The sequence below is a fragment of the Mchenga conophoros genome, linkage group LG8, assembly GCF_057382185.1.
Source record: "Mchenga conophoros isolate Kocher_MC1m ecotype Shallow Benthic linkage group LG8, M_conophoros_male_GT1.1, whole genome shotgun sequence".
In the NCBI taxonomy this organism is placed as follows: domain Eukaryota; kingdom Metazoa; phylum Chordata; class Actinopteri; order Cichliformes; family Cichlidae; genus Mchenga; species Mchenga conophoros.
In genome coordinates this window covers 22006177-22065575 of record NC_140533.1, presented here as the reverse complement: position 1 = coordinate 22065575, position 59399 = coordinate 22006177, and the positions used below count along the sequence as shown (strand labels likewise).

The 59399-nt window shown below is 41.6% G+C and overlaps 1 protein-coding gene across 5 annotated transcripts; it reads left to right on the top strand.

The window, feature by feature from the left end:
- The first annotated feature begins 259 nt into the window (after window positions 1-259).
- On the top strand, window positions 260-58228 carry usp54b (ubiquitin specific peptidase 54b). Of its 5 annotated transcripts, none has more exons than XM_085284959.1 (20): window positions 260-425; window positions 11046-11643; window positions 21590-21682; window positions 29583-29717; window positions 30969-31082; window positions 31218-31300; window positions 33036-33141; window positions 36568-36714; window positions 38843-38992; window positions 39552-39744; window positions 39970-40152; window positions 40483-40702; window positions 42626-43006; window positions 43089-43216; window positions 43311-43469; window positions 47970-48117; window positions 50319-51154; window positions 53249-53376; window positions 53469-53594; window positions 55931-58228. In XM_085284959.1, exons 2-20 carry the CDS (start codon window positions 11488-11490, stop codon window positions 56015-56017), a joined length of 3573 nt encoding a protein of 1190 aa, XP_085141085.1. In that variant the 5' UTR covers window positions 260-425; window positions 11046-11487; the 3' UTR covers window positions 56018-58228. The 5 variants fall into 5 exon arrangements, with proteins under 5 accessions (XP_085141085.1, XP_085141088.1, XP_085141090.1 ...); XM_085284962.1 differs by having other exon boundaries at window positions 260-514; XM_085284960.1 differs by lacking the exon at window positions 260-425 and adding an exon at window positions 800-948.
- The last annotated feature ends 1171 nt before the right edge of the window (window positions 58229-59399 follow it).

Here is a 59399-nt window from a genome sequence, read left to right as displayed (position 1 = left end):
CAGCAGTCCCTGTTAGTGACTCTAAACTGGTGCTGGCACGTCTCCAGCTACAAAAACTAAACAGATGTCCTCTGCGTGTTGCTGCCAGCGGGTCAGATACGAGAGAAAAACAGGGAGATCAAAAACAGGTAAGGGCAGAAGGTGAGCCGTGGGATGACATCATCACCATCCTCACGCTCCACGCGCCTCGTGCCCAGAAGGCGGCGGCATCGGGCTGAGCAAACAGCGTGATAAAAGCGCTACGTCACATATTGGAGCGGAGAGAGCCGGAGGAGATGGCATGGTATCGCGAGAGCGGTGTACCGCGACCGCAGCGCTGGATGGCGCTGATGGGGGCTGGATGCGCCCACGGCTCGCCCTCTCTCCCGTTAAGTCACACGGTAGGACACGCGATCGGACGGAGACTGGCGGCGACAGCAGCCGGGGTGAGTAAAAACCTGCACACTGCGCACCGCACGGGCTGCATCACCGCTACAAAGACCGGGTCGAAACGCATGTGACCGCACCGGACAGAGTAGGTGTGCGTGCGTCTCTCTTTTGATATTTTGAGAGGAGGCAGTCAGCGTGTCAGCCAGATGTGATCACCCCCCACCCCCCCCCACCACCAGATGCGCTCTCGTGACAGTCTCAGAGGATGGCTATCTTTTTCTTCCCCATCACCATAATCTCCATGATTATCATCACTACTTTCATCATCATCATTATCATCATCATCATCAGGAGCAGCAGCAGGGGCGGGATCGGAGCTCGCTCTGTTGCTCTGTCTCGTGTCAGTTTTATTATTTTATCAGGTGGTCTCGGGTCAGTAATTCTCTCTGCGCAGCTGCTCTCCCTCGTGCTGCACGGCGCTCACAGCTTTAATTAGCCTTCCCCATCAAACCAGCCCCGGGTTCGTTTCTCCAGAGTTACAGGTGTTATTGCTCAGGTCGTCCCACTAAGTCCACTCAGGTAAGCTACATGCCACTACTGAGCGCGTGGCTCCTGTGCGCCAGAGCATGTTTTGGCGTTGGCAGTGTTTTTCGTGTACTTGTTGATAGATGGATGACCGAGAGACCGCGGCTTTTTACCGGGACGGATTCACGCTCCGCTGTCATCGCTCGGGGTGGGGGTCTGTAGTGATTTAATGTTGCGGCTTCGATCTGCGTGATTGATGACTTTGGCCCGCATCAGCGCCGGCCCTCAGCACCGTCACATTATAGAGACGGTGACACAGCCTTCTGCCGCGTGCCTCGCGCACGCACACACGTGAATACCTTAGAAAAAAAGGGGGAAATAGGGTACAGGCGGCTGGCAGTTCTCCTTGTTTTCATATAGGCTTGTCATCACGCAGGAGCACGCAGACTTGTTTTTTGTGTGTCTGTTTTGCATTCTGGTGACTCCTGAAGTCCCAACTTTTATGCTTTGACCCGAAACCTGCTAACCTTGCAGAGATGAGCATTGGTTGAACAGGATGAAGCCTCCACATGAGGAGTTCAGATCCCACTCTCTCTCTCTTTTGTGTCTCTCTCTCTTGCACTCAGAAGCCCACCGTCACCCTCCAAACTGAGCTGAAATGTCGCCTTGACATTTAAGTTGGTCTTTCTCATCAGTTTTTGTTTTCTGGAGATGAAAAGCTCTGCAAGGCTCCAAATTTAGTTGAAGTTAAGGTTAATATAAACATAAGGGTGTATGTATTAATGTCATCCCTGCTTATTTGCTGTCTACTCATGGCCACTCTCACTATTTCAGTTTAAAAACACCATCTCAAAGCCGTATCCTTATATGCACTGATTTTTCTGTGTTTTTATGACCTGATTGCTTTGATGTTGTATGCTGTGACACACTCCAAGCGGCAGGGATGCAGCGAAAGATAACTCTGACTGTTTTGTCTTTATTGCCCCCAAACACAAAGCCAGAGAGACATGCTGGCTTCCCCTCTGAGAGAATTTACTTTGCTTTGGCATTATTTAAGTACTCAAACTAATCAGGGTGATTTATGTGACTGAGCAGCTTGACATGTGATATGAACATCCTCAGAGCTAAGGCTAAAGGTTTTCTTTCATGCTTGCATTTAACTTTGAGTTTTGGGTCTGTTTTTAGGTTGCCTTTATTAACACTAGGCTCTCTGGGCTTTACAGAGCATAGGCCTGTGTGCTGTTGGCGTTTCAGTTAAAGTGTTTCTGCCTCTGTGGTTAGAGTTGGATCAACATGCATGCGATTATAAGAGGATTGAGGTATAAGGAAGAGGAGATTAAAGAGAAGATGAAGGAGGAGAGTAAAGACACGACACGCTTATATTGCATGTCTCCCATGACCTTTACCATCCGCTGGAGTGTTCTTTCTCTCATTTTCCCCATAGTTGTTTGTTCAGCGTAATGTCCCACTTATTCCTCTCCTCTCTTTCTTTTCCCTTCTTTTGCCACTTTTTCTCCAAGTCTGCAGTGCCCTTTTCTATTTTTCTTTTTCTCTTCTTCAATCTCTGCCTTGTCTTTTATGATCTCATCTTTCCTTTCCTTTCCTTCTTTTGGTTTCCTTTTCTATCATTGTTTTTCATTTAGTTCCTTTGTTTTCTTTTCTTTTTTGACTTCCTATTCATTTTTTTCTTTTCCATTTGCTTCATTTCATTCCTCTCCTTCCTTTTCATTAATGTCCTTTGCTTTCTTTTCTTTAACTTCTTAATTTTTCTCCTTTCCTTTCCTTTTTTGATTTTCTTACCTTTCCTCCCCTTTCTTTTCTTTTTCTAATTTTCTTCTTTATCTCCTTTCCTTTCTTTGATTTCCTTATCTTTTCTCTCCTTTCTTTTCATTTACTTACATTGCTTCCTTTTCTTTTTTCTTCTTCCTTTCCTTTCCATTCCTGTCCTCCATCAACCCTGAATGCCGTTTCTCGTTCTCTTTTCTCTCTCTCACCAAAACCGCAAAAATCGCACATGATTCCCAGAATGCATTGTAAATATTGATGGTTATGTAATAGCCTAAATATTAAGCAAATATTCACCACTCTTCTTATTTTCTACTAACAGGATCGGGTGAGCTCATGTGCACAGCTATAATGGGTCGTGTGTGTGTTTTTGTGCGGGTGCATGCAATTACATGTATTATTTCACATGTAAACTTTAATGTTGCAGAGTGTGATCAGGAAAATAACCTTGAAGCTTTAAAAAAAAAAGACCCACGTCTCGGTAATATGCTTACACATGCAGCGACACGTGCTCATACAGTATGTTCATACACACATACACACACACATACACATGAAACACACAAATATAAGTTTAGAGCGGGAAAGAGGGGTGAGAAGGAGAAGCACGGAGGGGAGGATGAACTCTGGGCTCTCCCTATTGTCAGCCGGGGCTATTTGAAGTTACACATAACCCAATTACAGGGAAACCACTGTGTGTGTGTGTGTGTGTGTGTGTGTGTGCGCGCGTGTATGTGAGAACATGCATGTGGGGTTTTTTTGGAAACTGAAAGGAAAGAGACAGAGATGAATGGTGGGAGAGAAGTGGAGAGAGTGAATGAAAATGGAAAATAGAGGTCAGTGGAAGAAAGTGAGAAGCAGAGAACAGGAATGAAGTGAATGGAAAGGAGTGAAGAAAGTGCAGCCAAAGGACAAACAAAGGCAGCGTGTAGTTTCTGAAAGATCGAGTCTTTCTTTTACAGCAATATTTAAATATACTTCTCGCCTGTAGGTTTGCTTCAGAGGGAAGAAGACAGCGTCAGAGGCAGGCTATTGTCCTTGGGGACAGTATCAGCTCTTTGTTCAGCTTGCTTGACACCAGTGTCACTGTCACCAAGCCATACTAACCCACAGCAGAGAGGGAGAGAGAGAGAGACAGCAAATAGTGTCAAGTAATACCCTCCCAGTCAGTTTTTAAGATGGGAAATACAACTTAAAAGGAAAAAACATGATAAAATGAGACAGTTTCTGGTTGCCTAGGTAATCATCTAACAATATTTACCATCCTGCCATATCAGTCGGTGGTTTGCTTATGCAAACCGGCAACTGTACGATACATTTGCAGTTATGGGGTGAACATTGTTGACCGTTGGCAGTGCAGACCGTGGGCGAGGTATGAACAGCCTGTTTGTGGGCTACTCTTGGTTGTGTTGTTGCTGGTCTGTCAGCCAGCTGCAGAAGAGCAAAGTTCTAACAGTAAACTAGCTAAAGTGGAACTGAGTGATAAAAACAGTGAAAAGTGTCCTGGCACTCCCTGAACCTCTTTGGCCCACTTGCCAACCAACCAGCATTCGATCTACGCATAGCCGAGCTACATGCTGTTGGGTTTTTGGAGGACTTCACAGGAGCATGCTTGCGTAGGTTGAAAAGCCCTCTTCATAGGCTCTCATCAAAATGACACAATCGTGGTACTGGAAAACAAGCATATCTTAGGATCCAACTGTTGCTTGATGACGCCAGATACCGCTGACTTTCTGTGATCTCTGGTTGTCATGAATCGCTTCCTCTGCGTTCAACATAAATAAATACCAATATTCACCATCAGTTCCACTTGGGACTTGTCATTCATGTGAATGTAACCATATACTGTATTTAAAAGACAAAGACACTGTGACATCATCTGTTGGTTAGTGAAGTTTCGTTGTGAAGGCCCAAACCGAACACTTTTGTCATTGCCATCTTGGTATTTTAAAACTGAGATAGGATGTTTCTGTGAAACTGAGAGTCACTGCAGGCTCATTTAGTAGAGACTTGTCAGACACAAAGGTAGTCTTGCCAACAAGCTTCCCCTGCTTCATTATATTTTTGTAATCAGAGGAGTCAGCCATGGTAGACAGTTTTAGACCTAAAAATATTCGATTTTTAGGTCTAAAACTGTTTAAGAGGTGCGTGGGTTCTCTCTGTTAGATTATTTGTTGAGTCTACATTGGCTGTAGAGAGGAATACAAGCTGTCTTTCTGTATTAGCCCTGGGACAGACTGGTGACCTGTCCAGGGTGTACCTTCTCGCTCTATGACATTTGTGAAAGGCCCCAGCCCCCATGGCTCCAAATTGGATAAGTGGAAGAAAATGGATGGATGTTGTTGTTCTGCATCCTTTAAACGTATCACTCAGTCTTACTCTGCAGATGGAGCTCTTTCAGTTCTGACAAAACTGCAAATGTTCAGATTTCCAAGCAATTTAAACACATTTTAAGGACTCGAAATCTTGCTGACTTAAAGCTTGGCCACTCCATCTGTGTAAAATGCGATCACAAGCTTCAGAAGAGCTACTGATGTATAATTTGCTCAGATTGTAGTGCGCCTATTGCTTCCAAGTTTTTGGCAACAGTTTGGGAAAGACACCGCCTGGTTTGAACACGACAATAGCCCTGTTCACAAAGTGAGCTCTATTAATAGTTTTCCTACTTGGGTGTAGAAGAGCCAAACTGGCTCTGTGCACAATCCCAACACCTCTGAGAGAGCTGTGGGCCAGACGTCATCACCCAACAGATACAGACGTCACTGAAGTGGCTGAAAATCTGAAGAGTAGCGGTAATAGCAGTGTAGTAATACCCAGGGTTTTTGAATGTGATGCAGAAAAATATCACGACTTTTAATGTTAAATATTAATATATTTAATATTTTGGCCATATTATAACATTTTCTATTATCTGATTTCTCTGGAGGTTGTCGGTATAAACAAAAGGGAGCACACTGCATTTCTGCTTCATAAACTGCTTGTTTTTAATGTAATTTTACTTGGTTTGATTGTTTTTTCTTGCATGAATTCTTTAAAGATTAAACATACTAAAAAAAAATCCCTCTAAGGACGATTCTCACCTCATTACATGTGAGGTTAAAAAGGCTTGGGGTCCACAGTTTGACTAAAATTACCATCCTGACCTTCTCAATAATAAAATAATTTTTATTCCTAATTGGAAAACTAATGAAGCCCAAGTTAGCTGAATAGGGAGGAGGGACATAGAAGTGTTGATATGTCCATTCAGTTTTTCCTGGTCGATACATCATAGCTCACATACTTTGAATGAAACCCAATGGCTATAATACAGACCACAGTGAAGCTGTGGACTTTTTTTCCCAAAGCAAAGAAAGATGGAAAGAAGTCTTAGAACAGGACTGAGATTAGAAGAGAAAATTCAATAAAAGCTTGCTGTATTTGCCATACAGTGTCAAATGTTGACGTGACAGAGCGACAGAATAGCAGATGAACGTAGAGGAATGTTTTTCATCGAATGTTAACATTTATATGGATCAAAGACGAGGCTCCACAGTGCACCGGGGACCAAACAGGCATCCATCCATCCGTCAGATTCTGTCCTTGGATAAACTTCTGCAAACCTCCTGCGTATCACTTGATGAGCTGAAGTAAAGCTGAAAAACAGGAAGAAGAGTAAAAGATAGATAAAGGACAGAAGAAGACGAGACAGTTCAAGAGAAAGGGACATCAAAAATATTATTACTGAAAGCAATGTATTATTAACAGCACTAGTGGCAGTAGTGGTAATAGTTTATTAGTTCTAGTGCTAGTATAATGGAGGCTGGCATTGATGGAGCCACTACACAGGTCTACATGGGACAGTGGACAGCTGTGTGCGTTCAGGTGTCATTCATCAACAGCGTTGATACTAGTTGAACAGAACAGAAGATTTCAATAGAGTTAAACTACTATTAAATCAATTTTTTCATTCATCAAAAGTGCTTTTTATTCATCTTGATTGTTTTGGTGTGAGTTACCCAGTTTTTGAGATAGAAATGAATGCCTTCTCGTGTATATGATGGGAGCAGATGGCCTTTTCCTTGCAGTTCTCAAAAATAGGAGTGAACTGTTCCTTTAATTGAATGGATGATGAATATCATTCAAGTAGCTACACAGAGAAAAGATCTAGTACAATAATTGCGCTCCTACATCATTGTGTGCTTTGAAGGCATTTGTTTAAGCTCAGCTCTCTTAAGTTTATTTTAATCACATTTGCCGTTGCAACACCTTGATACTTTTCTTTTTAGCCACTCTGAATCTTTGGCATGCAGAGAAATTCATGGTCGACTTGATGATAGTGAGGCATCCAGGATCAGTGGCTACAAAGCAAGTGCGACTCATCACCCCTCTGCCTCTGTGCATGACAGGTGCTTTGACATTTTCGCACTGATATGCTGTGTTTGGTTTTCACCAAACAGTGCTGTGCATTATGGCCAAAGATATTAACTCTGGTTTTGTCTTTCCAGAAGACAGTGTTCTTGAAGTTTTGCGGCTTGTTCAGATACATCTTTACAAACCAAAGTTGTTCTGCCACATTCTTTTTAGAGAAAAGATATTTTCTCCTGGAAACCTGTTATTTTGCAGATTCTCTGAGAATTGCACAGTCAGACTTCGGGGTCCACTCCTGCCAACTGTCTTGAATGGCTTCCAGTTGTGGATAAACTTTAAGGAGAATGGTGGACTTTAAATTGTTTTCTAATGGCCTTACGACGCTTCCCACATTGATAGGTAGCGCTTAGGACTTAGTTCTTTAAGCTCATTACTGATGTCTTTGCCCCATACCTTTGTGTTAACACACACCTTTATGCTCCAGACCTGCAAACTGCCAAAACCTCAGCTTTTATAAAGGTCGTCACACTTGCTAAAGATCAGCACCGCTATTATCAACACCAGCATCTACTTTCTATGGAAGCAGTAAGGGTGTACTTACTTTTTCTCTCTGCAATCCTGTGGAAATGACTGTGGTGAGAAACTGGCTTTTGCAGATTGTTGTTAGACATCAGAATGAAGTACAAGTTGATCATTGTGGTGAGTAATCACCCTGTAAGACACAGGCAGCTGGCTTAGGTCATGCCAACTGCTAATGCTGTAATGATGTTCCTGCCTACAACAGGTCAGTGAACAACAATATCAGCTAAATGTCAGGCACATGCACTAGAAAATGTTGAAGCAACTTATACATCCGAATCCTCCTTTAGGGAGAGATTTACTAAACAAGGCAAAATAGCATGTGAGTGTGATTCCCAAATAGCACTCATAGGTGGGGTTACTTTTATGGGTAATTGATAAAAGCTACTGTTTTCTAAACCCAGCTGCAGACAATTCATCTCAATATGAAGCACAAAAAATAAGATATGCCATTTTGTGGCATTAAATATTGGTGCAATTAGCAGAATTGCGTGTCGCAAATCTTAATAAATCATTTTGCACTCTTCAGTTAAATGTTGTCCTCTCTAAGTTTTGTGCCTTGAGAAAAGAACTCCCAGAAATACATATGCAACAGGGTCAGTTACAAAAATCTTCCCACCTCTTACATGCAGCCTTGCCACTTTTCACAGCAGAACCCAACTTGCGGTGCTGCAGCAGGAAATCTGGCCCTTAGTTTTCTCTCAGACTGCAGCAGAACCCGTTGCTGATCCTCAGCTTCTGAAATGCTCTGTAAATGTAAAATGGATGCTAATGCACTACTTAAGAAAAAGCTTCGCTGAAAAGTTATTAAATTTAGAAATCTGCAACCTTACCACAACACCACTGAGAAATGTAGTGAAATTATTAGTAGAGCACTACAGCCCTCGCTGCTTATTTGTATCAGAAGATGGCAGAGATGGATATCTGAAAATGACTACTGACTGCTGAGAAAAGGTGACTGCTCACTCTGTGACAACTGCCTCATGCTCCAAGCCAGGTTGCGCTGACTTCCACCAAGTTGATAAGGCGGACATGAGGTCACAGGTTAGTGTCTTGGTGCACGACACAAAGAGTGTCCTCACCTCAACATCACACGTGGAAAATCTCCTCCATCTGTCTGTGCTGTATCCACAGGTCCTGGTTTCCTTATGCCTGCCAGTGCGTGGTCAGGGAATTTGAATGACTTGTGCCTTGACTCACTCTGGCTTCCAGGAAGTCTCTAGCATCAATACACATCATCATCATCACTTGCCAGCCCCATGTGTGAGTGTGTGTGTGTGTGTGTGAGTGTGTGTGCGCTATCTCAACCAGTGCAGCACAGTGTGTCTCTCTGTAAAATCACATGGTTCGGCTTTTCCCCCGCGTGCCTGCTGCTTGGCCTATTTCCATGGTAACTAGCCGAAGATGTGGGGACACACAAACGCATGAGCACACACACACACACACACACATGCACACACGCATAAACAGCACTTGTGCGAAGGCTTGCCAGAGCGATCTCGGCTGTGTGGGGCTGTAGGGTGCAGTCAGAGAGAGGATGTGTGATCACACACTCTACACAGGCTCAGCGGGACACACACACACACACACACACACACACACACACACACACACACACACACACACACACACACACACACACACATGCACACTGTATGCTGAGAAAGAAGCTCAGAATGCTGTGCTGTAGAGAAAAAAATGGCACACCAAATCCCTTTTTAAATCCTCAGGCAATTTGGATTTGTTTGTTAACGGATAAACGTATATAAGAGATAGATAGATAGATAGATAGATAGATAGATAGATAGATAGATAGATAGATAGATAGATAGATAGATAGATAGAGTTTGCAGTAGAACTCTGTGACTGTGACAAGTGGATGAACTGACAATGTTGCTGCCTAACAGTTGCATAATGTTTCCTTCTGTATTCGCTCTGATGCATTTCACTTGCCATCCTTGTCACGATGTCCCCTCCCCAAGCTCTATCCCACCCCCCATCACCCCACCCCACTGTTACCCATCCCATGTGGCCATCGCCATAGCAACTGCCCACGCTGCTCACCTGCTCGCCGCAGCATCCCTGCGCCCTCTGGCCTCTCGCCAAGGGGGTGCTGTGGCAGTAACGCAACCCAGCAATCAGGCGAGGGAGCATTGCCAAAAGTGGGGAAGCTATAGGGGAAGGAAGGAAGGAAGGGAGGGAGGGTGGAGGGGGCACTGCGGATATGCTAGCTACTGCCCTGTGGTGTTATGCAACTTCATGTACACACACACCCACGCACACATATTGTAGAGTAACAAACACACAGATTGCCTTTTTTTTATCATCTCACACACGCATGTTTAGAAGCCGTGCATATTGATGCTTGAACCAGCATAAGCTCCAGATAATGTCCCTAAGTACTGATTATGAGATGACATAACAGATTTCTTCCTGTGTCCTACCACTGATGCACTGCTACCCTCCCTCATATTATTGTGTTCGTATGATGTTTACATGATGGCAAAGCAACAGCCTTTACCGCCTTTTTAAAATTTGCTGGTTTAAATGTATTTCATTATTTTATTTTGCCTTTTTTATGTGTTGATGCCATAAAAGAGGCCAAGACAGATTTCAGAAGTATACAGTGATCCGCCATTACATTGATACCACTGACATGTGAAGGGAATGACATTAATCATCTTGTTACCACGCAGAGTTCTGCTAGGAAACCTAGTCCTGGCAATCATGTGTATGATACTTTGACACAAACCACCCACTTAATCATAATTATAGACCAAGTTCACCCTCCAACATCATATGGCCTTGCAAAAATTGGTTGTAAATGTCTTGCAGAGTTCCCAACCTGCAACCCATGTGACCCAAAGGATCTACTTAACATGTGCAAGACAATAGGTGTGTTCAACCTGATATCGCGGCAAAACGTGGGACTATTCCCATGCCATGAGACTGGGTTGGTATGTTGTGACTATTGGGCCACATCTAGTCTCAAAGTCTGAGCCAAAGTGCCAAAGTATCCTGATTAGGACCAAATGTTGCTGCTATCTAGGTTAAAGTTGCAGTTTTGCTTTGAGTGATCGAATGTGGTGATTACTTGTTCATGTTGTTTCCATGCTAGCGTGTTGTAATAAGTATAAAGGCAATAGAGGGAATAGTTATCAGTGATATTCTTGTATCTGCCAAACAAACTCTCAGGAGGGGTAGACCAGTCTCACTTTCATTTATCTGGTTAACACCCTGGAACAGAGTTTATTGTTTAAGTCTTTACAAGTCCTCGTCATTTTTTTTCAGCTGCATTGGTACTAAAGGAACATCACTCTGTCTATGGAGTCAACAGGATTTAGTACCACAGTTGTACCTGTTGGTAAACCTGCTAAAGGTTCTTGTTGCTCGTTGTTGTGTGTGCAGAGTCCTAACAGGTTGGTCTTTGTGTCTTGCAGGCAAAGTAAAAGAGGAGAAGAAAGCATCGACGGAGTCCCCACATGGGAGCAGCAGCGCTGTCTAATCCATGTGACAGAATCTGCCAAAGGACGCTTTGGAAACGTTCTCATGTCTTTAAACACAAACTGCTAAATCCGAGGAGCTAAAAACAGAAAAACAAAAAGCCAACCGCTGGCTCATGCAAGTGGACAGATTTTAAAGTAAAAACACGGCTGGAGAGGGGCAGGGTTGTATGGGTGCCAAATCCCCGTCTAAGACACACCGCGTCTCTTCAATCTACGGCCGCCACCTCCCTCCTCTTCCTCCGTCCATTTTGTCCTCCTCTGCTTTTCTCTCATTCTCCCTCGTTCTCTCTCATGGGAGTGACATAGAGGCCGTTGTTTGGTCTGCTGCCCCGCCCCTTCTCCGCCTTGTCGTGGAAACGGGGGCGTCCAGGTAGTGATGTCGTGGAAGAGGAACTACTTTGCGTCGGGCGGTGGAGCGGTAGGTGGGGTGCAGGGGCTGGTGACCCCGAGAACCATGACCTCTATCGCACCCAGCAAAGGCTTGAGCAACGAGCCGGGACAGAACAGCTGCTTCCTCAACAGCGCCCTGCAGGTCAGTCAGATAAACACATGCACAAGCATTTTCTGGGCAGAAAGTTTTAGGCGTTAAAATGTTTTTCATGGAGATTCTTACGACTAAAGCAGTATTCAATGGCACCTGATCTTAATCCACCTGCATGAGTAATTGTCACACTAGTTCAAGTGCTCTAAATTCGTAGGTTTTCTTAGAAGTTAAAAAAAATCTGACTTTATTTGATTATCTGTCACTTTAACTTGTCTGCTGTTCCATTTACCTTCCTCTAAAATATGTAGACTCTGTAAGAAAAGCTGTATTTTTATCTATAGTGATAAAGAATAATAAATTACACAGCTCCAAATACTTTCTGGCTGCTTAACAACTCACTCTTCTATGTAAGAAAAGCACAAAATACAGGTGATTATTTCTCCAAATCTGTGTTTCTCTGAAAGCCTTTACAGTGAAAATGTTTCAGTTTAAGTTTGTGTACTATTGGCAAAAAATAGCAACTACTTTCTTATATAAAAACTCATTTTTCAACATCTGTGTCTATATTTTCACATTTAGGACATAATGCACAATGCTAACACACACTTTCATGAAGCCTGCAGTAAATTACTCTTAAAGCGCGACGGGGATGAGATTAGTGCCATATTAACGAGGGTTTGCGTGCTTCGGTTGGTTTTGGCATGGCTGACCGTCTGGCTTCAGTGTGGACATCCAGTCTGAGTATGTGGATGCTTATGCTGTGCTGCTGCATCTCCTCACACACACACACACACACACACACACACACACACACACACACACACACACACACACACACACACACATAAAGATTGCTTCCCTCCTCCCAAGACTTCCAGCTGGCACAAACATACCTGCCCTCACACACACACACACACACACACACACACACACACACACACACACACACACACACAGTAAATACCTCTTGAGTACTGGCTTGAAAGAGAGCGACGGAGAGAGAGAGAGAGTAAGAAAAGAGAGAAGTTAGCTGAAGAGGGAGGGGGGTGGCGGGGCAGAAGCTTAGGGAGAGTCGGAGAGAGCAGAGGGATAGATGTGAAGAGGAAAAGTTGCTGAAGGAGGAGTAGAGAAGAAAGGGATGAGGAGTATGCAGTATGAAAAAACCAAGGAGAAGACCGAAGGGGATGCCGCTCAGAGGTATAAAGGAATTAAAGAGTCCAATAAGGTAAGAAGAAAGAACAGAATGTTTGTGAAGAGCAAAGAAGGGAGTGGGGGGAGAGGGAGAGAGATGAAAAGACAAAGTGAAGGACATATAGTTTGGTTTTTTTTGCGAAATAAAGAAAATGCCTCAACAGAGGCATGCAGTGCAGCTTCAGCACCAAAGGAAGTGGGCCACTTCAAGGACACACACACATGTGCACACACATGCACACACAGAATGGGGAGAGGATGTTTTTAGCAGGACACAGATGAGTGAGGATAAACTGAGGCAGTGTTAAAGAACTGAGCTGCAGTTGGCAGTACTTTACTGTGTGTGTCTGTGTGTGTGTGGGGGGGGGTGCTCATGTGGGCGTTTTTGCTTGTATTAACTGTCTGTTGGCAGGTGAGATTAACAATTAGACATCAGATTTCAGCTTTACAACTTGCTTCATCAGCAGTTATCCTGCAACCAAACATTATTGTTGCAGAAATTATTTTAGTTTTTTTTAATGTAAAAATGTACAAATGCCACGTCTCTAATAGGGAAACATTTTATTTTTACAGAGCCCTACATTTTCTGCCTGAAATCCAAAAATATTCTTTTTTTTACACTGAAACAAACCATTATCACATATTATTTATTCATTTATGTTCATTTATTTCATGAATATTTATAAATCACGTTTTTAAGATCTTGTTAACATTAAAAAAAACACTGTCAACCAGTCCATTCAGCAGCTAGCTGTAAAAAAAAGCTTTGCTCTTTGTTCTGTATAGTGTCTTACTGCTATTGTGCATCGATACTAAGTGAGATACTCTCTCTCCTGCTCCTCAAGGCCCCTTGGGCAAAGAAGTTAACCTCCTGCTGCTGCTGCTGCAGTGGAGCTGCTGTGTGACAACAGCTGCATCAGTGTTTTTTTTTTCTGTATCAATTTATGTAGTATAATGAGCGAGGTGCTCCGAGGTAAAGCGCATGTTCAGCAACTTTTCATTGTGTAAACACAGGTAAAAAAATATCATAGCTAAAGGATGTATGGATAATGCTGGCTTTGATAAAAAAGAAACATGGGTTCACTCATCAGGCATCAGCGTGCACATGTGCGTGTGCTTGTGTGTGTGTGATGCAGTGGTAGGGAAGAGCAAAATTAAGATTGTAGATGTGCAGCGTTTTCTACATGACTCTTATCAAAAACAAAACATGTCTGTATGGATTGCAAAGTTAAATTTTTTATCATACGCTTGCATTGGTTTTCCTGCAGTTATACAGCTGAAGTGAAAGTAAAGTAAGATTTTTCACACTGCACATTGCTGCAGGACCTGTACTGATGTCAGAGTTCAGCACTACCTGCTTGAATCAGAATCTGACCCTGAACAAGTAGAGACTGCTGTAGCACGCCACACTACTTAATAGTAAAGAAAAATATTTAGTGTGTGCAAACAGACGCAGTATGCTAAATATGCCATGGTGCAGGTCAGCATGCTTTACTGGTCACTCTGATCCTGTCGAGGTGGACGCTCAAGCTTCAGTGAAGAGGTGTTTCCGCTGCCTTTAGTCTGTCTGTCAGCAAGATTATTCTGAAAATTCCCAGCCTAATTCCTTGAAACTAGGTGGAAGTGATCCTTCTAATTTTTCACGTATTCACCATCAGGGAACGCTAAGAATAAAGCCAGCCGAGTTGAGGTTGTGGCTTAGCAGAAATAATTCACACAGTTCTTGCTGACTCCTAAGATTTTTGCAGTTTCTGATTGCACTCAACTAACATTTTGACATTCTCTAGCTTCTGTTCAGTGGGCATACAGTCAAAGCTAACGCTAATGTTCAGCATTTGGACATTTTATTGCAGAGAAACTTCCATAAAAAATCAAAGTAATGCACTGATTCTTTAGTTCCTTGGTTGCTGTGAGTGCACGAAGACTCTTATGTTCACTCTGACTGCCCACAGCAGAACATTTGTAGCTGAGACGTTTTATAGTTACAGACTCTGGCAAGCAAATAAAGAGGCCGGAGTGCAAGGTAGCTGCTTATTCTTTGTTTGAGGCTGTGCCAAACTAGCCGCTACGTGAGCGTTATGGAAATGTGTTACATAGTGACACTGATAAGTCATAGAAGAAAAGCCTGGACTGCAAACAAGGGATTGGAGGTAGTTTAGCAGCAGTGTTTTCTTTGGGAGACAATGTCTCCTCTTTGTGTTGACTTGTAACTTTGAAGGAATTTGCTTTTTTTAAATATTCAAATAACAGGAGAAATTTAGCATGGTTGTTATTATTATGCCAGTAGCCCTATAAGGCAATATACAAAAAACACTCAAAAAGAAAACATTACTCAATTTCAAGGTCTAGCGGTGGGGACAAGTTTGAGGTTTGCACTTGTTTGAATATGATCCTAGGAACCAGACAACAAAACAGGCTTTTGAAGCATTTCCGATATTTGTGATTTGATGCAAAAGGCAAACTCATCACTGATGCAGGGGGAATTAAAACGAAGGGCGTTTATTGAAAGTCATCATTTAATGAAAGAATTCAGAGCAGGTTTGAGTGTTGGAGCAGAGCTCAGTTGATGATTAAACTTGAGAAATAAAATCAGCATTGGGAAGGTAGAGCAAAAAATTGTAGTGTGGCTACAATTGTATGTAGCTTAAGAACTATTCAAAAGTTGTGAGCCATCCCTCAATTTGATATATTTCGAGCCTTTCCAGATGGTATTGCATGGTGGATGAAAATCTGACTGTACTTTTTCGTGTTCATAGTTCCATCAATTCTGACAAGATCCCCAACACCACTGGCTGAAATGCAGCCAAAACCATGACAGAGCCTCCACTATGCTTTACAGATTATTGTAGCAGCTCACTTTTGTACCTGTCCCCTGACCTCCTTTCGGGACCTCTTTTAGTAGTTTTACTGGACTTTTTTTCCTATCGCTCAAAGACATGAATTTCAGATACTGTTCACCTAAGGTAGACAGGTTTTTCATGCCTGCCACTTCCTTTGTCTTCCAATTGTCCAACTTCCTTAATTTTCTTTGAGGACACACAGCATGCCATGATATGCCAAGTTTTCAGCTGTTGGCTCTTTGGAAATCATTTTGTTTGCAAAGATACATTTTTACTTTATTTTGCTGTATTTTATAGACTCATCTAAAGAAATGGGAACAAATTATGTGTTTGTTCCTAAAAACACATTTCAAAATTGGTTTCCTGCTATGTTTTCTGTTATGTGTCGACTTTAAATGGTCTCATCCTTTAAGTATGTTTTTTTTAATGCTTGAATTATTTAAAGGTCAGTGTTAAGTGGTTAAACAAACCAAAAAATGAAAATGGTCAGGTACAAGGACTGAACTGAAAACGAGTGGAGTAGCAGCCGACGTCTAGAAGATAAACTTTGAAAAACCTCTGGAGAGCCCGGAGAACTACTCAAGACCTCTTTAAAATAGTAGGAAATTCTTGCTCCTTGGATTTAAAATATAAAGGAAAGAGGGGTGGCTTATGACTTTTCTATTATTGTATCACACCTTAGAAAAACATCATATAATTTTAATTTCATGGCAGTATCACCTAATTCAAATCCACAAAACTTTAATTGTGCGTGATATATAATGATAGCATCATGCTGCAAATCAACCGCCTTAGAGACTAAAGTCACTTAGATACTATAGCATGGACTAGAAATACTACAAGGGAGCCTGTTTTGCTCATTTTTAACTTCAAGAATAAAAATGTGAAGCTCGAAGTGAGCATAATCTTCTAAATCAGCAGTCCCCAACCCCCGGGCCTCGGACCGGTAGCGGTCCGTGAGTCGTTTGGTACCGGGCCGCGAGAGTTGAGGCTCAGGTGTGAAATGTGTGGTTTTCAGGGTTTTTAATCGGTTTTCAGCGTTATTTTGTTATCGTTTTTATCGTTAACTCGGTTTTCCTGGGTCTTTTCACGTGTGTTATGAATAAATCTTCTTTTTTTTCGGTACCGGTACTAGTTTTATTTTGTTGTATTTATCCGCGACACCTTAAAGGCCGGTCCGTGAAAATATTGTCGGGCATAAACCGGTCCGTGGCGCAAAAAAGGTTGGGGACTGCTGTTCTAAATGACAGATACACGAGTCAAAAGTACAGGATATTATGAACTTGCTTTTGCGATGACAACAGTATCATGTGTTAAACAAAAAGCACAGGAAATGAGATGGCATTACCAGATGTGGTAATAGGAGACTGGAACAGGAGGAGCTGGGGACATGGAGGGCAGAATTCAGCCAACAGAGTCCTAAGAGCACTTTGAGGCAGGTGGTGCTCCGGTTATCCGATTATGAAGGCCTCCTTATTGTCTTTATTGAAGACTACCGGGGGATGTTTGAATGTGATTGGTATTTAAGAGAGTCAGCTGATGCTGATCAGCTGACGTGCAGGAAATGCCTCAGTGTGACAGTGTTTCCAATTATTAATGACAGCAGCTGTGTGTATGTACATTTTGGAAGCCTTTAAAGTTACAGGAATTTATAATAAGACTGTTTATCAAGGCTTCTAAGTCACAACCCAACGCCATTTATATGTGATGGTAACCTATTTATTTAGCTCTTTATAAGCAAATCAATTGACATTTGTAGGCTTCATTAAAAAGTGGTCACAGAGCTCCACCCACCTGCTGTTTGAACCTTTTGTTTGTAAGGGTCAGCCAATTAGACGCAAGTTAAAGCAAGTGTTCAGACTGATGATTAATAGCACCAAGGCTCAGTGAATTAGAGCTATTTTGAACAGTGAATCATGCAAAACTACTCAAGGTGAGTCCAAGAATGAAAATAAGGCGTTGGGTATTACCATAGTCAGTTCATTTTATGTTGTTCAGGCCATAATGACTCAAAGAAAGTACCAAAAAATGTAATCTATTTGGAGTTTCAACTCACTTTGACTTCTTAAAAAAGGTGAATCTGCATGTTTTTTAAGTAATACGGGAGTTTTGCCAGAGACAGACCACAACCCCCAAAAACTGCAAATCCCATAAAGATGCACACAACAAGATGAGGCAATGAGCCATGAGCTCACACACTGATTTTAACATGAGCATTTAAGCTGTATTATTCCTGTGAATCATGAATAAGTAGAATGATAAAGATTACATGAGTGTGTGGTACTGTATTTGCCAAAATAACACAGATATAGTGGAATGACACATTAAAGGAGAAAAATCCTGATCCCGTGACCTCTCCTGTCAGGGGTCCTGATGGCCCTGCGTACCCCTGCGGGCCATTCTGCTGGCATGTTTTGGGCCAAATCAATACGACATTGCTGATAGTGATCGCCTTTGTCTCTGATATATGGCAAGGCTCCCCAATCCATAGGGCACAAGGGTTCACTGAATGAGTTGATGAGTATAAAATTGATTGATGCTATGGCCCTTGTTCTAAAGCCAATCACCACCTCTGTGATGTTAGACAGCGGTCTTCACCACCATCATCAAAGCAGCAAAATCTTATAGATGAATAAAGTTTCCTTCCTGCAGTAGACATTCCTTTGATTTGCCACCTGTCTGTATCTACATTTAGCCGCAGCCAATATTGTTGCAGTCTTTCATGTAATCTGTGTAATCTTGCGTTTCTTGACTTTAGCCGAGGCAGCACAAGTAGCCTTACTAAAACTGCACCAGGTCTGAGCAGAAGTGCTGTCTCAGGGAACCATAAATCTCACAAATATGCAGTGAACACATGAGCGTACTTTGTGCAAACTTTTTCCAAGGCATCATAAATCTGGCACTCATGCATCAGGTATCATCCTGTCACTTATCACACCAAGTAAAGCATTAGCTGATGAGGTCATCGTTTTTGTCATGCATAGAACTGGTGTTTTTTTTCCCCCCCTAAGATGTTCCTGCAGTCTCACCATTGTTTGCGAGAGAAAGACAAAGAAATGAAAAAGGGGGAAAAAACGAAGAGGAAGGAAAAACAAATGATACAAATGATAGCAGGGGCGAGAAAGACAGGGGGAGGAACAAAGCGAGGGATGTGCTTAGAGGAGGAGAAAAATGAGATGGATAGATACATGCTGATGAAGAGAGATGGGCATGGAGAGATTGTGCCCTCCTTGTGGCTGCTGCAGTGCTGTGCAGGGAGCCGATTCATCACGACCAAATAAACTACAGAAAGAGGAGGAGAAACAGTGAGGAGGGGAAGATAGAAGGGATACACTGGCGTCAGCATGCAGTCTGTTATCAGCTGTCTTTTCTTTCTTCCACTTATCACTCTCTTTATAAGACACACATTCCAGTGTAATGCTCAGGTTTCTTTTGCAATCATACTGTAAGTGCGTGCAGTCTTGTGCATTTGTTCTGCAGATCTCTGTAGAGGCCTAAGGGACACTGCTATGTTAATATTATCTTTTAACATCATGCTGAATTAATGCACTCAAAGCTCTTTCTTCCAGTTATGCATTGAAGAGAGGGAGAACGGCAACAGCTGGTTTACCTTCCCTTTCTGCAAGTTTTTTTTGTTTTCTCTTTAGTTTCTTTGAGTTTTTTTGCTGGTAGTTTTCCATCGCCATGTCTGCTGACTGTCTTTTATTGCTGAAAATATACAAAGCAGAAAGCACACTCAGTGGAAGCTGATGGAAAAAAACAATTAGCTGAAAATGGCTGAAAGCCATCACGCGCTGCAGACTTGGGTGTTGATTCTCTGCAATCATTTCACATTACTGAAAGTCATTTGATTCAGTTATTTTCAAAGCTACAGTGTGAGTAACCTCTATAAACAGATTTTGCAAATCTGTACGCAGAACTGTTCGGAAAGGACAAGGGAAGAGGTTTACTACCAGAGGTTTCTTGAGGATGGCAGGCTTTGGTTGGATGCAGGTAAACAGATCAGGTTGATGGCAAAAGAGGAAGTCCACTTGCTGAGTGCAATCTGATGTCTGCTTAGCTTTTCAATATGTCATCAGTCTCATTTTGTCTTAAATCAAAGTTAAAATATCACACTAAGCCATGAATTACTGCACTTAACTATAGTTCACGTGGGGTTGAAGCATCCTTTCTCACATATATAAATGATGTATGTACTGCAGGTTTCCACGTTAATACCTGAAAAACATGTTGAAAGAAGTAAAAGAGGATTCCCTGCTGCATCTTTAACTGTCTGTTTGAGCCCATGCATCAAAAGCATTAGTGAGCAGCCTCATCTCTTCAAACACAGAACAAAGCGCTCGTTTTGCCACACTGCTGGGTGCAGATTAAACTCACGGATCTCATTTGTTTTAGATTTTAGTCAAACTTTTTAACTCCAGAAAAACAGAGCACCTGGCCTGCTCTTTTCTTTTCAGCGGTGCTGTCAGTCCCTATTTTTGGCTGCTGTGTACCTGCAAAACCAACATACCAGAAAACATGCTGTGTTACTATGCCAACCTGCAGCCACGAGCTGTCACGCCACCAAACTTAGCCTTACTGCATATTCAAAAATGGTAATTCCACTGATTATGGCGACTGACGCAATTGCAGTTTCTAAGCAGCGAAACCATCAGAAATAAAGAGAACAAATCTTGTGAAAACAGGTCGCTCCAAATCGAGATTTAATTCATATTAATCACGCAATAATTTGGCTGTCCTGGTTTTTAATTTAGTATTTGTTCAAGTTTGGCCTTGTTTTGGTTTAACTGATATTCTTTCTTGTGTTTTTATAGAGTTCATGTTTTCCCAGTGTGTTCTTTCTTTTCTTGTTCCCACTTCCTGTTTTACTCTGGTAATGACTGTGTGTGTTTTTAGCTGCTTTACTTCCTGTTTGCCCTCCTTTGTGATTGCATACCCCACCCTCATTACTTTCACCTGTGTCAGTTGTTTTCAACTTTCTTTATCTTTAATCGACTGCATGTGTGTATAAACTTGTGTTTTCCTCACTGTCTGTTCATCTTTTTCCTCTTTTGTTCCATTTTTAATCCCCTGTTTTTATTTTCTAGTCTTTTGCACTTCCTGTATCTCCTTTTTTCATAACAGCCATTAAGGGCTTGCTTTTTGTTATTCAACCTGCCTCTGTGTCCTGCGTTTGCGTCCTTTCTCCCAGAAGTCCTGACAGAAGGTTTTAAATCAGTACAGACAAAGTGCGCACACAAGCAGGCATTTTGCTTTTAGGTGCAGGTAGTATATGATGGCACAAAAGAGAAAAAGTCTCTATTGGATCTTTTTCAAGGACATAGATCAAAGTGTTGCTTTTCCAAGCATGCTTTAAGAACTAAATAATGAAAGTTCAGCTTTTAAGAATTTTTCCAACATACTGAAGCTTTTAAATCAGTAACCAAAAGAAGGGTGTATTCAAACTTTTACTTATTGCTCAATTAACATCTGATTTATGGGTTTTACTTGCGTAACATGGATCTTTGGGCTGTGTGGGTAGTGGAGCAGAATGATTTAATTTTAGATGACATGAATCAAATGCAGTTTCCTGCTATTTCTGATCACTCAATAATCAAAAGTGCATTTTATTTTTTAGTAAATGAAGAGCAAATTAACTAAATGTTTTGCTTTGGCTCTTTGGGAGACTCCAAAATTGCCTTTTTTCAAGAACAACCCTTTGATTAAAAGTCATGTGAAGCACATGAGTTGCAAACAAATAAGAAAACAGATATGTTAAAAATCTAGCTCTCGGTGATGCAGAGCAGGATCAAACCCGCAGAAATAAATAAAAACAAGAAATTTAAACATGCTGAAGCTCAAAGAAGGAACAAGAGGGAACTGAAATCTAAGGAATAAACAATAAAATTAAGACAAAAAGGGACAAAGGACTTGGTTCCAGTTTGAACACTGGATAAATAATAAATTCATTAACTGTCTTTCAGGTTCTTTGGCATCTTGACATCTTCCGCAGAAGCTTTCGACAGCTGACCACTCATAAGTGCATGGAGGACTCGTGCATCTTCTGTGCTTTGAAGGTAAAACATCCCCTCCTTTTGTCCTCTAATGGCTTGTAGTGGTTTTACTGTAAACCTAAAGCAGTGCCCATTACTCTGCTGTATTTCATTGTGGCAGTTTTCCTGGTTGACAGTTTCTGTTGGTCCATTATGGTCCACAATTCACTTATACTTCAGTTTAATGGTTTAACATGCAAACAGTTTATTATTCCATTACATTTATCTGCCAACCAGTGTAGGGCGACAAAACTATGTTATTGTGTTTTCTTTTCATTGGGTCCTTTTGTTATCACGAAAAGACTAATTACAGTAAATGACAGATAAACAGAGGGAGATATGATGCAAATGAAATAAGACAAACTAATAAACAGCAAACAGAAGATTATTAGAAACAATTAGAGCTGCACACACAGGAATGTTTATTTTTACATGTCCTTATATTCATTTATTCATGCTATATAACAACCAAAACCATTTTGGGTTTTTTTAAGCTAATTAAAGACTAAATTCTTTTATGGATTTACGCAGTGGTCGGGGAAACCTATCTCTTTCAACTCAGCAGGGGGGATTCTTGCAACTGGTTATGTAACACTCTAATACTTTTGATTATTTGCTTTAAAAGAGGGAAAAAAGCACACCAGATGAACAAAAGTTTTAAACACAACCATTTTCAAAGGAGGTTTGGTCTTGGACATTAGCCTCATTGTTACTAAAGGTTGTACCTCAAGGCATGCCATTACAACCAGCATGGTGCTGTCGCCCAGACTTGATGTTCACATTTCTACCAAGAAGCTGAATCCACTGCTGAAGAGAATTCAGCAACGGTTTGCAGATGCAGTTGCAGATTCTTTTAGCCATGATTTTCTTGCCATGAAAATAAGTCCAATTTCTTTGCTACCCTGTTCTCAAAAAGGCTCCAGGACTTGTGCAAAAGAGGTATCTGAAGCAGCAGGAGTAAGAAGCAGCTCAGGTGTTCGTGTATAAAATGAGTATCACAGATTTGTATTTTCATGTCAGATCACTTTAACCCCTTAATGCCTAGTGTATAATATTTGATACATACAGTTTTTGAGACAAAATAAATTGCACAGTACATTTTAAGCAATTTAAAAAAAGGCAGATGTAGGAAATACGATACAAATTAAAAGTCATATATGGAATTATACATATAATTTGTTTTTTAAACAAATTAGTCGGATACTTTAATAAACTGTCCATTATAATAAAACATTTGATTTTTTTGGCAATTTCATGGTTTAATGGTTCACGCTTTAAAGGGTTCAACACTTACTCTAGTCTATCTCAAGCCAAAGACATGCAATGTATAAGCAGTGCTGCTACATTATATATATTTTTTTCTTGCCTGTATTTGTATGATTTCTTTCCACTTAGTGACCTTTATTCTTTTTTTCTTCTTCAAAAACTATTAAAAACAGCTTGTGAAGATGAGGTTTTAACTTGACAACAAACCTACTAATCTACACAATTTACCTGTTTTGTTATTGGCTGCATTTAAAATAGGCTTTTGCTCATATGCAGTATTTTGTCTTTCTGCACATAGTGTAAAAATACAACATGTGGTTCTGTGAAGAGCAGATTTTATTAAGTGTTTAGAAGCAGCACATTTATAGACTTGTGTACTGGTTAAATTAATTTATCATATTTATATGTATGAATATTTATTATATTTCATCATTTCAGCAGTGGCAAAGTAACCAAACAGAAACAGGAGATCGGTGAAATCGTGAGACCCTCGTAGTAAACGAGTCTTATGCAGCACTGTTTCCGCCATTTGTTGCATCAGTGATGACAAATATGTGTCTGAGTGAAGAGAAGTGCTGTGTGTAATGTGGTGTGGTGTGATTCAGTGTGTGTGTGTGTGTGTAGCGGTGTCGATGTGTGTGTTCCACACTCTGCTCTGTCTCCAGTGCTTCTCTGTAATTAATTGGCTGACTGAAAGCGCTGAGCTAGCAGAGCCCACGCTGGGATACTACACACACACGAAGGTCCTACTTGTATGCCGAACAGGCTATGCTGCTACACACGTACGTCTTAAGATGCTCACAAATCTTTCTAACACACACACCTACACACACACCTACACACACCCTCAAGCTTTTTGGGGTGCGGTGCAACAGCTGTAGAAATCAAAGGTATTGTCACCATGCTAAGCGTTTACATTTTCCTGTCAGTTTCCATTAACCGTCCCACCAAAGAACAGATGTAACATTGTTCTTACACTGTGGCTGTAGTCCCTACAGCAGTGGAGATAAAAGTCTCTGAGCAACTAGCCAAAACACACGCCAGATGAACGTTAATGGTTGCTTAAATTTTCACGCATCACATTTAAAGAGCCAAAGACATAAATGCAGATTGTGGATCCTTTTATTTTGGAGGGGGATCTCTGCAGCAGATGAAGGCGCCTGCCTTCGTAGTAAACATAAGTTCAGAGGCTGCCTGTGGCTATCCCCTTAGAAATCACTGCAACATTTTATCTCTCTCAACAACAACACAAACACATGCGCACACTTGGATGCAGATATACCCGAACGCAACACACACACACACACAAACACACACACATGCTGCAATGAGCAAGAAGACAGAGGAAGAAAAAAGAAGGTGAAGAGGAGAAAAACGAGCAAAAGGGAAGCAGAAAGATGAATGAATGTGGGAGTTTGCGTCGATTGCTCCTGCCCTCACACTCGGACTGAGTTCACACACACACACAAACATACATACACGCGCACACACCTTCCTTTCTTACTCACTCTGCCTCATCCCTCCCCCTTCTCCTCCCCCTCCCTCCTTCTCTCCTCCCTCCCTCTCTTTGTAGGGTATATTCCCCCTCCATTCTCCTTGGTGCATTGCTGCAGTCAGCACACACACTCACACCCTATTGCTCTCACTTTTCCGTTTTCCTCTTCTCTCTTTCTCTATTTCCCTTTCTTATTCTCGCTCGCTCTCTCCCTCACTGCGTTACCTTTCCCACTGCCAACCCTCGGCTCGCACACACACAGACCGAAGCCTATTGTTGCCTATTATTTTATAACATGCCCGGCCCACCTGATCACAGCCATCTTGCTAGATCGTGCGTCCACAATTTCAAAAATAACACCTGAAATGAAGAAATCATTAACTTAATAGCACCAGACTAAATCACACTTCACAGCTTCATTAAATGCTTATTTGGCTTAATTAGATCCTAATTTAGGCTAAACCTAAGATTAGTGCTGCAATCAGGCTTGAAAATCCAGTTTAAACTCACATTAATTTTGTTGTGAACTTAATGTTTGAAGTCGGTTGCTCCGTGATTAGGCGTAGGAAGATTAGGTTTGGTGGAAGTGAACTCTCAGCTGTCTGTCAAACAGACTTATTTGCTTTGGCAAATACATTTTGAAGGAACCCGGAGGGTTATTGCAGGGTTCAATGAATCTGACTTTTAATTTGATACGACATTAATAATAATAATTGAAAGCCAGTTTGAGAAATCAAGTCTGTATTATTTATATTTATTTCATTTAGGATTTTTACCACTTCCCCACATTTCATAAAAATAACCTCTAAAGATATAATTAATTTAGGTAAATGGCTTGATGCAAATTAATATATTAATTACTAAAAAAAAAAGTTGCCTGATAAGTTAACTTGTGTTTTCAGAAGCAACTTTTCCCTTTTCTACTGTTTGCTGTTCTTGCTGACTGAAGCTTCAGAAAATTATTGAGCAGCCTCCAGCAAACGCAATTTAATCAAATGAGTGTACGTTTTCCGTCACAGTCTGTACTGAAATGCAACATTTTTCTGTCTTCGATAGATTTACACTTGATGGATAAAATTTCCCTCTGTTCTTTCTGCTGAATCGCCCTTTTGTAATTCAGTCAGGACCACTATAGTCAAAAGACAATTTGTGGTTATAGTTTGGTTTTTGTAGAACAGCACTCAGCACAGAATAGAGCAGACATCAAAGGGTGGCATGAAAGGCAGATTTGAGGTTGAGGTGGGTTGCAAAGTAGCTTGAAGAGAGCAGCAACTGTGGGAAGGCTAGTGCAGCTTAAGAATAGCCCTACAGTATTGTGCAAAAGGCTCAAGCCACCCCTAATTTTTTTCTTTATATAGGAAATAGGTCCAACATGTGCAAACATGGCAATACAGCATATAAGGCAAAAACAATTTTTACAGTTCTAATGAGCTTAAAGGTGAATATTGGGTTTGAGTGCCTTTATTCTGCAACTCAGCGTTAGCTCTCTCAGGCAAACTTTCTTTGAGTAGTCTTCAGGAAGTGTTTTCCAGGCTCCTTTGAAGGACATTCAAAGCTCTTCTTTGGACGTTCTTTGGATGTTGGCTGCCTTTTGTTCTGTTCTCTATAACGCTTCCATAATGTTGAGGTCTGTGCTCTGACTGATAGTGTTTCATTGCGTGTTTTTCTACCCAGGTATGCTTTCAAACACATTTTCACTCGGTGTGTTTGAGATGACTGTCATGCTGGAAAATGTTGCCAATCAATCAGAGGCTGGGTCCAAATCTGATGGTATTTTTCTGGATTCCATGCATTTTTACAAGATCCCCAAAACCACTGGTTAAAATGGAGACAGAGTCTCCACAGAAGCATCTAGACACTCACTATTGTACTTCTTTCCTTATCTACTCTGTACATATTGAAGCAAAAATTTCAAAATTGGATTCATCACTCTGTAAGACTTGTTGCCACAGATTTTCAGTCCATTCCTTGAGTAATTTAGCATAACTCGCTCTTTTATACCCGTTTCCCTAGTTGATGAATGGCTTGAGGATCAGCTGAAGGGCATCTCTCCAGGTTTTTCTGGAGTTTTTTCTTAAGGACTGCAGCAGACAGTTTTTTATGTCTGCCACTTCTTTATTTGTCCCCTAATTGTCCAGTTTCCTCAGTTTAAAAAAAAAAAAAGACACAGTCAAGACTTTTGCCCAGTGCTATATGTGATATTTGCCAAGTTGAAGTGCAGAATGGCATTGCAACACAATGTGCAATACTCCATGCAATACAGTGTTACCATATAATTAATATTACCACAAGTACTCTATTGCTTCCCCTCAAGGATCAATCAGAAAATCTTACCACTTTTTAAAATATAGTTTTAATGCCTGTTTTAATATTAAAAAATTATCTTTTATTATGTTTTGCCTGTAAAATGTCAGAAAAGTCACAATTTTATGAAGGTGTCTTTACAAGTTCAACAGAATCTTCATCTACAGTATGAGTATCAAACACTTAAAGAACTGTTAGGCTGAAATGGATGCAAGAGTTTTGAAACACAACAGCTTCTGTTTTCTGTTTTGCATGTAGGTAAAAGTAAAGTTCAATCTGAAACTAACCTGAGGAGGTTCGCTGGCGTCCATGTGGATTTTAAGAAGCTAAGGAATTAACTGATTAACTTTTTTAGCTTGCCTAGCTCTAATCCAGAGCTTCCCAAAGCTCTAATCTATTTAAAGTTATACCCACTCAGAATACTTTAAGTGTCAAATGTGTTTTAGCCCTGCAACAGACTGGCGACCTGTTCAAGCTGGAGCCTGCCTGTCAGCTTGGTTAGGCTCCAGCACACCCTGGACCCTGAACTAGATAAGCATTTGTTGAATGCGAATAAAAAACCTTTACCATAGTGCAATTTATCACATGTAGCAATTCCAGTATTTATCTGCACTGATTCAGTAACATGAGGATAGATGGAAAAACATTCACAAAATAGGAATACTTGCTGGTGTTTAAGATAAATTAACTGTGTTCATGATCTTATATTTCTGTATACCAAACAAAAATGGAACCAACGTGGACATAATCATGACACGTGGATGCTGATGAACTGTGACTATGTTAGAATATTTTTATTTAAATTTTTTGTTTCTAAGTCCTCCAGACACAGAGCACCCGCTGCGTTTCAGCGCAGCCATCTAATCAGTGACTGAAATACCACTGGGACGGAAACCAGCAGAGCACCAACCACTGCTCCGACACGTCAGAGCGACTTATGTTTATTTCTGTTTTGGGCTGTTTTAGCGTTGGTCAAAAATAGTTGCTCGGTTTTGCTTTTTTTTTTTTCTTTCCCCCTACTGAGAATTTTTACCATCAAAAAATTAGGTCATTTTTATCCGTTGGCAGTCTGGAGGAAGTCCATCCATGCTTTTATCTCTCCCTCTTTGGACACTGCAGCTCTCCTTCGTCCAGCTTCAGTCAAAAGTTGCTCTCGGTGCCTCTGCTTGAACTCAATACTGGGTGAAGTGCTTGTGTTAAGACCTACATCACTACGCTTAAGTTTCAGACTGCGTTTTCTTGTGCCACTACTTTTTCTGCAGCTACTGCCACTATTTACAACTGTCTCAGGCCCCTCCCTGCCTAGTTGTGCTGGAGGTTTCTTCCTGTTAAAAGGGACTTTTTCCTTCCCGCTTTCGCCAAAGTGCTTGCTCACAGAGGGTCATATGACTGTTAGGTTTTTCTCTGTTTTTTTGTGTTAATGTAGGGTCTTTACCTTACAACACAAAGCAACTTGAAGCAGCCGTTGTGATTTGGTGCCATATAAATTAAATTGAATGGAAATTGAATTGACAGTTGTTCATCTAATCCCTTAATTTAATCTAATTCAACCTTGACCCATGACCCAAGTAAGTGCAGCGCTATTATTTCTACACAAATATCTACAAAATTACTCAAATATATATATATTTTCTATCACATATTATATTACCAAATTATTAAAACAAATATTCTGTATGTGGAATTATTTCTGGATATATAGAGCTTTCAATTTTATTGGAGCGAACCTGTCAACCACTAAAATTTGGCTGAAATTTCACAATCCCATGTAGGATTTAAGGTATTTAAGTCAAACAGGCAATTTTACAAAAATGAGCTGACCAAATAAGGTAACAAGGTTTGTGCCATTAATCTAATTTTATTTTCAGATACGAGTTAGGCTTCCGAAAATTCCGAAATAACAAGACGATCAGTGTTACTGCTTTGTGCCGTTATTCTCTCGCCTTACTCTGTGTTATAAACACGGCTAATGACTTCCTAAAAGCCAAAATACAGCCCCCGCCAGGCTCCACATCTTCAGTTGCCGATTCTTTGGTTTTCAGATGAATTTTGTTGAATTTAATGCACAAATTTGATGCCAAAAAAATAAATTATTAATTGTATTAAATAATCCTGTTAAAATTAATCTGATCAAAAAATACAGAATTATGATATTGTGGCAGGAATTATTTACCTGGAATATTTATAAAGAAATTAGAAACACTTTATCAGTTTTTCCCAGCAGTTAATTTTCCAAACGTATTTAAAAAGTTAGCTGCACAGTTAGAAGAAGAATAGTATAATGCCTAAATCAGGGGATCAGGACTCCAGTGGCTCACCATCTAAAGTCTGAGACGTTGCGTGATGATAAAGAGAGACACAATTTTAACACTTAACACTTGCTACACCTGCACGAGCATAAACATTGCCATCTTCTTCCTCTTCAAAATGACAGATCCTCCCTTCCACTCTGATCGCTGCCCTCAAAACACACTTCGGCGGCCTAGCTTTTCCTCCGAGCCTCCTGCAACAGTTTGATTTGGTTTTACGGCTCCAAAGCACTCTCAGAGCTGTTTTTGTCAGAGAAAAGTGAACTACAAATGCCATTTATTATTGATACTGTCTGATATCGAGGCCAGCTGTGCCGTTTGTTTTAGTCCACTCGGACTTTGTTGTGCAGCACTTTTGTCCCTGACAAGATCACAACTAGCTTTGTTTGTGTGTTTCTTTGTTTTATGGGTCATTTGACAGAACATGGTTCCTCTTTACAGGGCAGCTGTGTTTAGAGGTTTTTGATCTGCTCTGTAAAAAAGTAAAGTAATGGATCTTTGAGGAAAAGAAAAGAAATTAACAGATTCGTGGATGTCTTTCTGTTTGCAGAGTATCTTTGCTCAGTTCCAGTTCAGCAGTGAGCGCGTCTTGCCTTCAGATGCACTGCGGAGCGCTCTGGCCAAGACTTTCCAGGACGAACAGCGCTTTCAGCTGGGCATCATGGACGATGCTGCTGAGTGCTTTGTGAGTCTGCGACAACATTTATCCGTACACACACACCTGCACACATAAATAAGAGGTGAGGGGATGCCTAAAGGCTGATCTGAGCGAGTGTTTGAGGAACTCCCACATCTTTACTGCAGTCGGAAGCCTTCAGGGGAGAGGAGATATCGAGCACAGCAGCCTCAAAGAAATATGCCTTTTGACAAGCGTGGAGTGTTCACTTTTTGTTTAGACTCTCTGTGTTTGTGACTCCACCGCCGGTGCCTGTTGGGTTGTTACACTGTTATGCTGTGAGGGATTCCTTGTCATCTCATCTGATGTATCTTCAAGCTTACGAAAAACATTGAACTTAATGGGAAAACACACCATCTCCCCTGAGTGCCTTTTCAGGAGCTCTGCAACCAAACTTAAACAGCTATCTTATTCTGTCGGCCAACAATCTGACCAAAAGATAAAATCATTACTCCTTTCTGATAGCTGAAGAAAACATAATCATTTAAAACATCCCCTGGCAGCGTTCAGTCGCTAGGGAAAAACATGCATTACCCACAGTAACTACAGTTGGTCTACTGTGGCAGTGTAACTTGAAGATGTGCAACACCGTCTGGAAACTGAGAATGTTCATCTTCAGTTTGAATGTGCTGCAGCCAACACGATTCAAGAGGCACAAATTTAATTTAATGTTCTCCCTTTCTGTTTTTTTCTGGTTTCACAGTTGGTAAGTAGTTCGCAGGTGTTTGCAGTCTTCAAACTGTGTGCTAGCAAACAAAACAATTACAAGGAGGTCTTGGTTCAGAATAGTACACCTAGGGACGGCCAGCAACCTCCAGCAATCACTCCCGATCGGGTTCATGAAACGGTACAGTACATGATTGATCTTTCCAAAATATTTGAGTTCTACGTGCAGCGGATGCTAAAATATTCTGGTGACACTCCACAGGTTCTGTTACTTCACTTCCTCGGCGCGTTCCTCTTTTCAAACCCTCTTGTTGCGTTCTTTTCGCCACTTTTGTGCCTCTCTCTTTCTTCGTGTGCGTTTTATGTGTGTGCCTGAGAGGCGGTGTCTGATCGATTGGTAGTAAATGTGTTCAGTCAGGGAATCCGTCGGCTTCTTATGAAATATAGATGCAGCTCCCACGGTCAGATTAACAAGAGCACCAACAGAGAGGAGCGATCAAACACGCGCTCGTGCACGCACCCACACTATAACTGACCATATTCCCGTACATACCACACACACATTAACTGATGTCTTTCCCACGTGTTTCTCAGGAGAACCTCCTGATGCGAATCCACTTCCATATCAGCGCAGAGAGTAGAGAGGACATCTGCACAGCAAAACACTGTATTCCACACCAGAAGTTTGCCATGACTCTGTTCGAACAGGTAAGGGGATGTTTGTCCCTTCTGCGCCCTCAAAGAGCTGCTACATCTTTCACTTTTTGAATGCATTAATTAAACCGTCCAAACAACATGAGCGCGACGTCTTGGTATGAACCTCAGAATGCTTTTCGTTTCCAGTGTGTGTGTAACAGCTGTGGAGCCACATCAGACCCCCTGCCCTTCATTCAGATGGTTCATTATATCTCCACTACATCCCTGTGGTAAGACAAGACGCACACCTACACACCTAAACACACACAGACACACCTACACACACTGCAGTAAATCTGGCAGCAAGCTGTGGCGGGGTGGCAGTAAAGGAAGGTACAGCGTGTTCCCTACTTCCCTGAACGGGTCCCTTACTGAACCGTGAGTGGCAATCACACATTACGTCCACACACGTGTATCTTCGTGCAAGGGCAGGTGAGGATGTGCAAAACGATTCCCCCATGTACAGGTAGATGATGTTGTGTTGACAAATACACATGCAGGATGTGTGCGTACTCAAAAAAACCCAGCACATGTGCCGAGTCAATGAAATAAGGTGCAGGGAAAGTAATCAATCAGGTGTTTGATTTAGCGGACCCAGGGGCCGACATAAATCTATAAGTGGAAGTGAGGGCCCCGGAAAGGCCAAACAAGACAGAAATAAGAGGACAGATCCTCCTATATCCCGTTTGGAAATGAAACACAGCCGAGGAAATAGAGGAATGAATGGCGGGGAGGGGGCAAAAGTACAAATAAACATGTCAAAGTAGTTGTGGGGCACAGAGGTACCACAGGTCTCTGTTTGTGCCTGTGAGCGCTGCCAAGCTATTTTTACCCTTAATGAAGCCTGTTGTTTACAGTCTAGATAACCAAATATGCAAAAGTCAGCATGAGTAAGATAGTCAGAGGGCACCAAAAAGAGAAAACAAATGTGTGGTTCAAGCACACGGTGCAAGAGTGTACCCAGCCGGTGTGTTGTTGTCGTTGTATTTTCTGCTTTCTTAGACTCCTCATCTGACTGTGTATCTGAAGAGGAGAGGTTGAGCAAGGGGTTGAAATCGAGTGAGAGAGTGTACAGAGAAGAGGTTGAGTTCATTTCAGGCTAATGGAAGAGGTGAGAGGAGGCGAGGAGAACGGCTAGGAGGAGGACAGGTTTTTAAAATTGTTATTCTTAAAGGAAAGAAATATGTCGCTAGAAAAAGCAAAAAGCAAACAAATAAAAACAAAAGCACAATGCCGAATAAATGCACGCATTATCCCATACTGGGTACCAAGCCTGAGACAGATTTGTAAAGTTTGTTTTGTATTCACAGAGAATTATAACATATATTTGAGCTTGTCCTTCAGAGGACAATTGTACTTAAAAGGGATAAACAGAGCTTAGTATTAGTAAGTGTCATTGTTTTATGCTTTAGTGAAGGAGATTGTCAGAGAAAAATGCATTTATGGTGGACAAGTAAAGCTTTCTGAGTGGATAATTGTAGAAGAACTTCTTCAACAGTAATGCTGATATATGGTTAATGCTCAATTACTACAGTGGGGTCAAAGATCAGCATCAGTCAGACAGGGTTTAGAAATGTTCTCAGACTTAAAAGGTTTTTTCACAGCTGACATGCATGTCTATATAATCTACATCTTTTTCTTATTTATTATTTTTTCATTTAAAGAATATAACGTTTGTGAAGTGAGAGAAATACTGGAGTAAATTTCATTTGGCTTCGTAGTATAGTGTGTTGCACATTTGCCTAATGAGTGCTTGTCTTGCTAAGTTACCCACTGTAGAGGGATTTTTCATTACCAGCATCAATATCTAAATGCAGAGGAACAAACAAACAAACTTATCAAGTTTTCCTTCTTTTGGGTCTAACTCTGGGATGCATTCACTCACCGGGTGTCTGATTTTATTTTATTTTATTTTGTGTGTGTGTGTGTGTGTGTGTGTGTGTGTGTGTGTATCCAATGCTGCAGTAACCAGGCAGTGAGGATGCTGGAGTGCAGAGAGAAACCCACGCCGGACATGTTTGGAGAACTGCTCCGCAACGCCAGCAACATGGGAGACCTACGCAACTGCCCCGTGAGAGCGTGCACACACAGGACACTTTTGCATGACGCACGTGCACTCCTTTCAACGTGCACAGAAAACGTGCATTTCATTTTGTGCCCTTCCACGCTCAACTTCTTCCCTTTTATCAAGAGAAGAATGTAATCAGGAAACTAAAGCAGGGTGAAAATCACATTCTGAAAATATAATTTGCACTTGTTTCATCATTTCTTTGTTATTTTTCCTCCTTCTCGCTACGGCGGGTCTCTGTTACATAATCAGCGGCTCATTTGCATTTTCTTCCCGTTTTTCATCTCTCTTTCTATTACGGGAAGCATTTTCCAAGTTGTCCTCGTCGACCTCCCATACAGTAAATGATGGCAATCATCAGTTTCTTCTTGTGGGAGAAAACTGTGTTTGGTTGTTCAGAGGAAGATCGGTTTGAAATTATACATGAAGATGGAGTGTTTTTGGAGTAAGAGCCGTGCACGAAATGCGAACTGTAAAAGCAATAACGGGAAGAGAAAAAATGGCGTACGTGAACAGAGGAATTTTCAATGATTCCTTTGTTCTGCAGGCTTGTGTGTTGCGATGCCACATGGGGAAGTGCTGCTGCTGAATAGATCCAGTTTGACCACACACACCCACCTCTGTCTGCCAAAGTATCTGTACAAAGAGCCTCCTCTCTGGGCACGGGCGAGCAGCTGCCCCTCTCGTCACACAGCACAATCACCACTTCCACTGCTGCAGCCACACTAACACACACCCAGTGTTTCTTTAACCACGGTAAACGTTGGCATTGTGTGCGCAGTCCCACGGGAGACACACAACCTGTCTGTGTTTATCTTTCATCACTTGCAGCGCTGATCTTTTGTTAATACCACCTTGGGCGTTGCTCAAACAAAGTGATGGTATTTGGATGGAAGCGAGGCTGCTGGATGATACTGTAAGTGTGAGATTGAAGATAGGACAGTGCAGGGACTGGATAATGTGATTGATGGCGAAGTTTTGCACAGGCGATTTGAAATTTGGCGAGTTGTGAACTAATATCAGTGCAATAAAGTGAATATGTAGATGAGATGATCAGTGTTTTAGCTCTTCAGATGTTCATCAAAATGTAAACATTATACTGGATCACTGTGACATGTGACAACAAAATAAAAATGTTCATGTTTTCTATGTAGTCTTTTAATGTGACACGTTATTTACTCATAGGATTTACTCAGTGCTCCCGTTCATGTTTTTTGAGTAGGGAATGGTGTGTATATATCTATATGAAACATTTAGATCTTATAAGACTTACAGAGTGTATACTGTGATTTATTTCAGAGCACATATAACATAAATGCACTATTTAAGCTGCAGAAATTCTTATCTTCCCCTCCGATGTACTAGTGCTGTTGCTTGGCATCCCTGCCTGCTATTTTCAACCCTTCCACCACCTCAGCATCCACCCACGGGAGGGCTGTTTACTTATTATGCCCCAATTTTATCCATCCATTTTCTTCCACTTATCCAGTTCAGGGTCACAGGGGGGCTGGAGCCTATCCCAGTTGTTACAGGGCGTGAGACACGGTCCATCCAGGACAGGTCGCCAATTTGTCACATTCACACCGGCAGCCAAATTGCAGTCACCACTTAGCGTAATCCCGTGCATGTCTTTGAACTGTGGGAGAATGCTGGAGTATCTATGTGGTGTGGTGTTGCGCGCTAAACACCCCACCTCCATGCCACCCGCTCCCCAATTTTTATGTAACATATTTACATGACACCCATCCTGGATGCCAGCCTGGGCGCCAAATTCAAACTATATTTTTGTGCTGTAATAAATCTGTGATGCTTCACTAAAAGATATTACATTTAAACTTTTACTAGTAACCAAGTTTCTTCAGAACCAGCCAGAATTAGACTGCAGTTTTTTTTATATTGCAGCTGATTTAAACAACTCTACACACCGTGGGCAGTGCATTGCTATGTTATCCCATCAAAGTAATCCATTACTATAGTTACTGTGATTGTTCATTTGGTAGAAAAAATAAGACATGTCACTATCCAATGTAATGAAAGAAAAAAATTAGAATTATTATTTAACATACTTGGCTGCTGCTGGCTGTGCAGGATTCAAATGTATGTATATAAGTGATCATAGATTTATGGCTTCAGATATCCATTATCTATAATGATACATTTATTATATGCAGTCAGTGACCATGGTGGTGACAAATGACTTGTGAAATGGGCCTGTGTGTTGGATTTTTGTAGTTTTGGCTGTGATCCGTATTGATATAATAAAGCGGTTTACATAATCTAGCTAAACTGTTGGCTTGTTTACAGCCTCTCTCATCAGCTGTGGTGGTTTAGGCGTTTATCAATCCTCCATGAACGATCTCTTCAGTGACTCCATTATTAAAGATGAGAAAGCATTTTCATTCCGCTGCTCTTTGATTTGTCAGGAAGCAACAACAACAAGCTTTGTGTCATTTTAATCTGAAGAATGCCACAATCAGCATACTGCGATCCTACAGTATCATTTGACCAGCAGCCCTGTTATATAACTCTCCGTGTCTTGGAAAGGTCTGCATGGCCACAGTGATTTAAAAAAAGAAAAAGAATGGTGGGGGAAAAAAATCTTTGCATATAAAATTCAACGATGAGGCTGCACCGATCAATGCTGTATTATGAAGCAGAGCGAATCTGTTTGCACAACCGTTTGATGAATGATGTTGTCAGCGGCTGTTCCCCTCAGCGCTGAGAGCTAACTGAAGCCGTGTGTCCCGTCCATGTGTCCTAAGCATACAGATAGCCTCGTGTCTCAGTGCTGTGCTGGTTGGCTGCTGCTCCCTGGCTTGTGTTTGTGTCCCTTTCTGAGAATTGAGAAGCAGACCCTGGCAAAATACCTTCCTGCCATTTCTGGTGCCAGTGCAAGACAGCCCGCCGCCCACAAAGGGAGAGTTCTGTGTGCGATTGTGCTTATGTGTGCGAGTGCTGTGTTTGGCAAAGTGTCTGGTTGCCAGGGTGTTCTCAGGCTGTTTCCGAGCCTGCTCTGCCAGCACTGCGTGCATGCTTGCGTGTGTACATGTGTGTACGTTTGTGTGTGTGTCTGTGTGCACCAGCTCTGTGGTGGGTCATGACTCAAAGGAAGGATTCAGAACACACGGTTCTGAACTCAACAGAAGGCCCAAGGGACAAATACAACTCAGCACAGCACTTCTTCCTCTGTCGTTCTCTCTTACAGTCCTTTCATGATCTCTCTGTTTTTTTTAGCCTTTTGTCTCTGTCCCTCACGCTCCTACTGTTCAGGTTTTCCGTGTGTGTGCGTCTTCATTACTGCCAAATAGGGATGGCTTTAGTGATGTGCACACTCTGTAGCCTCATCACACATGATGAATAAAGCTGTTTAATCACGCACTCTTTTTTTGTTTTGTTTGTTAACCTCCTCTCGTCCTTTCGCTCTCACAGAGTAACTGTGGGGAGGTATTGCGTATCCGCCGGGTGCTGATGAACTCACCGGAGATTGTGTCCATCGGGCTGGTGTGGGATTCAGACCACTCTGACCTAGCAGAGGATGTCATACACAGCCTGGGAACCTGCTTGCGTCTGGGAGATGTAAGCGACCGCACATTATACACTCCTTTGAACAAAATTAGCGTATATCGTGTGTTTCTATCCAAGCAGCTGAGCCCAAACTGACATAAATACACAGATGTAATTTCCCTAATATTCTGTGGCGAAAATAGCTTTGTTTGCAGTGTGTATATGTGAATCAGAAGGGCTGTTAACTCCCAGCAAGCACCAGACGCCCCTGGGCCTTTTCAAGTCTAATTTCAAAACCAGTCAGGGTCGGTAAAAATACTCATAAATACTTGAATTTTATTGAAGTGAAGGTGAAAATTTGTTGTTTTTTTTGCAGAACAATGGAAACGTCTAAGATTAAATTTGTTGCAATTTAAAAAGTTTAGTTGACATCTGCATGACACTTGTTTTTAAAAGCTTAGAGCCAAATAATTGTAATCTCTTGCTAACAGTGCATGCATACTGGCATACCGAGTGTTTTTGCATGCTAATGTTTTGCAGGAGTGCTGGAGTTTTTTGGTTTTCTGTCCTTTCAAGTAAGGGTTCATGGTAGATTAGTGGCAATGCTCCAGAGCGCAAGCCTGACAATCATACACTGAAATTGGTTTCTCTCTTTTGTTTAAGAGAAAATGCATCACAGTCTACTAGTCCTAGTTTTTACAATAAAACAAAATATTTATGCATATCTCATACCTTTTGGAGAGTTGTTATAAAAGTGAATAAGGTCCAGGGTGTGAAAAATCAGAATACAGTAGAGTCCTAGATTTCCGGACCAAAAGTAGTAATTTGTAATTTGATCTACAGCAAACTGCTTTCTGGTAGATGTAAGCACATGCATAAATTATTTTTCAGCACATTATCACATGCAAACTGTCCGACACAAGCGCATGCATGGATGTATATGTATTTTCAGTGTGTGTGTGTAAACAAATACACAATAACTTGCAATAATGTGCAAGTTCAGCATGTTAAAAAAACAAATTCTGTGCAGATACGACGTAATCTTCCAGACTTTCAATTTTCTTATAAAGAACTCAGAACGCTACTTCTCCATTTACAGCTACAGCTTTTACACCTCTCTCACACACACGCGCACACACACACACGTGTTCGACCTCTGATAGTCGGCGTCATGACTGAGTAATGTTGATGCATTTTAATGCCCCTGTTACATCTCCAGCCGCATTCCGAAGTGATATCCATGAATAATGGATTAGTGAATATGAATATGTGTTACAGTGACTCAAGTTTTTCCCTCTATCTTCTGTCTCCGCCTGCTGCTCTGTCTCTTGTTTTCATCCTGCAGCTGTGAGGGGGAAAAAAACAAGCTGTTGAATAAGAAAATCTGAGGTGTTATCTATTGAATTTTCCAAATTGTGTTTAGCTATTAAAAGTGTGTGCATTTCCCTCCACAGTTACTTTCACTTGCTGTTTTTCTGTATCTTACCCATCCCCCTTTTTTACACTTTTATGTCCCGTTTCTCCTCAGATTAGATAACTGTAGTGCTGCTGCTGCAGTAAACCAAACTTTATATTCAGTTAACTGTAAATCAGCTGTTAAATTTAAAAGGAATTAATACAGATCTTCGTTGTTTATCTGCAGATTTATGGGCTGCTGGCTGGACAAAAGAGTTGTGGTTGTGCAAACTTGTTAAGATGTATTTTCTGATTCTTTAAAGATTTCAAAATAATAAATAATGAAAGCATTTGCTGGTTGCAGGACTAGATTTATTCTAGCTTATTATGTTGAATCATGGAGATATATGGTTCATCAAAGCACAGTGGCTAGAATTATACATATGGCTATCAATACACTGCCTTTGTCTGTGCATGTTACTAGCAGTATCATCTGGAGCAAGTGACCTTACTAAGAGATGAGTGTGAGAGTCGTGCATCATTTCCGCTTGAAAAACTGCAGCGTGTATGCAGCACTGTAGGTTTGTGTGCGCTTCGCAAGCAGAGGAAAGTGAGGAGAGTGAAGAATTACTGCATACAGCATATACTAGGTGAGCAAAAATGTGCTTGTATTCACATTAACTAACTCTTCTGTCTCTCTCTCTCCCTCTCTCTCTCTCTCCTATACCGCACACCTCTCCCCTGCATGCCCCCCTCCCTTCTTGTCTCCTCCCCCTCCCTCTTATCTCTCTCTCTCTCTCGGTAGTTGTTCTACCGTGTGACAGAGGAGAGGGCTCGCCAGGCGGAGCTCTACTTGGTGGGCATGGTGTGCTACTATGGCAAGCACTACTCCACCTTCTTCTTCCAGACCAAGATACGCAAGTGGATGTACTTCGACGACGCCCACGTCAAAGAGGTGAGACGTAGTTTGAGTCCCGAGTCTGCACGCTGCAACACAAGGAGCATCTGCTGCATCTTCACTTGTGCCTGTGAGAGCAGAAATGACAGGAGCTGTGCTGTATGTTAGTTTAAGTGCTGCACAGTCAGGTCTTTTGCAGTAGAGGCAGCTTTAGATTGATTATGTGTTTAAGGTTTAATCCCTGTCTTTGTTTAGATCTATGCACTTAAATCTCAGTGCAAGAACTGTGTTCATATTATGTATGTAATTTAAGTGTGAGTCCTTTTCTTAAAGGCTAAAAAAATCCTCATGAATACTCAGCAGAAATAAGAGAACGAACTTGTGTGCATGTACCTGTCCTAGACTATCAATCATAGTTCACAATGAGGGTCATATTAGATTATTGACTGAGATAATATGATATCAATGAAGACACAGCAGCACCAAGTGTATTTGACCTTCTACTTTTAGAGGAATATGAGTAGCGTTATATCCTAAAACAGATAGTTATACTTCCTTTTTATGTGTGTGTGCTTATATAAATATATATTTTTGTGTGTGTGCTCTGCATCTCTAGATCGGCCCTAAGTGGAAGGACGTAGTGTCTCGCTGTATCAAAGGCCACTATCAGCCCCTGCTGCTGCTCTACGCTGACCCCCGTGGGACGCCGGTGATACTGCAGGAGAGCCCAAACCCCTGTACCAGCTCCAACCCGCAGCTGGAGCTCCAGCACTGCAGCAGCAAGGCTGGTTACGACAGTGAAGACTCTGGTACAGCAAAGATGATACACTCTGCTAAATATCAGATCGGGTTGATCTGTCTTTATTATTTGAGAACATGCGGGGTTATAGCTTTAAAGCTCTGACCTTCAACCCTATAATCTGCCTCTGCATACTGCAGAGCCTGTGCTATAGTATTATCATGCCTTTAAGTGGAAACATATGCGCATACAGGATTACCTAAAAGGTCACCTCTCTTTCTCTTTTCTCCCACAGGTCGGGAGCCATCCATATCCAGCGATACTCGCACGGACTCTTCGACAGACAGCTCGAGTCACCGAGGTTCTCGCAGCCGATCCCTCCACCAGTCTACAGGCAGCCACCTCTCCAGTGAATCCCAGACCACAGTGGTCTGTAATTACGACACTGGCACACCGCCGCTTGGTGCTGACGCTGGAGGTAATGCTGCTGGTCCAAATGTTCTTCCCCTTAAAAAAAATGCAGTTGCACCTTCAGTCAAGAAACCCTAATGGTTTAAAAAATAACAGCAAATACTCAAGTGTTTTCAGGGAGATGCAGAAAGTATCATTGTTGATATAGTTAAGAGCAAACAGTTATGCGTTTTCAAGTTTCGGTGAAGGGAAATGGGTTCTGCAGAGTCTTCAGGTTATGCGCCTCGTTAGTGGTTACTCTCACATTTATTAGCACTGCTGCCTGCATAATTGCCCCCTGTGGGATAAATAAAAATGTTATTGGATTTATTTTCTCTTCCTTTTCTCCCGTGTTCAGAGTCAGCAGTGGAGGGTCCTCCGCGCCCTCCCTCTCCTCCGCTGCAGGAGTACAAGGAGACGGCTGTCTTCCTCCTCTCCTCCCGCAGGCCTCTGACCTCCTCTTCCTCTTCCTCCCGTCCTCTGTCCTCCTCCTCTTCTTCCGGAGTTGGGGGCTGCGAGGGGGGGATTGGGGGTCCCCACTGGGAGGATGAGAGCACTAGCAGTGAGAGCAAGTCCAGGTACTGCAGCACTCGTACACATCGGCTGTAGAATTAGGTGAAAGCAAGATGAAAATATTTCACGGTAATGCCTTCTTCAAATCACACGTAAATACTCACATCTCTTCAGGGGAAAAAGTAGAAGTGCTTATTAGATATGGAGCTTATTTTCATGTTGTTAGGCTACTCATTCAATATAACTATAATGTGTGTATATATATATATATATATATATATATATATATATATATATATATATATATATATATATATATATATATATATATATTTCAACACTGTACCCCAGATTGAATTGAAAAGTTAACACGCTGCCCTTCAGCCTGTTAGAAAAAAATCCAGATGAGGAAAAATCTCAGATTCCTCGCTTTGAGTTCATAGTTAAACAGCTCTGCACACTGTGAGACACACAGCAGTCTGTTCCTTCTGATCTTTAAGTGAAAGTTTGAGATAATAACACAACACAGCTTAAAGAAAATAAAATGCACAATATCACAAGAATCGTGGCTGTTAAGTGAACTGTAGCTAGCATCCTATTGTGGGGCACATGCTCAAAGGCTGTGAATGCCCACTTTTTTAAGAGTTTTGGAAGTGAATTTTCAATTTATTTCTGAAATGGCATTTGTGAAATGTCAGTGGAGATTTCCTTATATAACGAGTTTTCAGTTCTGAAACAAGCCAAACAGTTGTGAGGTGAGTCGTGACCATAAAAAGATTTGATTTGGATAAAACGACTAAAAAAAGGCTAAAAGTGCAAGACTATTTACATAATTACGTTTAAAGGTAAAGGAACTTCTCATCCAGCAACCCTTTGTAAATCTAGTTTCCACAACAAAGGACTTTCAACCTTCTTGAATTTAATAGGTTTCATTATCATACTGGTGTATAACAAAAGGTTGGAATATATTTTGTATTTTGTGATGTGTATGTAACAAAGTATAGCCTCATTAGCAACATGTTACAGTCCTTCACTCTTGACTGAAATCAGATTTTCTTGGTAACAGCGACCTCCACCAATCAGAAATGTTGCTGTTTCTATTCAATTTTTCCAGTAGTGACAATATGAATAAAATGTGCGTTTGTTAAGATAAGGTTGATATCATACAGACTTGTGCTTGGTTAGATTGCTTTGGCTTCTCAATCAAAGTCTGTAACCTCACTCTTGAGATCGATCACCAGACTGTTTAGCTGAGTTACGGCTAGCTGACTAACTGGCCCTGCCTTGCATCACTCTGGGCTAGTTCTTTGAAGAAACATTTTCAGTTATACACCTTTGCAAGATTTATTGTTGCATGAAAACAAAACATTATAGACAAGTTAGTATCACGGATCACATTAGCAGGTAATTTGTCAAGCTAGCCAAGTCGCATTTTCACTGAGATTTGAATTTGCCTGCAGTAATGTAAGCTAGCAAGAAAGCTACAGTAAGTAAGTTAGTTGTAGCTTAGCTAGACCGCTTGAATCTGGCAGTGCTTATTTTGTAAAATTTGCTGATAAAGTAATGCAAGGTGGTCATTTTGTTATGTTAGTGATTAGTGTACTCCATATTATGAAAAGATGTCACTTTGGATCTTCTCTAAAACATGTCCTAAATTATGGGCACATAAATAAAGGTATTACTGTTCTGCAGACACACGGCAACTAACGTCATGAGAAACTGTGACAATCATAGAGGCCTAAAGACCAATCAGTGGCCTGACAACCACTGTTCGCTCTCATCTCTTGTGCAATGTGAAATTGGGATTTAACACAAGAAAAATTATACGTGTTGTACTTTTAAGTAAAAGAATGAATCATAAACAAAAGTAGACATTCTGCAGAAAATTTTACTTTCTTTTGCAGTTTTTAAATAATTTTTACCAGAAGACTAATTTTTTTCAGTCAGTAGACATGTTCAGCATTGAATCCTTGTTCTTTGCTCTCTAGTTCTTCTGGAGGCCGCTACAGGCCAACTTGGAGGCCCAGGAGAGAAGCGCTGAACATCGACAGCATCTTCACCCGACAGAGAGGCTCCTCTGTGGGCTATAACACTGTGCCTGGCCCGCCTCTCCCTCCAGGGCCTCAGGACTCACTCCCTTTAGAGGGACCTGCTCCACTGCTCGGATTGCAAGAAGTAGAAGCCAGAGAAGTTGGGGAGTTGGAGGCGGGGTTTGGGCTGGTTGGGCAGCCCAGGTCTCTGGGCAGTGGGCGGACGATGGGTCCCCCTGCCCCTCCACCTCTGAGAGGGGTGGAGCACCAGCCACGTCTGATTCAGAGGATGGAGAGTGGCTACGAGAGCAGCGAGAGGAACAGCAGCAGCCCCGACAGGTAGGAAACTTACAGATACAGATTAGTTTGTTTGCATTATCAACATTTATGCCTTTCGTTTACCCTTTTCCTTTGTTTACAGGGAGGTGGGGCAACAAAAACGGGTGCTGATGTCAGGTCCTTCATGGCGTTCAGTGCCTAAGTCCAAGAGCAGCAGTGCCATCCTGCAGGAGCTGCCCCCACCTACTTGGAGTGGTGGCACTAATGCAGGTGTGTGTTTTTGCTTAATTTCTTCAACATGCATTTAAATTGATGAATATTTTCATTCCCCATATTTCTCGTGTGTGTGTGTGTGTGTTTTCAGGCCCAGGGCGTAGTGAGCTAGACGAGCTTCAGGAGGAGGTAGTGAGGAGAGCCCGCCTGCAGGAGCAGCAGAAGCGAAGGGAGGCGGAGCGGGAGGCAGCCATGGGATTTAATCCCAAACCCAGCAAGTTCATGGACCTGGACCAGCTCCAACACCAGGGTATGGATGAAATATGGAAACATAGAAAATCAGCAGCTGGAAGTTGGTAGTGAATATGTATGGGAGTTATATGCTTATGAAATACTTCCAGCGGAATGCAATTTGGGCTTCATTTGCCTATGTTTAATTGATCTTTCCTGATATTTCACTGCCCGCATCAACACTGATTTACTTATACAACAGCTGATGAGTAAGAAACCATTTATGTAAATTTAATGTGTTTAAACCTTTACCCCTCAAATTTGCATTTAAAGCTGCGCCAAGCAGAAACCCGCATAGCAAAGGCCCATCTAGACACTTCCATGTCTCAATTTGTGCTTCCAAAAAAGAAAAGGTGGATATATCTTTGGTATTAAAATGTTATGCTTTATGCTGATAACATGTATATTTATGCTAAAATCTTGCCTGGTGCAGTTTTGAGGTCACCTGTGTCTAGATTAACAGTCACAGTGACTTGTACGTCCATGTGTCTGTCTGACCTCGTCTTTGTCCTCGTTCCCATCTGTTGGTCTGTCTCTCCATCTGTCTCTCTCTGATGTTTTTTTTTTTTTCATCCGTCAGTTAGTTCAGTGTGTTTTATTTCAGAGGACGTGTGTGTTTGTGTGTGTTTGTGTGTGTGGATCTAGCAGTTCCAGCTGTGTTCAGTGTAGCTGAACAGAGCAGAGCAGAGTTTTTACAAAAATGGAAACTCCTGTGGGGCGTTCACTGACCGGCACAGAGCAGGAAACTCTTTCTGGGTGATTCCTATTTAGAATCACAAGCACAATCCAAGTTCAGTGCTCCGATATCCTGGCTATCCTCCAGAGTTTACAGTGTGTGTATTCCTCTGCTTCCAAAAATGTGTTTCTCTACCTTTTTCGTTCTTGTGTGGTCTATAATGATGTGGGTATCTGTGTGTTATGGTGTGAGCTTTAGATTGTGTCTTTCTTTGACTCGAGTCACACTTTAAGGGTCATTCCATTAATTTTACAGTTAGTTTATGAGTATTGCTATGTGGCCTGTAACAAAACGTTCTGTGATTTCTTCTCCGTCTCTGGAGAATCGGTATCGGCTCTGGGATAATTACTCAACTGATGCCCTCTGAGACTTTAAATGTCTATAATAAACTGTGCATATGGACTTCAAAATTTGGGTATGTACCAGGACGTGAGGTTCTAATATTAGACTCTCAGAGTTGCTTCATGGGGAGAGCAGAAGACTGTGGTGCCTGACTCATATGAAGTGGGATCACAAAGTTTTATAATTCCACCTGGTTTAGTTATTATTCCCTCACAGCAAGAGGGTTCTGGATTCTAACTTTGGCGTGCACGTTCTCCGCGTGTATGCCCGGTTTTCTTTGAAAGCTTCAATTTCTTCTGCCAAAAAAAAAAAAAGAATCATGCGAAATTAAATTCTAAATCTTATGAGTTTCATTTCGTGGGTAAAAGTACAGCTAACTTTCACTTTAAGGTTGCTTCCTTGTGCATTTCTGGGCTTTTGCTTGCACCTCTTCGGTTTTAAGATTGCTTCCTGGAAATCCACTTTATTGATAAAGCTTATAGTGGATCAGGTGATGCAGCCTAGGCATCCTTCACCCTTTTCCCCCCTCCCCTTACCCCAAAGCAGTCGCATCATATGGCTTTTCTTCTCTGCTCCTGGTTCTGCCGGAGGTTTCTTCCTGTTAAAAGGGAGGTCTTCTGTCCTACTTTTGCCAAGTGTTTGATCATAGGGGGTTATCTGATTGTTGGGGTTTTCTCTATATTTTTACAGGGTCTTTATCTTACAATATAAAGTTCATTCAGGCAATTGTTGTTGTGATCTGTGGCTATAGAAATGAGACTGAATTAAACTGAACTGGGATCCAGCACACACTGCAGATGTGCAGCTTGTCAGAATGGGACTTCCATACTAGTAGCACCCAGTGCTGGTGCAGTGCTTCACAGGGAGACCGCATTAAACTGGAAATTAGCCAGACATGCATTTTTACCTGTTATACACAGAATCACAAAAACTTTCAGTTGTTCCTTTAATCAGGTCTGAGTATTATATTTTGCACATGCTTTTTAGCCACAACAGCAATGCAGCTCTGTGGATAGCAATGTCAATTAGGCATTTTGGTGTTAATGGAAATAGTATAACTTCTGCTGAAAGCAGATGACATCAGTTACTTTTTCCTTTAGCATGCTCCTTGAGTCAAATGTTTTGTTTTCTCATACTTTCAGCCTCTTTATTTAGCTTTATTTAGCAAATGTTAACACGCTCACACACAAAATCAACATCTTAAATGTTGTTTATGCAATTAAAAACAAATAAGCTCGTGTCGGGCACCACTTACAAAGTCATTCATGCTGTTTAAGTAGTTATACCTAAAACAACCTCAGCTGCAAATCAGCTACCAGCTTTATAAATAGCAGTGAAAGAATTATGTTCACATCTTGTCTCGACTCAACATTCAAATTAAAGACTTGGGCACGGTCTGTGTGACTTCAGGCTTGACTTTAGATCGACTTTGGGAACACATGGTGTTCCCAAAGTATGTGTCCATATTCCTGTGTGTGTGACTTTTTCATGAATATTTGATCAGTTCATCCACAAAAGATATTTTTCTGTCATGTTTTATTGTGAAGACGTGTTTAGGTGTGTGTAAGTGAGAGTTTTATATAAACCGCAGGTGTTCAGGTTTTCCCCTCCTACTCAGAACTAACTAAATCTACATCAGGGATTATTATGTTGTGTCCTGTCTGCCCTACTGTGTTTGCTTCACTGTGTTTAGTCTCATGTACCTGACACTCACCTGTGTGCACATTCAACCTTGATGAAGTGAAAGGACGAGTTGTGAACGAACAGATGGCATCACTATCAGTGCTATTGTGTAACAGAATTTGGGTTCCCACACCCGTATCGATGGATTCGGGCATACTTCAAACAATCTGCCTCAGTGTTTCAGAGGTTACAGCCAACAGCAACAACAGAGCTGCCATCCGCCTTCCTTTCTTCTGCCTCTATCAATCTGAAGTCTATAAACTCAAGCCAAAACGGATGATGGCTGCTCTTTTGTTGTCCACTTGTGCATTCTTTGTAACCAACTAGCACCACTGAGAGTGCACACTAAAAAAAACCTTGGTCTTAGAAATATCTTTGTAGTTTATTCCCTTGTCTGGTGTGTGTGGCTTCATGAACGCAGCCCCAGTTTCAACTCATTTATCTAATGTTCAATTTTTGAGTCACCAACAGTACAAGTTAGTATATTAATGTGATTACATCAGAGTTGCTAAGTGGGAAAAGATGCTGGGTCCCTGCTATGAAATCTTCCTATTGTTTCCTCTTATGATATTGCCAGTGTCTGTCAGCTTGAAAACAAGAGGGTGTCCTCAGAGAAAAAATAACTGCCAGTTTTGTGCAAGTTGAAATCACAGGATCAGGGTAAACAATGTAGCCCAGGCAGAGAAGAGGCACAAACTTTGACTTGACAGTGAGCCTGCATAAACTGGTTGTCATACCAAACAAAGGAAGACTTAAGAAGCAAAACATCTGAGTGCATTAAACGGAGCGGGGGTCTGTTTTCTTTCATGCATCTATAACTTTTCATTCGCTTTTTTTATCTCTTTCATGGTTTCACAATCTCAGTTTTAAAGATTTAACAGGTTTATGTGGTGCAATTTGTTAATCTTCCCTAAAGGGTTGTCTCCTTCTGCACCTTCTGTCTGGGTTTCATTTTGGTGAAGGGGCTGCAAGGATTTAAATCAGGCGAGCATAGTAGTGAGGGTAGGTAGTGTAAGGAACATTATGGGCACATGCAAGTGGTCAGAATGAGACCTCCACAGAGTGATTTAAGTAAAGACCAGCTTTTGAGGCAGCTAAGAGTCTGACAAGTAGACTGCCTTGAAACAGGGAGCAGTCAAATTTAAGTCAGGTGAGATTTTTGCTTTATTTAGAGCATTTTCTGTCAGTTTGGCTTTGGAATAGGCACTAAATGCCAAAATGCTATGACATCTGTGACCCTCGGTACCAGCAGCAGTAGCTGTGGCACTGAAGAAATTTGCAGTAAATTTGGAGGAAACACAGCACTATGGTTTCTACATTTATCTAAAAGCCACTGATCGCAGCTGTTGAGTGTTGGATCCAGTTTCTTCTGAACACAATAGTAAAAACTTGTTGTTATTGCTGCAAAAACCTGAATTGTAAGCTTCTAAGTGATTGGATATTTCTCACCAAAATGATTGGGGATTGAAGTTAGGTTAGGTTTTGAGGACATCCCACTTTGCAACTCTTTACTTATGTAAAATACTCACACATTGATTTACAGCAGCAGAGTGTAATGCATGCTGGCCCCCTCACAAACACTCCTTCTGCTCTGCTTCTCTTTTCTCTCTCCTTTTGTATTATAATCGTTTACTCTCATCCCTCCTCGTGTCTCCTTTCTTGTTCCGTTCCTCAAACTTTCTCTCGCTTCCACTCTGTCGTTATATCTTTCTGTCTTATTCTCCTTTTTATCTCCTGCTCTGTTGTTAACATCCTCAGCTGTGCTCAGACCCCTGCATGAGGCTAACGCTCATAGCGGATTGGCTGTAGCTGCGTGCATGAGGAGCACTGGGGCCCCAATCAAACGCAGGCAGGAACAGGAAATGGAACGGGAGACAGGAAGCGCCCGCCCACAGGGCCCACGCAGGTACCACCACTGTCAACCCTTATGTATCCACAGCGGTGCCTGTCTCAAAATCACCTCAAAACCCCTCACTTCCCTCCCCTTCCTCCCTCACTTCGTGTTTGTCCAAGCTCAAGCTGTCCTCAAACCCACCTCAGGACTCCGCTGTGTGTGTCCTCTGGGTGCTGGCTGTGTAGAAACGCCTCAACACCCTCATGTGTGCGTCTTCAGCTCTGGCTGGACAAAATCCCAGAAAGCTTGATTTTGTAACCCACTCCCCCAGCACTGCACTCTCACATCCAGCTCTGTGTATGTGTGTGTGTGTGTGTGTGTGTCTGAATGTGTACGTTTTCTCAAACACACACCCTTGACTATATACAGCAACTTATTATCCGCTTTGTGTTTGTGTGTTTGTTGCAATGCAGTAAAAAGCTGCTTTGCTGTTCTCTGTGTTGCCATCAAGAAGAAAAAGAGGGAGAGGGAGAGAGAGTTTCTCTCGGCTTTTCTGTGCTTCACTGCTTCCCTTCATTGTTGTTGTGCTGCTCTTTGTAGCTTTGTGCTGCCAAGGCTTCCCTCTGCTCTTTGTGTGCTGCTGATCTGTCCTTCTGTGCACTGCAAAGCTGCAGTCCATCACTGTGTTTCTGTCCTGTGTGCTGCCACGCGACTGCAGTCACAGATCCTGTGCCGCGCTTTGTTTCCGTGCTCTCTGCTTCTATGTTTGTCTGTTACAAAAATTCAGTCTGCTTTCCTACTGATGTGTTAGTTTTGTTGCGTAAGGAGGGGAAAGTGAGTTTTAACATCAGTTTCATCAGTTTTAATATTCAGAAATCAAAGTATTAAGAATCTGAGATGCACTGATGACTTTTGATAGCCAAACACACATAGTTTTAAAAATTCCCAATTGGATGCAACACATGCAAGAGACACGAGGCTTAATGATGAAAACATTAAAAGAATAGAACTGAAAGTTAGTTGAAAAGGTCAGTTTGGTTATTGACCTGCAGATTTTTTGCCAATTAATCATCCCAACTGTTTTCCTAGGAAAACTCACTGCATTTGTTTGTTAATTTGTTTATAGTAACCTGAATGTCTTTAGATTTTAAAAATATGCAAGTGCAAAAAATGTACAGAATGTCCTAGAAAAAAAGAATGAATATAGTGAGCTTTATTGTGAAGTTCTAGTCTTTTCTCAGGATCTTAGATTCTTACTGAGTCAGGAAATTAGATGTATAATCTCAAATGTGCCTTAAAGGGCGGTCATTAAACTCCTAAAACCTCAAATATTCTTTTGTTAGATCTTGTAATTAGTTTTGCTGCTCCACTCTGAAGAACCAGCACAGACCAGAGACTGATTGAATGTGCAAACTAAGCCATGTTAATATTGATTTTAGTCTGTGTTTCATTAAAACTGAACTTAAACTGGAGTAAAACTTTTTTTTTTCTAAAATAATAAATTGTAAATCCAAACTGTTAACAGCGAGACTGAGGGAAAAGAGGAGGTGGAGGCAAAGCTCTCAGTGTTCTGCCTCTTTTATTACCTTCCTCCTCTCCTCTATTGATCAACATAAGCCTCTGATTTATAGCTCAGTGCTGCAAAGCCTGCTGGGTAATTACTAACGCTGAAAAGAGACAGGAAAGTTAAAGTGGGGGACGGGGGTGGGCGCTCACATAGACACACGTGTGTCTGTGCACACTACACAGAAATGTACAGACTTTCTATTCACACATACAAGCACACACACGCACAAACATTAATAGTGTCTCATGTCTCTGAGAAAATCCACTAATGTTCAACATATATCATATCCCTCATTTATCAATATATGCAAATCAATAAAAGGATATGAGACTGAATTAGTCTATGTCATAGATTGTTTTCAGTGCTGATATACTGCACCAGTGCAGAGTAGTGGAAATCTGATTACATTCTGTGTAAGATGGAAATGCTCAAATCAGACACTTAAGTTTGTCATCAGTCAGTCAGTGCACCTGAGCTTGTGCCTGATTCATAAACAGCATGGCTGTGAAATCTCATACACGAAGCGATGCTTGCACAAGGCTGTTTGTCCGGTATGTAAGTGAGCTTGTGTGTGTGTGTGTGTTTGTTTACCTGATGTGCTGTCGTGACCTTCCCTCTATGCAGTAACTCACCTGACGTCAGAGCAGCTTTGTTTTTCTGTCCTGCTGCCGGCTGACTGACGCGCTCCCTCTTTTGTGTCCTCCAGTGAACAGCCTGGCCCGGTCCAAGTACTGCTGACGCCCAATCAGGAGGAGGAAGAGGACCAGGCAACGCCCAACAGGGATGCTGCTCTGGGCCAAGGCCAGAACCCGCCCCCTCCGCCCTATCGCCCCCCTCCCCCTCGACCCCCGCTCACCCTCAGCATCGCTCACCCTTGCGCACCTTCCAGCCAAGGGGAGGAGGAGGATGGATGCGCGGGCAGGAGAGGGGAGGAGGAGGAGGATGGGAGGGAGGGGACAGGGGTGAGGCTGTGTGAGTTGCTGCAGGCAGGGGGGGTGAGTGTCAGACCACTGGGGAAGCACTTAGCCATCTCTCTGCCCTCGCTTCCTCTGCGTCTCTGGGATACACAAGTCACACACACCTCACACTCCGCACACCTTGAACCCACTCACGCACAGCCTCCCCCACCTCCTCCCCCTCCGACCTCTAATCCACCCCTGTCTTCCCCTCTGGAAGCCTCCGGGCAAAGGAAACCTCTCACGCCGCTCTGGCAACCACCGCGGCCCCATTCCCCCGCGGGCACTGCTCAGCATTGGCCGAGGGAAGAAGCTGCTTCAGAGACACGTCATTGGTCCTCCTGGAGTTTGGACCGCCCCGACGCAGTGGTGACGCCGTACGAGACACCCCCAGACCGCTGCATTCCCATCAAAACTACACAGGCATCCAGTCAAAACTACAGCTACAGTTGCCAGTCCTCTCCAGGTCACTACAGCTCCCAGCATGCCCCAGGGCGACACAGTAATCCCTGCTGTGACCGCAAAGAGGCTGAGTTTTCTGAGCTTGATTCCCTTTACCAGGCCAGTCTGCTGGCTGGAAAGACAGGTACACACACACAGACACACATAGCCACCATAACACAATCTGTAACTATTGGAACATTTAAACCCACCATTCAGTGAAATTAATTGTGCTCAGAATATGACATACCGTTGTGGCGTAATGACTAAATTATTAATTTTCACTATCAACTTAAATTATATTCACGATGCAAATCTCCTGTTCCACCACATCCCAAAGGCCTCTGTTGGATTGAGATTTGGTGACTGTGTAGGGCATTTGAATAAACCAGTTCGAGATGATCTGAGCTCTGTGCTTGCTGGAAGTAGCCATCAGATGGTTGTGTGGGAAAATTCCCAGTAGATCAGCAGTTTCTGAAATACTCAGACCAGCCTGTCTGGCACCAGAAACATCTCATATTTAAAGAGATTTGTATTTTTGTCCATTCTGATATTTGATTTGAACTTAAGTTCACATTTTTGACCACGTTTTATTGCTTTCATATTGTATGGCTGATTCAATACATGTAGTGAGTGTGTTTGGGCCTTTTGATGTACGATAAAGAAAGGAATTAAGGATGTCATACATAGACTCTTAAGATCTTAGAAATTTGTGATAGATTTTTGACAATCTCTGCAAGTTTTATGGATTAAGAAAATTGGCAAAGTGGTGAAAAACACTAAATACAAAGACAGAAAGGAGGGAAATGTAGAACCACAGCGAGGCACATGTGAAAACAATAATAACACAGGAAACAACTAAATGGTGGAGACTACAAGGAATGTGACCGCATGTCTTTTATTTACAACATAGAAAACTCTTTTTGCTTGTAGGCTCACTTTTTGAAGCAAGCTAAAATGCTCCATAGATTTTTTTATTCAGCTGTAGTCCAACTATAAGCACATTTTTAATTTATGTCCTCAAGTATAAAACCGCTACAAAATTATATGTACGATCAACAGAACTTTGTGAACTGAAAATGAGGATTTTACACTGGTTTATACATGGGGACAATTTAACAATTTCAGTATTTTTTTTGGTCTGTTTACTGTAATTAGCAGTGGTAGCTGTTAATTTCCAACATGCACAACAGTATATTGTTGAGATTACCTCATGTTATATACTGTGCATATCAGTATGTAGTATGGAACTGAGACACAGTAAAGAGTACTGCAGTAAACAGGCTACTGCAGCAGATGTTACTGCTTTCCACTTTTATATTGATTTTTCTATAGGGTCACTTCTCTCTGTGTTAAATGTAAAATTTTAGAGACATTAAAGAAATGCTTTAAAAAAAACTTTGGAGTTTCAGTGAAGGCCTCGGTCTCGGTCTGTTTACTGCTTCGCAGGTAAACATCGCGCTGGCTCATTAAATATATACCAAGGATGTGAAACTTATTTTACATTGTGGGCACCACACTGTATCTCCCACTTTGATCCTAAATAGGACAAACCAGTGAAACTCCCCTTTTAGCCAGTGTAAAAAGTTTAATTACACATTTAATCTCTTAAATATGTCAATTTTAAAAAAAAGAAGACGTGCAATTTCAACTGTCTTTTACATGATAAAAAAAATGCTGCCGTAGCAAATGAAAGAAATCTGCATAACTTTTTGGGCATAAATTGTAAGAAATAAATGTTTAAAATGAATAAAATGTAGCTCATTGCCCAGACTGTGCTGTAATTATAAGGTTGTTCATTCACAGAACATTTCTTTTTATTCGTTTTTATCGTGGATCCATTGTAAAAAAAACCAAAAAAACCCAGAAATTTCTATGATTGTAACTGATTATCTATTACTTATTTACATTGGTGTAGTATAAATGGCCATGTGGGAGGTCTGCTTTAGTGGGAAAAGTTGCAAAATTTCTGAAAATATAGTCCAAAATGTATTACCTCCTTCTCAAAGCCATCCACTGGGTCAGATTTGAGTCTTTTCCGGGATGATTCTGGCCCTTGTGGCCTTCTGTTTGACACGCCTGATATATACTGTATGTAAACATTTGTCAAATCATAAGCAAAGTTTGTTTAAGTTACTTATTAATGAATTCATGAACGACACAGGAAATGTAAGCTGTCAGTCTGACATAATTTGCAAACCACGCTCTGTTCATATTTTCACCATCTGTGTGTTCCCAGGCTGCAGCCCATCGGAGAGGCTCATATCCAGGGTGGGAGGGCAGGCTCGCTCCAAGACCCCCAACGCAGACATGGAGAGGAGTGCGTACGGGGCGGACTGCACCAGCACCCCCACCTACCTCAACAAGGCAACACCTACATAGTCCTTTGCAGAAACTGTTCATGGGTCATCAGTTGGATCCATTTTCCAGCGTCTGACAGACATTTTCTCCCTCTGCAGCCAATGATGTTGCAGGATTTTGGGGTGGAGCCTGATGATGGGGAAAACCTGAGGAGAATTGGACGCAGCCTGAGCGGCACAGTAGTGACCTCGCGCCGCAGCCGCCTGACTGCAACCCGCAGCTTTGTGAGTGTGACTACTTGGGCTCTGCTGCCTCCTTGCGGCTATGCTGTTAAACTGCACCTGCCTGATGTCTTGCGGTCACATTGCTTTTCCCTGTGCTCTTCTTCCCCCCTCCCTCCCCCCCGCTGTTTGTCTTGTTTCTTCCTTTTGTCCTGCTATTCTACTTGCAATCTGTCCTCCCGCTCTCTTCTTCTCTTCCTCTTCTGTCCTCTGTCTCTCTCAAAGGTGAAGCAGGCTGATGTCAGTGCCTCTCCTTGCTTACTTCCTCTCTTCTGAGTCCCTGTTGCTATTCCACCACTATCATCTCCTTCATCCTCCTCATCACCAACACCTTCTCATCACCACCTCCCTCCACTGCTTCACAGGTAAACACCGCGCTGGCTCATATGATGTTGCACTGTGTGTTTCGCCTGCATCAAGAGTGGATTTTTGGCTGGCTACTTTATGTGCCAGATAAGTCTGTTTTAGAGCAAAGTAAAAGTCTTCTCCTCTTTTTTTTTTTTATTATTTTTCTCGTGAATATTCGCCTCCTGGCAAATTGGGCTCATCTGGCACAAAAGTAGGCTGCATATCCATATATCTAAAACCAGGGAATCCTCACTGATTTGCAAAAAATGTGAAGACCCAAAGGTGATTTTAAAAGAAATTTGGCCTGCAAATCTGTCATGTGTCCAGTTCATCTAAAATTCACAGAAGGAAATTTGAAATTCTGAAAAGTAAACACTGATACCTTGATTTAGAGGTTAAAAAAAGACACCTTCCCACTCTCTATAAGGAAAAAAGCTGAAAACAAGAGGGATGTCTTAAAAAGGCCCCCGAAGCAAAAACATTTCAGCCTGTTAGGTTTTCTGTTACGTCAGTATTACACACGACATATCTGCAGATGTGTCGGCTCTGTTTGCATCATATTAGTTTTTAAACTCAAATTGTGGTGAATAGTTTGACAGGCAGAAGTGTCGTTTCAGGTTTTTACACTTCAGCTTCACAGTGCAAAAATAACACCTCGCTGTGGGAGCTGAAGCTAATGCGCATCGATCCAAAGTATTTTTACAAGCTGCTGTACATGTCACACACCAATGGTCTCTCTTAGCAGAGAAAAACATAAGAAGAAATGATAATTTCTAGTAATTAATTAGCAGTGCATTCAAAATTCTCACTAAATCATGGCTTAAAGCAATTGGTTTAAAAAAGTCAGCAATTGAGTAATCAGGTTTTCTTCAACTTCTTAATCTAAAAATATACATGCATTAAATATTGGAATATATATGTAGTTTTTAACATACAATTTCTTTATGTCTTATGGTTGGTTGTATGTTATAGGAAAAGTTATGCATCTGAGCTGTTATTAGCTTATAATAAACAAGCAAGGGAAAAAAAGAATCAACAAGCATGCACGTTGGTCCTTTTGATCTTTTCTGTTTTAAATTCAAGGTGAAATTATGCATAACCTGCCTCCCGGCACTATGCTTTTACTTGCCAAATGCTCTTGGCTGTCTTGCATTGCGCTTCATTCACATGTGCAGGTCTTTAGACTGCCTCAGTTTTATGCATAAACAGTGCTATATGCTGTTTTCAGAAACCAGGATATGCTAGATACAAAAGATCCTAAATAAACCGTGCACTGTTTAGAATATGCATGTATACACAGTGAAGAATGACCAGTTTTTAAATGTTCCATATAAAAAGAATCAAATGTGGAATTTAACAGATTTTACTATTTAGATTATATGAAGCTGAGGGTGATGCACTGATTGGGAAATTCTGCATCCATACTCACAGTTTATAATTTAATCTCCCCATTTGGGCCAAAGAAGCAAATAAATGCTGATTATAAAGAAGTAGCATGGCTGTTCTGAAATTTTAGCCTCTATCACCACAGGTTTTTTAAATTTTTATTTATCAACAGTCAAATATCTGTTAATGACATCTTAAAAAGAGGTGTCACTGCATCCTGCATTGTTTGATATAGATCTTATATAGATATATATATCTATAGATATATAAGATTCTGCTTTTGTATCGATGTACAAAAAGAAAAGATAGCGTAGTATTTTTAAGGTGTCCCACAGGGATTTCCCCTGGGATGCTGTACAGCTATAGTTTATCAGATTGTATGGGACAAGTTTAAGTAGAGCTTGGGGAAATAATTCTTGAGATCTTTGAAAACTGTGTTTAAAGCATCAGTGTGTGACAGTTTGTGTCTTTTACACTCTGTAAATCCCATGATTGAAGATACATGTGTAAAATCGAAGCATGTGTGCATATTCCTGTGAATGACCACATCTGTCATGTTTGACGTGCACCTTCTTACTAATCTGACCTTTTATCTTCATGTCCAGGAGCTGTCGGACAGTTCAGGGAGTTTCTGGCTGTGTCTGACGGGGGTCAAGCTTTCCTCAGACCATGGTCCTTCAGTGCTTCACTAATATCTTACCGCAACCCATCCACGTGGGTCCACAACCGCTTCACCTTGACGGACCTGGAATCGGCTCAGGAGGATCGACTCAGCTCCTATCCTGTTCCTCCTCCTCCTCCTCCTTCAGACGACATGCACACGCAAACACATGCACGCACACATGCACATCTGCACTGACGTAGAGCCTCCCTCAGCGCCTGCAGCACCCTGCTTTAGCCCCTTCTTGCCTTCCTCCCTTCCTCCTCCCCCTACTATTCTGTCTATGCAGTCACTCTGACCCCCAACTACAACCTCAACCTTTCCCCCTGCTTTCCGGGACTGTTTCTCGTCTCCCCCTGGGGTTTTCAGAGGGTTTCCAGGTGAGCTTGCTGCTTTTAGCAGTCGCTCACCAGCCGCATCCAACTAGGACTAGAGCTCTCTGTAGACTCGCCCTCCAACCCACAGGACCTTTAGCTCAGGGGGGGACTCTAACCAAGTAGCCACGCCTCTTCCTCTCTCTTCACGGGCATTTCTTGTTGGACGCACACGTAGCTGAACTAGGTCTGTTTCAGATGGACAGCCATATTTTTTTCTCTTTTTGTTTTTGGGTTTGTTTTTCTTCCTGTGTGTGCGCACAGTTAATCTGCCGAGACTGAACTCTCTAATAACTAAGTCGTGTACAGAAAACTCACATATGAAACCTGTATGTTAATTAATAAGACCTTATGGAATGTTGATAATGATAATTAACAAATATTGATAAACTTAAAGTGATACTTCCTCATGTCTGCATTTCAAATAGGAGTGGAGTGCACTTCACAAGTGTCTAGCTGGAGTTTCTGCCCCCAAACCGCTCGCCGACCTAATGACAGCTCTCCCGTTTCTACCGGGAGCTTGAACAAGAAAAGCGCTTCCTTTTTTCTCTGCTTCTTTCCCTCTTCTTTTCTTTCTGCTCCTCTTTTCTTGCTCTCTTATATTCTCGCTTGCTTTCTTTGTTCCAAACAGGAAACAGTAGCACCAGAAATAGGCCAGCAGCGGAGGAAAGTCTAGAAGGAATGAGAGAATGTAGGTTAGGAAACCCTTCTCTTAGGCTTTTAACAATGAAAACAGATGACTCAAGTGCACTTTGCAAGGTGACTCGGCAGAAGTGCACTTTCTGAAGGCTATTTGAACGTGGAGCAGCTGGAGAGAAGTCGATGCCGTTTGTTTTCACTCCAAGGCCTCAGGTGAACTTCAGTGACACTTATGAATTCACACTTTATTATTCCCCTCCCTCCTCCCACTGAAACTGGTTTTGAGACCTCAGATGTGTTCAGAAAAATGCTCATCTTCAACCTAAGACAGTGACATGTCTAATATGAACATGCTTTATATGATAGATATGTATTAGAGGTATATTTTCAGCCAGTGAGCTATCAGAGATGTCAACCATTCCTCAGTTGTATGAACAGTTATTACGACTTAATTCACTCTTCCCTTTATTGGGTAGCATTCTGACGTGTGTAGAGTACTTTTATTATATGCTTTATTCTGTTAAATATCGTATAAACTAACAAAGTCCTTATTAAACAAAAGGCCAATGTAATGTTCTTTAAGAATTTACTGATGTTGAATGAACGTTGTAACTAAACCAAAGGATGGCACCTAACTCAGAGAGTTACAGTAAGAATTTATTTTTCCATTTAGGTTCAGATTTTGTGGTTGTATTTTTGTTTTTTTCTTCGTTTTTTTTGTGTTTTTGGATTTTTTTTGTTGTTGTTTTTTTGGATGTGGGAGAATGTAGCCAATTGTAGCGCATGAGTCCGCTATGCAAATCAACCTTCCCTCACAGTCCTTTACTGGAGACAGTCAGGAGGCAGACACGCCCACCCCTCACGGGTGCTCTCATGGACTCTGGCAGAGACACGGAGAGGAGGAAGAGAAGATCTCATGTTTATTGCTGCTGGTGAACTTTGTTGTTCTGCATCTACTGCTATGTTTCAACCAATGGAATGCAAAAAGAGAGCAACGAGGACGCAGAGAGCAAGAGGGAGAAAGAGCGAATGAATGTAAACTAAAGGATGAAAGTGTGTGTTTGCGTTAGAGGAGGGTGGGAAGCTAACTGACAAAGATGGTTATTTGTGGGTGTGTGTAGACTTTATGTGTCAGTTCTGGGGTGGTGTTGCTCGGGGAAAGAGGGAACCTGTATTTTTGCAATAAAGTTATTAACAATGCACTCCCAAAGGGGGCGTAACCACCGTAACATGTGTTTCATTATTTGTTTGTGGGGAGGAGAGCGAAAAGAACTTAACTTTCAAGAAAAAAGAAACCAACACCAGTCTGGTCTTAATCCAAATTAACAGGAAAACTAATTAAGCTCTTAAGCAGTGTTTTTCATATATTTACATATAATACACTAATCTACAGCTAAAATATTCCTCAAATATAGAAAATTTAAGAATTTTTGGTCAGTGAAACTAATAGTAATGCTTAAAATTAGTGTTTCAGCTCATCAAACAAATTTAAATATTACACAAAGAAAACACAAAATGCAGTTTCTAATGAAGGTGTTTATTATTAAGGAGGGAAAAATCCAAACTTACATGACCCTGTGTAAAAAACTAATTGCCCTCTAAAACCTCAAATTAAGTTGGTTAGGATGTTCAGGAACAGCCCAGCAACCACCAAGGCTCAAGTCTGTCATGAACTGGAAACTGCTGGAAATCCAGCGTCACTGTCCTCAGTGAAGCAGGTTTTTCTGTACATCACTATGGACCGAGAGCATGCCAACCAAGAAAGATGTCCCAGCTACAAATTCTATACCTTCAAGCTTGATTTCCAGCTGCCCACATGGACAAACCAAATAAAAAACAAGACATATCTATGGAGGATTTAAGGTTAGACAAGCATGGTGGTAGCGTGCTCTGAGACTTTTTTTTTTTTTTGCTGTCAGTAATCTTGATACATTCCACAAAGTGGATGGAATAATGAAGAAGGAGGACGATCTCCAAATTCTTCAGCTTTACTGCAAATTAACAGCTAGATGCTTGAAACTTAGACATAATTAGCTGTTCCAACAGGACAGTGATCCAAAACTGGTTTTCAAATCCATCAAGCAGGATGACGTTACACTTCTGGAATGGCCGTTCCATAGTGCTGATTCTCAACCCTACCTAAAATTTATGGTCTGTGCTTAAAAGCGGGGTTTTTGCCAAGAAATCAACCAGTTTGAATTAACTCTACCAGTTCTACCAAGAAGAGTGGTCAAATATTCAGCTGTAATTATGCCAGAAGTTTATTGATGGATTTATTTAATCACTTAAATATTCAAAAACGAAATAAAAAATATTCTGTATATTCTAATACAATTTTTTTCTAAATTTATTCAGGGATCATTTATATTGTTTAGGGATCAGTAACTGACCAGCGTTAGT

Excerpts from the sequence above, each read along its gene's own strand:
- usp54b (XM_085284959.1), top strand. The coding sequence starts at position 11,488 with ATGTCGTGGAAGAGGAACTACTTTGCGTCGGGCGGTGGAGCGGTAGGT. Across the intron at positions 11,644-21,589 it reads TCCTCAACAGCGCCCTGCAG|GTTCTTTGGCATCTTGACAT; the intron begins GTCAGTCAGATA and ends ACTGTCTTTCAG. Across the intron at positions 53,377-53,468 it reads CCCCCACCTACCTCAACAAG|CCAATGATGTTGCAGGATTT; the intron begins GCAACACCTACA and ends CTCCCTCTGCAG.